The 72,089-nt window shown below is 30.5% G+C and overlaps 1 protein-coding gene across 1 annotated transcript; it reads left to right on the forward strand.

Moving 5' to 3' along the window:
* The first annotated feature begins 22,180 nt into the window (after positions 1-22,180).
* Positions 22,181-36,227, forward strand: Cnx99A (Calnexin 99A). The gene is made up of 12 exons (XM_065516369.1): positions 22,181-22,334; positions 22,438-22,632; positions 26,581-26,928; positions 30,509-30,580; positions 30,668-30,801; positions 30,887-31,094; positions 31,161-31,281; positions 32,067-32,326; positions 32,389-32,529; positions 32,892-33,020; positions 33,174-33,401; positions 35,090-36,227. Exons 2-12 carry the CDS (start codon positions 22,498-22,500, stop codon positions 35,138-35,140), a joined length of 1,827 nt encoding a protein of 608 aa, XP_065372441.1. The 5' UTR covers positions 22,181-22,334; positions 22,438-22,497; the 3' UTR covers positions 35,141-36,227.
* The last annotated feature ends 35,862 nt before the right edge of the window (positions 36,228-72,089 follow it).

The raw sequence follows: 72,089 nt of genomic DNA on the forward strand, positions 1-72,089 counted from the left end.
AGAAACATGATGAAAAGCTTATGTGAATCCGATTGTGTGAGAATCCACAAATGGGGGCCTTACGGTACTTTTTCTTTATTCTTATGGTACTATTTGAATTTTCTATAATAATGAACCTAGAAACATGAAATTAAGCATATATAGTCATAAATAAGTGAGAATTCAAGGCGGGGACTTTATGGTACTTTTTCTTTATTCTCATGGTACTTTTTATTTTTTTTTATAAAAATGGTCCTTGAAACATGAAATTTAGCATATATGGTCCTAAGTGAGTGAGAATTCTAGGGGGGGGGGCTTTTTGGTACTTTTTCTTTACTCGAATGACCATAAATAAGATGCATAGAGACATAAATCGACTTAACTTCGTGGAAAACGGTCCATCATTGTTCTCATATAAGGTCCACTTTCAAAAATCACTCACGAAAATAAATTATTGAAATTTTCAAAGAAAAAAGTTGTTGCTCATTTACTCAGTGTAGGGGTCGGGCTTGACAGACCACATTTTCTTACTTGTTAATATTAATAAAGCATTTTTGATAATTTTTTCTCAGCTTTTAGTAATAAAATAAAATCAGAGATGGTAAATACGCAACCTGGGTTAAAATAAAATGGAATTAACCAACTACCTCCTACTAGTCAAGTTTTTTACAAAACCATTCATACATTCAAAAACTTTCTATCACGCTTTATATGTATTTGAATTTAAAATTATGTTCTTTTACTTTATTTACCCTTAAAAATAAAATATTCCCCCTCGTTTGCTGTGATTTTTTCAAATGTCATATTTGAAAAATCATAGTTTTATAATATAAAACATACAATATAGAAGTATTTTGTCATGCATTATCATCAGTATTCATTTTATTTTTTCTTCTAAATTTCCATTGGCATTTTGGGATATAACAAAGTGTAAAACAGATTTACTAAATCACATAACAATCACTATTCAGTTCCGGACTACTTTATATATTTTTTAGTTTTTCTTTTTTCTTTTACTGCAACTCCTCTAGTTAGTCTAACGAAGTAGTGAGAAAGTGGGTTTTTCAATAAATGATGTTATTACACATAATTATTTTCGAAGCAATTTTAAATGTATAATACATTACCTTTCTTAAGACCTATTAAAATGAAGCCTTTTTTAAATCAAAACTAATAACCCAGTGATGTTTGTCTTAGATTTCTTTCAAAATAGCGTCCATATTTGTGTATATTTCCAGTACAGTCATGTATATGATTGCTACAATCATTTGAATGATAATTTTTATATATTATGATTACCACAATCATATAAATAATTACAATGACCATAATATTGCTAAAAAAAACTTTTTATGTGGATGATGGAATGTTGAAATGGTTGCAGTAAACATGTTTTCTCTGCGTATACCTTTTAATACTAAATATTAATCCAAAATTGTCTAGTTTCTGCTGGTATTAAACTGAAAAATGAGAGTGCTGCATCATCCCTAAATATTAAAAGTAGGGCTTAACTTTCATAGATTTTAATTCCATAAATAGTTTTTAAAATATTTATGGAATTAAAATCTACGTTCTTGAGATTCAACTGCTAAAAAAATAAAATAATAAATTTTGTCAAATGACAGCTCATTTTACATTACCCTTTAAAAATAGAAACTGTGGTAGCTGTAGTTAGTCTGTGGCGTTAAAGTCACTTATAGTTTGGAATATTTTATATAATAAAGTTAGTCAGTCATACAGTCACTCATTCATTCAAATGTTAAACTTGTCATCGGGTTATTTATATATCACAACAACAACAACAATAGCAACAATGACAACTATAATACTAAACTACGGCTGCAACAAAAACTTCAAAACAACATAAAGTGGTACAAATATTGTATGAGAGCTGACTACGTATCACACATACTTGTACCTTTTCATCTCTATCGCTCTCTCTCTCTTAAACACATTCATATTCATATAACGGAAACGGAAATAAAATAACTGCCGGGCTAAATAGTTACGTGACTTGAAAATAACACAGATTTATTATTATTTTTTGATATTATGTATAAAAATATGTATTTTCTAGTCTCTTTCTCTGTCTCTATTTGTGTGCAACCTATATTTTTGGTGTATTTATTTTATATATTGTATTTTTTTCGCTTGTGTATTTGTATTAGTAATTGTGTTTGTATGTATTACTCTTATACCACTTTAAAGATAACAAGTGGTGGCAACTATACACATTCAATCAATATACGAATGAAATCTGAAATGTCCATTAAAAATTTAAGAAATTTTCAGGGACCGTGAAATCAAAAAAGTTATTTTATAACAGTTATTTTGTGTGTTTAAAAATAAAAGTTCGCATGAAACTCTTAAAAAAAAGAGTTTTAAATGGCCGTTATAAAATAAAACTCATTTGAGGAGTTTTATTTTTCATGTCAGAAAAAAACTCATTTGAGGAGTTTTATTTTTCTCGTCTGAAAATAAAACTCTTTTTATGTAAATGGACACCTAAATCTTGCCGCTCATCATTACAATTACAATTTGTAAAGCACCTTGCATTGTAATTGAATAAATTGTCATTAAAATAAATTAGTTTTTAATTTGCTATTGTTTGATTCCTATTATTAAATTGTTGTTGTTTTTTTTTCTTAAACAATTATATTATCAGATCGACTCAATAATGAAAGATACTGAAAAAAAGTAGAGTTTTATTTTCTTACTGGAAAAATTAAACCCTTCAAATGATTTTTATTTTATGACGTAAAAAATAGAAATGCTAAAATGAGTTTTTTCTCCTGATGGGAAAAATAAAACTCCTCAAATGATTTATATTTTCTGACGGAAAAAATAAAATTCCTCAAATGAGTTTTTTTCCTGATGGATGGATGAGGTGGTCCACTTATGCATTAAACACATTCAAGACAACAGGCTACACGACTACACGAACACAAATTCTGCTGGTTACAGTTGTAGTCGTGTGTCAGCTACTGAATTATTTTAAAGACGACAGCTACAATTAAACAGCTGATTTATAATTCAGTGGTGCCACTTTAATAAAAAATAACCGTACAAAATTCCAAAGTAATTAAGATTGAAACAATTATTTTGAGTAAAAATATATATATGGTTATAATCAATTATGTACTTGTTATTAATTTATTTCAATATGGTTATCAGAAACTTCTCTTAATTAAGTAAAAAAATATATTTTTTTAAGCACTAATTTGATTTACATTTTTTTATTATATTAGCAACACTATTTCTGTTTTGTAGTTGACAAAATTAGAAATTAGCCTAATTCGGCTACATCGGCATGAGTAGTCGTGTGGCCGTGTAGCTGTGCTGTCGTTAAAATAATCGTCTCCATATAAACGTGTGCATTTTATTTTTGACAGATTGAAGTTGGTAGCGTGCTGTCTAGAATGTGTTTAATGCATTACGCTTAAAATCGGACATGTCCCGGGATACCTTTGCAGGTTTCTTTAAATTATTGGCTTCTTCAAGAAACTTCTTGGGGAATTTTGTTTGTTTTTTTGTCCGGTATTTATTATACCCTTCACCATGAGTGGCAAGGATATATATAAGTTTGTCATTCCGTTTGTAATTTCTACATTTTTCATTTGCGATCCCACAAAGTATATATATTCTGAATCGTTATAGATAGCGGAGTCGATATAGCCATGTCCGTCTGTCCGTCTGTGTGTTGAAATCAACTTTCTGAAGCACCCAAATAACTTACATACACGAATGATACATCAATATCTCCGAAATTCGTTCGGCTCGGTTGCTATTTAAAATCGAGAAAATCGGTCCACAAATGGCTGAGATATAAGGAAAAAACCAGGACAACCTCGATTTTTGACCTATTTTTGACCCATATGTGGATTACTAAATCATTAATATAGACAATATGGATATCTAATGATAGATATTTCAAAGACCTGTGCAACGACGTATATAAGACCATAGTAAGTTGGACCTACAATGGGTCAAAATCGGAAAAAATATTTTTTAACCCGAATTTTTTTTTTGAGACCAAAATTTTTTTTCACTAAATATTAAAAAAAAAATAAATTTAAAAATTAAAAAAAAAATTAAAAAACAATTTCGAAAAAACAACTGGAAAAAAATTTAAATTTTGTTTACCTAAAAATATTTAAAATTTTTATTTTAAAGTATAATTTGGTGAAGGGTATATAATATTCGGCACAGCCGAATATAGCTCTCGTACATGTCTTGAATATTACCTCGTCTATCAGCCACATAAAAATCTTCACCCGGAAGTTGTGAAAAGTCTGCCGTACATAAGTTTCATCATCCTTCACACAACAAGTATATTTTTTTAAAAAAAATTAGAGCTACGCTTTTTCGCTCGTTCTTTTGCTTTTAAGTTTTTTACTGAATTGCGATCTGCAACTTTAGCTCTGCGCACAAAAAAAAGAGCATTTAACTTTATGAGCTGCTTTTCTGATAGAAGTATTAGCTTGGTCTCTAGAACTACTAAAGGTAGCACCAAAAATCCAACATAATCAGAATTTTTCCAAAAAGATAAGTGGTATTTTTTGATTTTTGTACCAGAATAAAATTTTAATTGAAATTTTTTTTTTTGAATTAGTAAAAATACTACTTTTTTAGTAGAAATACTACTATTTTAGAAAAGGAGTAGAAGTACTACTTTTTTAGAAAAAGTAGAAAAAATACTACGTTTTTTTTAAGTAGTAGAAATATTACTTTATTTGAAAAAAGTAGCAGAAATATTACTATTATAAGGAAGTAGTAGAAATGCTACTATTCTATTCAAAGAATATTTTAGAAAAGGAGTACAAGAAAAGGAGAAAAAGTAGTAGAAATACTACTTTATTTTAAAAAAGTAGCAGAAATATTACTATTTTTTTAGTTGTAAAAATACAACTATTTTAGAAATGGAGTAGAAATAATATATTTTTTAAAAGTAGTAGATATACTACTTTTTTAAAAAGTTGTTGAAATACTACTATTTTTAAAAAGTAGTAGAAACACCATTTTTTTAAAAAAAAGTAGTAGTAAACTTACTTTTTTTTAAAAAGTAGTAGAAATACTACTATTTTATATACTACTTTTTAAAAAAAGTAGTAGAAATAGTACTTTTTTAAAATAGTAGTTTTAAATAGCCGTCAGAAAATAAAACTCATTTGAGGAGTTTTATTTTTCATGTCAGAAAAAAACCTCATTTGAGGAGTTTTATTTTTCTCGTCAGAAAATAATACTTATTTTATGAAAATGGACACCTAAATCTTGCCGCTCATCATTACAATAACAATTTGTAAAGCATTGCAATTGAATAAATTGTCATTAAAATAATTTTTTTTTTAATTTGCTATTGTTTGATTCCTATTATTAAATTGTTGTTTTTTTTTCATAAACAATAGAAATACTACTTCATTTTAAAAAAGTAGCAGAAATATTACTATTTTTTTAAAAAAGTTGTAAAAATACAACTATTTTAGAAATGGAGTAGAAATAATATATTTTTTAAAAGTAGTAGAAATACTACTTTTTTAAAAAGTTGTTGAAATACTACTATTTTTAAAAAGTAGTATAAACACCATTTTTTTAAAAAAAGTAGTAGTAAACTTACTTTTTTTTAAAAAAGTAGTAGAAATACTACTATTTTATATACTATTATATACGACTTTCTTAAAAAAGTAGTAGAAATAGTACTTTTTTAAAATAGTAGTAGAAATAGTACTTTTTTAAAAACTTATAGAAAAAGCGTTTTTTTAAAAAGTAGTAGCAATACTACATTTTTAAAAGAGTAATACTACTATTTTAAGAAAAGGAATAAAAATACTACTTTTAAAAAAAAAAGTAGTACAAATACTACTTTTTTAAAAAGTAGTAAAAATTCTACTACTTTAGAAAAGATGTAGAAATACTCCTACATAAAAATATTTTTTAGGTATATACATTAATATGGTACATAATTAGTATCGAAATAGCATACGCCGGGTATACGCTAGTTATTAATATTGTTGGATCAAGGATACGTTTTGGCTGGAATAGTGAGTATAAGTTTTTTCTGACTCACTCTTTATGTGACCACTCTATTGTAATACAAGCGGTGTGTCAGCTGTGAAACTATTATTTTTCTTAATAACACTTTGCTACAGAAATGGCGACAAATTCAAATCTTCTATGCATTTTCGAACAGCCTTTAATTCTAATCAAATCGTACAATTTTTGAACAAGAGCAATATTTTTGCAAATTTTCGGGAAACTCCTCCGCCTGCCCATGTACACGTAAATATGTAAATACAAACAAACTCTCTAACACATTGACATAACACTTTCACATTTGCTTTATACTCGTATCTAGACTCTTTATATTTTTATTTTATTTTTGTTCTTTTCGGCCAGTTACGGTACCAGAATAGACACAGACAAAATGATAGAGATAAAGAAAAGTTCGACAAAAAAGTTTAGCAGACAAATAAATGAGGCAACAACAATAGCAACAATAACACACAATGTTGTTTCAAACAAAATCCTACATATATTGTCTTCCATCACTGGCTAAATAATGATCATCAGCATGACAATGATGATTAGGGGTTGCTGTTAGATGACTTTTGGTTTAGAGTATTAGTCCGTTCGTTTGGATATTTGTGTGTGTTACTTGTTACAGTATGTATTTTAGCCTTATACACACACATACTTACCCATACATCTACTTATTATTTATGGCCAACCAGCCGCTTTAGCAAAAGCTTAGTTTAGATAAGAGGTGTACAAGCGTATATTTACTTTGTAATGTGTGCTTAAATAATTCGTAATCACATAGACAAACAGGATTAAAAGGACAACATCCTGAGCTACTTTTTACTATAAATATACAAACGAGTGTAATATGTTTGAACGTTAGACTATGGCACTGCTAAGAGCAGTCAGAGTTAGTTGCTTTTTAACATATTGGTAGTATGAAAAAGTTTGCTAAAATGAATTAGTGGTGTAATGTGGATGTTAAAGTGGAGTTTATGGAGAAAAGTGTAATTTTAAAGAATTTGCTTTCTTTTAAATAACGTATTTATTCTCGCATTAACATTTTTTCAATATTTTTAAAAATAATAATACGATAATTACAAGATCAAACGAAAACTAGATCAATAGATTTTTTACAATTTTGATTATCTTCAATTTTATCGCTCTCTGATCCGCCTACTATCAGAGTTATACATTCTGTTAAATAAAATTCTGGGAGCCTTATTAATTTGCTACTAGTAGTAGAAATCATATAAAAATATGTTTGTTATTACATAAGTTATGGTTAATTAAAAATGTTCGTCTAACAAAACCCACAATACGTATGCTTGATATTAATTACTAAGTAAATTTCTTTAAATTCGTATAACATTTTAAGTACTTAAAAATGTTATGAAGTGTAAAAGGAATATAAGTGACAATATTTTAGAGTATTTAAAAATATTACAAAAAATTTCCAAAAAATTTTACTTTTTCGAAAACATTTAATTTTGTTATTGTTATTATAATAAAAGCCCCTCTATTTATCATAATAAAGTAGTAGTATTTTTACTACTTTTTTAAAAAAGTAGTTTTTCTACTACTATTTTAAAATAGTAGTATTTCTACTACTTTTTAAAATTAATAGTAATAGAATACTATCCTAAAAAAGTACTACTTTTTAAAAAAATAAATATCTACACCTTTTCTAAAATAGTAGTACTTCTACTACTTTTTAAAAAAACTAGTATTTCTAGCACTATTTTCAAATGAAAGTAGTATAACTACTACTTTTTAAAAACGTAGTATTTCTACTACGTTTTAAAAACGTAGTATTTTTACTACTTTTTTATAAAAGTAGTATTTCTACTACTTTCTTATAAAAGTAGTATTTCTACTACTTTTTTATAAAAGCAGTATTTCTACTACTTTCTTATAAAAGTAGTATTTCTACTACTTTTTTATAAAAGCAGTACTACTTTCTTATAAAAGTAGTATTTCTACTACTTTCTTATAAAAGTAGTATTTCTACTACTTTTTTATAAAAGCAGAACTACTTTCTTATAAAAGTAGTATTTCTACTACTTTTTTATAAAAGTAGTATTTCTACTACTTTTTTATAAAAGCAGTACTACTTTCTTATAAAAGTAGTATTTCTACTACTTTTTTATAAAAGTAGTATTTCTACTACTTTTTATAAAAGTAGTATTTCTACTACTTTTTTATAAAAGTAGTATTTAAAAAAATGTAGTATTTCTACTATTTTTCTAAAATAGTATTTCTACTTTCTGCTATTTTTAGTAAAATAAAGTAGTATTTCTACAAATTTCTTAAAAAAATGTAGTATTTCTACTAATTTTTAAAAAAAAAAAAATAGTAGTATATCTACTCCTTTTCTAAAATAGTAGTATTTCAACTACATTTTTAAAAAATTAATAATACCTTTTAAAAATAGTAGTATTTCGCTACACTACTTCTTTCTACTTATTTTGTAAATAGTAGTATTTCTACTACATTTTTAAAATATTAGTACAATTTTCTACTACTTTATTAAATACGTAGTATTTATACTACTTTCTATAAATACTAGTATCTCTACTACTTTTTTAAAAAAGTGGTATTTCTACTACTTTTTAAAAAACAATTTTTTTAGCAGAACAACGATTTAATTTAAATTTATTTTCTGGTTTATTTTTTGGAAAAATTCAGATTATGTTCGGTTTTTGGTGCTAGTTTTATTATTTGTAGAGATACCGATTTTACCCCCTTAAAATTCGAATTGCAAAAAATCCCTTCTTAGTGGATCTAAACGTTGGGACATCAAAACATAAAAATTTTAAAAATTTCAAAATTGTGAACAAATTTTGTATGGAAAAATTTGCAAATAGACAGAATGCACCTGTCATCTGCACAAAATTGCCTTTCCAATGAAACCGATTTGGAGCATATCGGTTGGATGGTTTCAGAGTCTATAACGGACATACATAGGTAGGTAGAAAATTTGTTTGTATTTTTTTAATATTTTATTTTTATAAATAAGTCCACAACCAGCCGTGCATTGGAGAAGGAATTATACAAATTTATAATGGAAAGTTTCGATAGTAGAATGGGTATGTGCTAGCAAAGCCGCGGAGTCAGTCCATTTGCCCTATATGTTATTCCATTCATAAGCAATTCCTGTGTACTTTATGATTTAATAACAAATTTTGCTAATGAAGCGTAAACAGTTTCATTTACAACTTTGATATCTTAGAAATTTTTCGGCAAAAATTTTCGTAGAATTTTTTAATCCTTCAATATCCTTTTTGAAAAGACTTTTTGACAAGCTGGACTATAAGTTTATTCTACAAAAATGATCTACTCAATATTCGCTTTCAAAATTATAGGGACGCTATTCTATTCCAAAAATGCTGTTGAACAGCGTTATTAGTGATATTTAAAAATAATTTGTATAATTCCAAGCTAAAGTAAAGCCATCATTTCCCAAATGCTAAAAGATTTATTATAAACAGATTAGTTAGGCGTGATCAGGCAAAAAACAACATCTCCCTCCCAAAAAATGGTTATTTGTATTGATATTTGCAATCAGTCCCACTCTGCGTATACGTATCATAATTATTTAAATATTTAATAATATTAATCATACGTTTAAATAATGAGTTACTCATTTTCATTTTTATAAAATCACACCAAATATAGTTCATTTAAATATAAATAATCTTAGGAGATTACTACAATAATCTTTAAAACTCTAACCATTTCAAAAACAAACAAAAAATACTAATTTTACCATGAAATCATGCTATCAAACTTCTCATTATTAAAATGAAAATTTTAAATAAAATAAAACTTCGCTGTAAATGTCAATTTTAAATGGTGCAAAGAGAATGAGTATAATCTCTGTAGGATCTCTCACCATCAAAATGCTGGTCGTGTAATATTAATAGTAAATTTACAAAATATATCATACTTACAACAAATACAACGTCTCTACATTACATTGCATTACACTCTACATACTATGTACTTAGGTACGTATGTATGTACTCATACATCAGCTTATTAATATTCTCCACCACACTCTCATAAGTGTGTACGAGTGTATGAGTAATCTGGCATTTGGTTTTCAACTTCCGTTTTAGTGATTGTGTGGCCTTTTTTTCCTTTTATGAAAGTTGAGTAATTTTCAAAATAGAAAAAAAAAGTGAAAGAAATAATAATATAAAGTACTTAGCTAAAGCAAATTACTGGTACATGTGTGTGTGTTTATGTGTTGTTCACTTCGAAATCTGATATTTATTTTAAGATTACTTTAATATTAAACCATAAAAAAGAACACAAACTTAAATGTAAAAGGACATGGTACTTTTAGGAAATATAAACAATTTAAGCATTAAATATAACAATGTTATGTGGAAGAACATAAATATTTTATTTTCTTTAAATTTGAGTAAATTGTTTATTGTAGTAACGATATATTAGTTAAATTTTAGTTTGATTATATTAAAGTTTTATTAAATCAATAAAGGCTAAAAACTCCAATACAAAAATAGTTCAATAATAAAATTATTGCGCTAATTATCGTTACAAAAAACAAATTTTACTGGAGAGTGTTATTATTATTAAATTTCTTTAATAATATAACCGATTTAGGGCCAACTTGCCTTTATTGTTAAAGTTAACTTTAAGGATACCTTTTTCTATTGCTTAAAGTTACCTTTAACTATAAAGGCAAGTTGTAATAATGGCCCTTAGTAAATAAAATTTCACATACGATAAAATTAACTTAATAATATTTCCATAAATATAGCGAATATCGGTATAATATTTTACAATGTAAAAATTTAACATACGATAATTTCGCGCAAAGGGGAAAGCTTTTACCAGGCGTATGCTATTACGATAAAAAGTACTACTTTTTAAAAAAGTAGTATTTATACTACTATGTATTTGCATAAAGTAGTAATTCTACTAATTTTTTTAAAAAGATGTAGTATTTCAACTCCTTTTTTTAAAATAGTAGTATTTCTATTTTAAAAATGTTGTATTACTACTACTTTTTAAAAAAGTACAATTTCTATTTTTTTTTTCTTAAAAAGTAGTATTTCTACTACTTTTTTAAAGAAAATGGTAGTATTTACATTTCTAAAATAGTAGTTCTGCTACTTTTTTAAAATAAAGTAGTATGTCTACTACCTTTTTAAAAAAGTATTTCTACTACTTTTTAAAAAATAGTATTCTTAAAAAAAATAGTAGCAAAATAAAATAGTATTTCTACTACTTTTCTAAAATAGTATCATTTCTACAAATTTTTGAAAAAAGTAATATTTCTACTAAAATTGTAGTATTTCTACTACATTTTTAAAAAGGTAGTATTTCTACTATTTTTTTAAAAAAGGTAGTATTTTTACTATTTTTTTTAAAAAGGTAGTATTCCTACTACTTTCTTATGTTGTATTGCTACTACTTGTTAAAAAAGTACTATTTCTACTACTTTTTTAAGGAAAATGGTAGTGTTTCCTTTTCTAAAATAGTTGTATTTCTACTATTTAAAAAAATAGTAATATTTCTTCTACTTTTTTAAAATAAAGTAGTATGTCTACTACTTAAAAAAAAAAATGTAGTATTTCTACTACTTTTAAAAAAATAGTATACTTTAAAAAAATAGTGGCAAAATAAAGTAGTAGTAAAATACATAGTATTATTTCTACAAATTTTTTCAAAAAGTAATATTTCTACTAAAATTGTAGTATTTGTACTACTTTTATAAATAGGTAGTATTTCTACTATTATTTTAAAAAGGTAGTATGTCTTTCTACTACTTTTTTAAAAAGGTAGTTCATGTTTCTACTACTTTTTTAAAAAGGTAGTATTTATACTTTTTCAAAAAGCTAGTATTTCTACTACTTTTTCAAAAAGATAGTATTTCTACTACTTTTTTAAAAACGTAATATTTCTACTACTTTTTTAAAAAGGTAGTATTTCTATTACTTTTTAACAAGGTAGTATTTCTACTACTTTTTTAAAAAGGTAGTATTTTTACTACTTTTTTAAAAAGGTAGTATTTCTACTATATTTTTAAAATAGTCGTATTTCTTCTACTTTTTTAAAAGCGTACTATTTTAAAAATTTAGTATTTCTACTACTTTTTTTAAAAAGGAAGTATTTCTACTACTTTTTTAAAAAGGTAGTATATTTTTAAAAGAAAATGGTATTTCTACTCTTTTAAAAAATTTTTATTTCTACTAATCTTTTTCTGAAATAGTAGTATTTTTTTACTACTTTTTAAAAAAAGTACTTTTACCACTACTTTTTAAAAAAGTAGTGGTAAAATAGTAATATTTCTGCTACTTTTTTAAAATAAAATAGTATGTCTACTACTTTAAAAAAAAAAACGTAGTATTTCTACTACTTTTTAAAAAATAGTATACTTTAAAAAAATAGTGGCAAAATAAAGTAGTAGTAAAATACATAGTATTATTTCTACAAATTTTTTCAAAAAGTAATATTTCTACTAAAATTGTAGTATTTCTACTATTATTTTAAAAAGGTAGTATGTCTTTCTACTACTTTTTCAAAAAGGTAGTATTTCTACTACTTTTTAACAAGGTAGTATTTCTACTACTTTTTTAAAAAGGTAGTATTTTTACTACTTTTTCAAAAAGGTAGTATTTCTACTATATTTTTAAAATAGTAGTATTTCTTCTACTTTTTTAAAAGCGTACTATTTTAAAAATTTAGTATTTCTACTACTTTTTTTAAAAAGGAAGTATTTCTACTACTTTTTTAAAAAGGTAGTATATTTTTAAAAGAAAATGGTATTTCTACTACTCTTTTAAAAAATTTTTATTTCTACTAATCTTTTTCTGAAATAGTAGTATTTTTTACTATTTTTTAAAAAAAGTACTTTTACCACTACTTTTTAAAAAAGTAGTATTTCTACTACTTTAAAAAAAGTATAATATAATCTAAAATAGTAGTATGTAGTATATCTACTACTTTTTAATAGAAAATAGTAGTATTTCCTCTTCTAAAATAGTGGATTTCAACTACATTTTAACGTAGTATTTTTACTACTTTTTTTAAAAAAAAAAAAGTAATATTTCTACTCCTTTACTACTTCTTTTTTAATAAGTAATATTTCTACTAAAGTAGTAGTATTTCTACTGCTGTTAAGATAATTTTTTTAACCAGAACAACAATTTCATTTAAATTTATTTTGTGGTACAAAAATCATAAAGTACCACTTATTTTTTGGAAAAATTCATATTATGTTGGATTTTTCGTGATAGCTTCATTAGTTCTAGAGATACCGATTTAAACAGTTTTTATCCCCTTAAAATTCAAATTGCCAAAAATCCCTTCTTAGTGGATCAACACTAGGGTGGTCCTTAATAAACGAAAGTTGGATTTTGGCCATTCTCGCCCTCCAGTTTGGTGAACATTAGTAAAAAAATCATCCTGAAAAAATTTTAAGTAAATCGGTTGGGGATAAGACGTGCCGCAAGCCCTCTGAAGTTTTGAGATGCATTTGCAAGGGGAAAAAATGCATTTTATTCAGTTTTTGTAAAAATTTTGCCATTAAAAAATTACTTTTGCAATTTAATTTAAAAGAATCGAAATGTGTACGTAATTGTCCTTCTAATGAGACATAAAAAACAGAAATTGGTCAAAAAATGTTAAAGTTATTAAAAATTCGCCAGGCCATTAACGTGTCTCAGGCAACTAGAACAGTAATGTTCACGCCATACAACAATTGTTTGAAAAATTTACACACATTTGTTACGCTCTTTTAAAAACTTTTGTTCATTCATCGTTTAGCTCTCGATGAAAACACATGCGACGGACTATCGTAATTTTTTTCAGACATTTACTAAGCATTGTTGTTGGTTGTTTTTGGACGAAGCATAGCAAACACAAGCGTTTCAATTGCAATTGAACACAAAATAACAAAGTCAAAAATAAATACAAAATTAAATAGAATTTAAGCCGTATAATGCATATTTTTTCTTTTCCTTAAAATTTAAATTACATTCATTAAATAAATTGGTTATATGTGACAAAAATTCTAAATCTAAACATTCATTATTTTGTTCTTATTTTAAATGTTTGACATTATGTTTGCTGGGTAGCTCTCTCACCAATACATCTTCATTTTTATTTTTGAACATCACTGAACTAGAATAAGAAAGGTAGGAACAAAATTAACATATTTTGATAAATATTAAAATTAAAGCTCATTTTTACTTAAAATATGTCCATATTTACTTGTATATGTGTTTTTGTCTTCGTAGGATACCGCTAACCTATTCTTAGGTATGAACAAAAAAATAAATTTTTTTAACGCCAGTTTCAAAACTCCATTTTCAAATTTTTAAAAATTTTGTTAAACAAATTTCAGAATTTTTTAATCATCTCATTGGGATTTATTAAGAATATAATAGGGAATAAAAATGTGAAAAAAAATTATGAAAATATCTCTTATAGTTTTTCCGTACCTGCGATTTAAATTTTGAAATTTTCGAGAAAAACCAATTATTTGGCAATTTTTAGGCGAATGAGCTCTATTTCCTTACTCTTATGATAATTCTAAATATACTCTGGAACTTTTAATAAAATCGGAAAACATTAACCCTTAAATCGTGAAGGTCAAAGGTCAAATTTTTCAATATTTGGAAACTTTTGAACTTTTGAATACAAAATTTCAAAAGTTAAAAATTGTGAAAAAAAAATGTGTATAGGAAAATTCGCGAATGGACCGCATGCACCTTATACAGTGTTATCTCGATCTTATTATCATAGAGAATAGACATAGAGCGGAAACTCTCCTGTCAAAGAACTAACTCAGTTGTCAAAAACCTAAGTGGTGAGAATGGATTAGTAGAAAAATCTATGTGAAAACAAAAACAACACTCGTATGTGTGATTATTTTGAGTAATTTTTTTGTTTGAGTTTTTTTCTAGTTTCCGCTCTATGTTTCTCTATGCTTATTATTATATAAAGATTGTTAATTTTCTATTAAATCATAAAGTACACAAAGTTACACAGGTTATTTTTGGAATAGCTCCTCACGCAAATGGCCTCTATGACTTTGCTAGCCCATACACACTGTTTCATGATTTTCATGATAGACCCCTTTCACACTTGGCAATTTACATAGTTGCGTAAGTTTCTTGTGTTTGTAGATGTCAGAGGGTTAAGGAGAAGACATGTTTGCATGCTGTTTTGTTGTTTCGCAACTAAATTGCCTAGTGTGAAAGGGGTCTTACATTAATGTGGCTGCATTACTTTGAATTATGTTGAATTTCCTTCTTGAATACACGGGTGATTATGGGCTTGTTATCATTAACTTCAAGTAACCCCATAAAATGAAAACCAATGAAATGCTGTAGGCGGTTTGCTCAGCAATACCAAATTGCAATAGTTTTTTAATATTTTTTTTAAGTCACTGGGCTATCCTAATAATCATTTGTCACATTTTATAATAAAAAGTCAGGAAGCATTTAACACTAATTTAACAGTTACCATGACTGACTGTTTGGACAGCCTTTACAATAACTTGGCAATAGTGTGACACATACAAAAAAAACTAATCTGAAGGACAAATAAAATGATATTGAATGCAAGTTTTCTACACAAATCACACAAAGACTTTGCGACAAACAACAGTAACTACTGCAGGTAAAAATTACTTTTTTTCACATGCACAAATAAAATTTTTATATAATTGCAATACCCTTTTAGTAAAAATAACAAGTTTAAAGGACTATTTACATACACTCACACTCTCCTCCTTAACAGCCTTGCTCTTGATCACATAAAGGTAGTGAGTGAGTGGCTTCATGTTATGATGTTGATGAGGATGTTGATGTGCTGCTGAACAGATGCTAAGGCAACGAATGATGATTGCTCAATTGAAGTGTTTACTTAAGCAAATACTAAGAGCAAATAAAACTAATAATAACTACTTTGCGAATAGGAAATGAATAGACATCAACTTGTTGAAAGTCATAAACACACACATAGACTTACTTATACACATATATGTATAAGTAAATGGACAAACACATATTCGCCGGCAGTTACTTTTATACAGAAACTTTCAAAAACCAAAAATAAAATGAACTGACACCAACTGACAAACTTAACAATAAGTGAATAATAGAAAATGTTTGTCTTACAAATACTTGTACAAATACAAACACTAAAATATACAGACACACACACACACCTACCTACAACAAATACAAACATTTACTCATAGAATCACATATAAACTTATACCCACTAAACATTTGTCTGGGAAAATTTGTAAATTTTACAAAATTTACAAATTTTCCCATTTCCTGTAAGAGTTCTAAAGGAATTTTAGATATTCCTGATTGATATCGAACAAAAGTCTGACAACCCTTCCTATAGAGTCCTAGTGTAGACTTGAATTGTGAATTTAGCTGGATCCCCGTCTCGTGACAGAAAGAAATTTAGACAAATCGCTTAATTTTCTGATAAATTTTCAGAATTAGTTCAGAATATTCTGTCTCAGATACATATATATCCCAATATGCATTTTAAGTGCAATTCAAGTTCAAATCAAGTGTAATTCAAGCCTTGAATTATAGTCAAGCAATTGAATTACAGTTTTATTACACTTCATTTCAATAACATTGGTTTTTGTTTGAAACATATTTAATTTTTCAAATATTTTTCAAGTTTAAAATATAATTACATTTGCATTTAAGTCAAATTCCAACAAAATGTTCAAGTGCTTGAATTTTTGGCGCTTTGGTGCTTATAATGTTTACTGGGATATTATATGTATGTCTATATGTTTAAATATCCTTGTATGTATTTACAATAGACTTGTACACATGTAGTAGTAGTTAAATTGCTGGCGGACATAAACTGTCAGAGTTTGGTCGAATAAATCGAGCACAACTTTCTCACAGACACACAAAATATCGTTCAATTATGAACGAACATACAATTCTAACGATAATGGACATCTAAAGAAGACAAATACTGCAAGCTGGAATAAAAAAAAATGTTCAAAGAGACAGAGACGAGCAGACAAATGTATGTACAAACATTTAGCAACAAATCAAGACCCTTTCAATTATTGAAGTTTGAATTCGTAATAGAACAAACTAAAACAACTACGTAAAAGATGCCATGAAATTGACAGTCCCACTAATCAAATAGAGTCAATCGTATTCGAGTTCTGTCAATTTAAAATAAAGACCATCTTTTATAGTTTTAAGACAATAAATTAAAATATGGTTTTGTTGCTGTGTGAAATTTTGGATAACAATTTTCGAACACTTTACAGTTAAGGCAATGGATTAGGTAGATTGTTTAAATCACATCACTATTGCATTCAATAATAGCAGTTTATGAACCAAGGATTTAGACAATTGCGGGAAAATTTTAAATTTCTTACTAATTTGTGGAGATTTTATTTTATAATTAGTTTTCTTATTATTTATATTAGGTATCACATTTCCGTTAAATTACGAAATGATATGAATATAAACGTGGCATACTTTTAGGCATAATGAAAATTGTAATTTTGTATGAAAAATAATGAGATGGAAAAATGTAATAAATATTTGTTTCCAAGATTAGCTTCCGATTCAAAACGGTTAAAAGGTAAATGGTAACGATAAAATGTTTGTTACAATAACAAAATACACGTAAATTTACAGTCAAAGTACACGCTTGTAAGCACATACAATTTTCTGAAAATAAGTGAATTCATATACATAATTGTGAATAAATTCGAAAATAATCCATCGATTTTTATGGTCGATATCTCATGTTGTTCCTTTGTGATAAAGCAATAAATCTGCTACAATTTCTTCCGTTTTCGTTTTCGATTTTTCATGAGTTTTTTTAAAACAAAAAAATTTACTATTTTCACGTAAAAAATATAGTTTTTGCTTAAATTTGTTATTATAACTCCGGAACTGCTGAGGCGATTTAAACGCAATATATAAACGAATTAAAGGTTATATAAATTTATTATACCCTTCACCTTCGTGAGAAGGGTATATATGAGTTTGTCATTCCGTTTGTAATTTCCACAATATAATTTTCCGACCCTATAAAGTATAATTCTGGAGCCTTATAGATAGCGCAGTCGATTAAGCCATGTCTGTCTGTTGAAATAGACTTTACGAAGCCCCCAAATAACGATTAATACATCAATATCTCCGGAATTCTTGCGGCTCGGTTGCTGTTTAAAATCGAGAAAATCGGTCCACAAATGGCTGAGATATAAGGAAAAAACCAGGACAACCTCGATTTTTTACCTATATCTGGTTTACTAAGACATTAATATAGACAATATGGATTTGATATGATAGATATTTCAAAGACCTGTGCTTGGACCTACAAAGGGTCAAAATCGGAAAAAATATTTTTTAACCCAAATTTTTTTTTCGCAACATATTAAAAAAAAAATTAAAAAACAAAAAAAAAACATTTAAAATTTAAAAAAAAAAATTAATTTAAAAAATTTAAAAAAAATATAATTCGAACATTTTTTTTTCAAAAATTGAAAAAAAAAAACAACTTTGAAAAAAAAATTTTGTTTACCTAAAAATATTTAAAATTTTTATTTTGAAGTATAATTTGGTGAAGGGTATATAAGATTCGTCACAGCCGAATATAGCTCTCTTACTTGTTTTTTTTTGTTAAGTTTACTTTAATAATATCGGACTAACAATTTATGAATAATCATTAATTGTGTGGAGAAACGTTTAAAAAAAATAACAATTTCACTTAAAATTTGTTTAAAAAAACTTCTCCATAGATTTTAAAATTTAGACCATATTTGTACTACTGTCACCACAATACATCAAAATTGTGTAGTGGTTTAAAAAGCCTCTAAAATTTTTTCGATTTTGTTGCCCTGTGTTATCGGTAACGGTAGCCAAACTTAAATTTTTATCTAGATAATAGATAATTGACTCGGAATTTATTAGTCCATTTTGAGAATTCAATTAGAATACAAAGGAAAGTCCTTTTTGGAAACACAACCTTTTACCAAATAAAACTATCCCAATAAGAACAAAAGCGCTAAAAATTCAAGCACTTGAACATTTTGTTGAAATATGACTTGACATGTTTTAATCTTGAAAAATATTTCAAAAACATAAATAACACTCTGCTACAAAATAACTTTTTTTGTCAGACGTTGAGAAGGGACCTAATGGGTGTTTTTAGACCGATTTCAAAATTTTAAACATTATGGAGAGGCAAAGAATTAAGCTTTTATAAAATGTATGCACAAAATATATATTCCAAGAAATATTGTAAGTTTTTATATAAAGTTTCTCGTTTTTTTTCGAAAATTTTCAAATTCAATTTTTCAATTATAATTTTTTCCTACGAAACCCTAATTTTTTTGGGGTGTTATAAAGACAATTTTATATAGAAAAAATTGAGACATTACTTGTTAAATTCGATTAATATTTGCAAAAGTTATTAAACTTTTTTGAAAAAAGTTCAAAATACATATTTACCTTGTAAATAAAAAACTGTACAAATATTTTATTTGTATAGTTTTTTGTTTTTTATTATTCATATGCGCTGGAGGAGGAAAAAGGTGTTAATGAAAAGTTTAATAACTTTTAAAATTTTCATACGATTTGAAAAATTAAAACCAGGTGGATTAGCCGTCCTTAACGGAACGGCACATCTGATCGTTTCTGTTGTGTGTAAAGTAGTTAAAGCAATTATAGTGATAAAATGTAGCGTAACTGTAACGTCTGAACCTGTTAAAAACAGATTTTCATTACGATTCAACTTGACATCTGCTAGCAGAGTTAATTTTCAAAAGCAATTAAATTGAAATTTACTTCTTTTTTGAAAAATAGCACACAATATTGGTTTTATATATTATTATTTTATATAAAATCAACTATCAACCGCTAAAAAATTATTTTTTTTTAGGATTTTTATGTCAAATTCGTGTTAGATATTTTTAATGTTTTATAATCGCACTAAAGTGTTACGTTAAGTCAATATTACGGTTACATTCCATCAACAGTTGGCTAACCCAGCCTTTATACAGTCATAGTTGCCTGTTGTTGCTTTTGCTTTTGAGTTTTTTTGTATTTTTCGCCACAACAAACAGAAGTGAATTGACAGTTCAATTGTCTAAACAAGTGAATAAAACAAATAATCAGCTGTTCTTCTGAGGTCACCTTATAAACATTAGCCTTGTGTCAAACGTCAGAAGAAGGATTTACTGTGGCTACAACAGACATGAAATTCTGTTAAAACATCATCATAAATTTTTAATATGTTAATGGTGGAGTATCGTACTCATGACAATGTTAAGATATTCCATTATTTTTTGATTGTCGGTGAAGCAAATTCTAAAAAATCGTGTGTGTGTGTGTTTTATTTCTTTGTGATTTTAGTGTAGTGTATTTGTAGTGTTGTAAATGAAAAAAAAGCAACAAAATTACAGCTTTCAAGCGTCATTTCATGTTATAAAAAAGTTGTTAAAGCACATGGTTTAACAACCGTGTTAAAACATGAGAAAAACGCTACCATCATGTTAATGTTAAGCATTTCATGTCAGTTGTAGACCCAGTCTGATTCTCTTTGTATTATGTTAAGTTGAACTTTCAGAAGTTCACTTTTAAACACAGACGTGGTCCAATAGTAAATATGCACCTCAAATGTGAAAAACGTTTTTTTGTAACTCTTACAAATAAAAACCTATTTTAAAAATCGTTTCGTTTCTAAATTTTATGAACAGTAACTAAATGTTTAGTTTTTAATATTGACTTTTTTTACATTGTTTTGTAAATTTGACAAATCATCGCGGTCGGATAATTGTTCAATATTTTAGATTTCAGTGAGTTCCGTTATTTTAATCATTCTATTTTAAAATGGACGTATAAACGAATTTTAAACTTTTTTTCGATTTTAAAACTCTTACGCTGCGTTTACACATGCAAGTAGATTGATGAAAGTTGATAATACGTATTATTATCGAAAATGTCGAAAATACATCGAAATGTCTACAAGTTGCTTGAGCGTTTACACATGCAAGTAAAAGTTCATTTTGTAAATGTTAGCGAAGGAGAATGATGTCTTCAAAATGCCACAAATATAAGAATATTACAGCTAATTCGATAAATAAACCTTTTATATATCAGCATTTGTTATTTTTAAGTCCATTTGCGGCTTGAAACCAAATTTTATTATTTTTATTCATAACAATAAAGTGTTACCATGATATTCAAATATAAAAATTTCTGGGGAAAATGTTAGGTTAAAAATTTTTATAGATATTAGTAACAATTTTATTTATTAAAACTAATGAAATTGCTATTTTTACGAAAACGATAAGCATTAGTGGTCATTTGTACTATTTTCTTTTACAAAAATACATAAAATAAGTTAAAAATATAATTATTATTTTACCACCTTCTGATAAATTTTTTAAAAGCTATTTATTGGCAACTCTATTTGTCATCACTTGTATGAAAGTGTCGAAAATCACTGTCCACCTAAATTCAGTAGGCAGTGAGCTGCAAGTGGCTGCATGTGTGATTGTGTTAGTGCAAAAGTATGTATGTATTGTGTTTTTCGAACTGTTACTTGCATGTGTAAACGCTAGGTTAGCACCATTTTCTCAATCTCTTGTTATCGTTTTTCGTAAGGATATACTTCCAAATGTTAAAAAAAATAATATGAGAGTGAGAATAAGGTGCCAAATGTATTATAAAACATGCTAATTAATCCAAATATAAGTGTGCTACTTTTGCATTTCATTTTGCTGTTATTCAAACAAATATTATTAAATTTCATGATATTTTTATTAAATTTCATCATACACGATATTATTGTATGCAAGGACCTTTAACTGGGTTATGTTACAGTTTAAATACATGGATTTAGAAAATATAATTCTAAATATGTATATTTAGAATTTAATTTAATTTTTAACTATTATAATTCCAAAGCTATACACAATAAATTACACACTAGTTAAAAGGTTTTCTTTTATTTTATTATTAATTAATATTTTTACAGTACTAGTTTCTTAAATATATAATTTTAATGAAAATCAATATTCAATTTATTAAGAACTTCCCATGAATTTCATATTTACGTGCAGTGTACTTTTAGCAAATACAACCCTGCGCACAACCAGCTGTCATCATAGAAATAATCCACAATTTTCTTTCTTTGTTTTCCTTCTGTGTGGATTGTATTCTACATTTTTTTGTAACTTTTTTCAACCACTTTTATTTTGTCTTCTTTTGTGTGCCACCATTTTTTCACTTCTACTAGTTTTTTAGGAAATTTCATTGAGTAAACTGTAACAATTGATAAAAGCGGTAAGTAGTAATTTGATTAAGCACCTCAAAGTAATAAAACTTAAATATTTTCAACATTTACAAATAATTAAATGTTTATTTTACATTGATTTATGCGTTACAGTTCGATAATACATCCCATCCATCACACGGAGCCGCTACCAAATAAACAACAAACTACACAATGCGAAAAACGCATTATTCATCGATAGCGCTTTTATTAGCGGTGAATCTATTAATTGGTCCACTATTCATAAATACGGTCAGTGGAGCAGAAGAGGAACAAGATTTTGATGATGGTGTTGTGGAAGATTTACAAGTAAGTGGATATGTTACATAGCACAAAGCGAAAGAAAAAAGAGCTGCTGCTGCTTTTTCTCAATAGTGAAAGAAAAGTGATTTTCTATAAATTAAAGAAATGTGTACTTGAAAAGAATGAAAAAGAAAAAAAAAATGTTCCAATCGACCGGTTGGTTGGTTGATTATATTTATGTTACGGTGGTTGGTGTGAAGTACACGTCAGTGTTATATATTTTTTTTAATTTGTGGTTTATTAAGTGTTAAATATATATGGAATAGTTATTTTTGTAAATAATTTGGTTTTAAATACATATGTGCTATTTTTAAGCTACATGTCAGTTTTAAAATTATGTTAATTAACACTTTCCCCATTTAATTGTCCCTTTAAGAATTTATGACGTTCATTGAACCTTTTTTTTATCATTTTTATTTTGTTTGTTGGGGGGTTAAGGGTGACATAACCTCAACTATTTTCATTTTATTTATTTTTTGTTCTTTTACTTTCTATTCTGGTACGAAGTGCATTTGTCAGAATTGATGAGAGATGCCAGATCTTTGTGAGGTATGATAGTTAAATTTTTTGTGTTAAATGCAGGAAATAGATTAATTAATTAAATTTAGTATGTAATATTTATAGGGGTATTAATTTATGAGATTGATTTAAATTTAAAGAGGTATTACTCATTTTAGCTGTGTTGTTTATTTTAATAATACATATGTAGATTGGGAACTTATAAAAGGGGTGGGTGGGTTTTTCCTTAGTACGTATAGGGGTAAGAGATGAGGGTAATTGTGTTGAAAATTAATTTAAATTTTTATAGTTAAGTTATGGTTTATTAAAGTCTTTAAACCAACACAGATTTTTCTAACATTTTCATTTTAAATTTTCTTTTCACACGGTTCATATAGAGAAGTGTTTTTGAAAGTTATAGGGGATTGAAAATATCACATTTATCAAAAATGATTACTTAGTTTTTTAAAATTTGCAAAAGCTAAATGTTTTTAATATATAGTAGACAACTCGTCAATACATATCGCTATTCCAAAAGCCTATTAAATCACATTATTATAGAATATATAGGTACATACAGTGAGTGGTTGACAATACAATGGAAACTATTCCAAATATTGCATAGGTATGTACATCTATTTACTTGTATTAACTAATGCAAACAAGAACATAATTAAGTTCTCAAAATAGAAAACAAACTAAACTATTCATTATTATCGTAACAATCGAAACTCAGGTTCAGCGACTAATGTCCCAATTCTGTTACACGAATTAGGACGAATTTTGTTTTCTACATACTTGAGTTATTATTTTTGAATTCTATAAATAAGTATTTTGTAGGATATTCCTTGTTTTTTATTGGATGTATCACCTAAAAATTCTGAATTTTTTCAAATTTTTAGCTTTCATTTTGAAACATTTGTAAAATATAAATTTATTCACAGTATTGGCCATTGTTATCTATGACCTTTTTCCATAACTGCACATTTTTTGAGACCAAGAACGAATCAAGCCAATATCGGATACTCTGATACAAAGTGACGCTTTCTGCATCGATCGAAACAAATTGTAGTCGAACGGGACATGGTCTGGCCTATAAAGCGGGTGAAGCAAAACTTCCCAACTAAATACTTTTTAACAGGTATCGCAACTTGTGACCGAGCGTTGTCATGATGGAATATTACGCTTTAATGTCTGGCCGCATTCTGGGCGTTTGTAGGTCAATCAGTTGCGATGGTTTTGTCAGATTTCAATAGCTCATAATAAATACAGAGAATTAGCTTATCGCAATTGATATTTAGATTTGCGTGTCGATTAGTCTGGTTGACCGGAACTCACATACGATATCTTACGGTTGGGGTTATCGTAATGGATCCATTTGTCATCACACGTAATGATTCGGTGCAAATATGATTTTCTTTTATAGCATTCTACCATCATTTCGGACATGCAAAAGGTTACTTGGCTTTAATTCGTATGGTACCCCATTTCTTTGCTTTTGGATGAATTCTGCTGCTTGCAAACATTTTGAAATTGCTGCTTATGTTTCTCCCAATGATTTTGCAAGCTCTTGTTCAGTTTGACAACGATCTTCATGGAGTAATCCTCCAATTGTTAGTCTTAAAACTTTTTTGGCTGACCTGGGTGATCTTTGGCTGACTCTATGACAAATTGGACAATTTCGAAGCAAAAAAAAAACTTTGTTGTTTACACTATAATGTTCAATAACTAAGTGAGAAATAGAGATTTGTACCCTTCGAAATTTTTAAGTCATACATCCAATATCAATCTTCCTCCTTTGAAATATTTTGCCATTCATTTACAACTGCATCTGGTAAAGCTTCCTTTGAGCTATAAATTTGAATCCATATTTTGCTACTTTAAATTTTCAATAGGTTCTCTATGGTAGTCTTTGTCATGCTGAAATCTCCAAACTAAGGGCATATTTTCCTCAGCGTATGGATACATAATATCGTTTAAAATGAATCTGTATCCTATTCCAGTCACAGTAAATTTTATCAAATAAATTGGACCCATAACTTCACCACCAATCATGACTGGTTATCACAATTGAAATAGTTTTAAATGGACCCAAATGAGCTGCTTGAAGAGTGTGGTTCTATTGAACTCATTTATGAACATTAAAAGCGAAGATCGATGGGTTACCTGGATTTACCTAGTTTTTCCAAAAAAAAATTTAAATTTATTTGGAATTAAGGCAACTTCAGAAATCATTTGTGAAAAATTCATTAACTATTTGACTCAGCATATGAAATTACCCGTTTTTTTACGAATAAATGGAGTTACCTAGTTTTTTAAAAAAATATTTTTTCTTTGTATTCTTATATACATACATACATATCAAAAATAAGCCGAGTTTTTTTTATTTTTTTAGGTTCAAAATTTGGACCAGAGCTTGTAAATTTGTTTCTATTTCGCTCTTTCTATGGAGTTACCTTGTTTTTCAAAAAATGCATGGAGTTAGCAAGTTTTTAGGTGAAAATAACATTTAAATGAGAAACTAAATCAAAATTTCGATCTGACAGAGTGATAGTAAATGAAACGCTCTTTCTATTATTTTCTCAAAAATTGGAGTTAACTAGTTTTTCAATACGACCACAGAATTAATAATTCTGCTGCTGAGCATCATGGAATGGTTAGAATGGATAGTAACATTCTACAAGAACTCTTCTAGAAAACTCCCCTGACTGCCCCAATTTCAATATAATTAAAGGCCCCCATTCACATACATGAATACCGTCTGCGTCCATTAAAATTGATTAAAATAATAAATATTTGTCATAGATTTCTTTATTAGCAGCAGAGTAAACATTCAATAATTGTAAATATAAATATATGAATTGTTTTCTGAACCTTGTTACTCAAATCCAATGACTATTTCAATATCTACAGCTGCAGCTACGTCACGACAATATCTTGAAAAAAATAATGCTAATCAATTAATTTTACTTTTATTTCAAATGAAATCACTTTAAATACAAACCAAACAATAAGTAAAACAAAACAAATAACAAAAAAATAGTAGTAGATAACAAAATATTAAAGTAATGATGGGACTGAAAAGGAAAAAAGTTAAATAGGCCAAATTATTAAAACAATATAAAAAAAACATGCCTTAAGGGAAGCCATTAACACCTGTTGTTCTTAAATACTTTAAATCACACATGTATTTTAAGGTCTGAACGTGTATAAGAAGTATGTTTGTTGTAACAATGACATGTTATGTACGTGCTAAACCTTAAAACAACAAAATCTCATACTCCTCCTGGTGTGTTCTTGTCTTGTCTTATCTTTAAATTATTGTTATACTTTTAGAAGTGTTGTGTCGTTTTTTTAGACAATATGATGCTGCTTAGCAACACTGTCTACTAATATTTATTTAATATCTTTATTTTTTATCATTATGATTTTGTTTTTTTTTATAATTCTTTAAAGGATGACAGTGCTGCCTTAGCCACCGATGATAATGGCGAAGAAATAGTTTATGAAAGTCCTAAATATGATGCCAGCAAATTCTCTTTTGTGGATCATTTTGATGATATTGAAAAATCTCAAAAACTTTGGGTGAAATCTCAGGCTAAAAAAGATGATATTGCTGAAGAAATAGCCAAATATGATGGCGTTTGGAGTTGGGAAGCACCACAACGTATTGTTTGGAAAAATGATATTGGCTTAGTGTTGAAATCAAAAGCCAAACATGCAGCCATAGCCTCAAAACTAACTAAACCATTTACCTTTAAAGAGGACAAACCCTTAGTGGTACAATACGAAGTAACTTTACAGGTAAGCTACAGACATTAATCTATATATATAAAAGAGTAACGTTACTGACTGACTGACTGACTGACTGAATGACTGACTGACTGATTCATCATCGCACAGCCCAAACGGCTGAAGCTAGAATCACGAAATTTTAACTGTGGGTTCCTCCCTCCCCAAAACGATCCGATAAGAAGGGATTTTTGGAAATTCGAACGTTTAGGGGGTAAAAAAGGGTAAAAACGGGTAAATTCGGTAACCTTATATCTTCAAAACTAATAAAGATACAAAAAAACTTAAAATAGCATGTTACTCCATTTAAAAAATAAGCTGACAGGTGTTTCGTACTTTTTGGAAATTCGAAACTTTTAGGGGAGAAAACGGGTAAAAACTGTATTTTGGTACTTTTTTTGCACCCTATGTATCTTTTAAACCAATAAACATAGAAACAAATTTTAAATCGTATTCTTTAATTAACAAAAAATAAAAAATATAAGTTTGGTACTTTTTGGAAATTCGAACCTTTAAGGGATAAAAATTGTGATAATTTTTGGTACTTTTTCATAAAATATGTTTTTCTATAATTTGACATAGACATACAAATATTTTATTATGAGCTCCCACCACGTTACAGAAATTTATTTGAATGAAATTGTACCACCTCAATGGCGATAAAAAAGGTACCAAAAAGGGGATAAAATCGGGAAAATACATTATATTTGAAATTATTAAGCCAATTTTGATAATTTTTTTAACGTTGGTTCCTGGATTCATACAAAAATTAACTAACAGGGTGTTATTTGGAACTCGAGTACCAAGGTGTATATTGGGCCAAATCCGGGTAAACAGTTTGGTACTTTTTTTAAAACATATTTATTCTTGGGCACATTAACACAGATTTTAATATTTTGATACATGCCTGTAGCATAAACAATTTTGGCAAAATGGAATATTTTTAAATTTCAAACTTGAGGGGTGTTCAAGTAAGAAAAGGGAAATTGGTACTTTTCTCCTAATGGTACTTTTTTAAAATTTTAAATTATTTCAGTTATCGACATTAAAGTTAGCTGATATTTATTTGAGTGAAGTTAGTGTTAGGAATAGGGGATAATATTTAGGTACCAAAATGTGTGAACTGAACTATAGGTACTTTTTTGTTCATCTAATGGTACTTTTTTGAAATTTCTATAATAATGGACTTAGAAACATGAAATTAAACATATATGGTCATAAGTGAGTGAGAATTCTAGGGGGAGACTTTTTGGTACTTTTTCTTTATTCTAATGGTACTTTTTGAATTTTCTATAACTATGGACTTAGAAACATGAAATTAAGCATATATGGTCCTAGGTAAGTGATAATTCTAGGGGGAGACTTTTTGGTACTTTTTCTTTATTCGATTGGTACTTTTTGTAATTTCTTCACCAATGAACCTAGAAACATGAAATAAAGCTTATATGGAACCGAGTGAGTGGGAAACCACAAGTGTGGGCTTTTTGGTCCTTTTTCTATATTCTAATGGTACTTTTTTGAATTTTCTTTAACAATGGACTTAGAGACATGAAATTAAGCATATATGGTCCTAAGTGAGTAAGAATTCTAGGGGGAGACTTTTTTTACTTTTTCTTTATTCGAATGGTACTTTTTGTAATTTCTTCACCAATGAACCTAAAAACATGAAATTAAGACCGGAGTGAGTGGGAATCTACAAGTGACTGCTTTTTGGTACTTTTTCTATATTCGAATGGTACTTTTTGAATTTTCTGTAATAATGAACATAGAAATATGAAGTTAAGCATATATGGTCCTAAGTGAGTGAGAATTCTAGGGGGAGACTTTTTGGTACTTTTTGTTTATTCTAATAGTACTTTTTTGAATTTTCTATAACTATGGACTTAGAAACATGAAATTAAGCATATATGGTCCTAAGTAAGTGAGAATTCTATGGGGAGACTTTGTGGTCCTTTTTCTTTATTCGATTGGTACTTTTTGTAATTTCTTCACCAATTAATCTAGAAACATGAAATAAAGCTTATATGGAACCGAGTGAGTGGGAAACTACAAGTGGGTGCTTTTTGGTACTTTTTCTATATTCTAATGGTACTTTTTGAATTTTCTATAATATAATGGACCTAGAAATATGAAATTAAGCGTATATGGTCCTAAGTGATTGAAAATTCAAGCGGATACCTCATGGTACCTTTTGTTTATTCTAATGGTACTTTTTTTTAATTTTCTATAGCAATGGACTTATAAACATGAAATTAAACATATATGGTCCTAAGTGAGTGAGAATTCTAAGGGGAGACTTTTTGGTACTTTTTCTTTATTCGAATGGTACTTTTTGTAATTTCTTCACCAATGAACCTAGAATCATGAAATAAAGCTTATATGAACCCGAGTGACTGGAAAACCACAAGTGTATACTTTTTAGTACTTTGAATTTTTTGAATTTTCTATAACAATGAACTTAGAAATACGAAATTAAACATATATGGTCCTAAGTGAGTAAGAAGTCTAGGGGGAGACTTTTTGGTACTTATTCTTTATTCAAATGGTACTTTTTGTAATTTCTTCACCAATGAACCTAGAAACATTAAATAAAGGTTATACGGACCCGAGTGGGTGAGCAACTACAAGTGGGTGCTTTTTGGTACTTTTTCTATATTCTAATGGTACTTTTTGAATTTTCTATAACATAATGGACCTAGAAATATGAAATTAAGCGTATATGGTCCTAAGTGACTGAAAATTCAAGCGGATACCTCATGGTACCTCTTATTTGTTCTAATGGTACTTTTTTTTTAATTTTCTATAGCAATGGACTTAAAAACATGAAATTAAACATACATGGTCCTAAGTGAGTTAGAATTCTAGGGGAGACTTTTTGGTACTTTTTCTTTATTCGAATGGTACTTTTTGTAATTTCTACACCAATGAACCTAAAGCCATGAAATTAAGCTTATATGGACCCGAGTGAGTGGGGGATTTTTGGTACTTTTTATATATTCTAAGGGTACTTTTTTGGATTTCCTATAATAATGGACCTAGAGTTTCCAAAGCCGCGGTTTCGGTTTTAAAAAATTAAAAACCGATCGGTTTCGGTTTTGTGATAATTTATTAAATCTTAAGTATTATAGAAACAAAATTAGTTGATAATATAGGAAATGATATACAAATCTAAAATTCAAACTTGATAATCAATGGTACTATTTCCTTATTGCAATGGTACTTTTGAATATTTTATAATAATAAACCTAAAAATTTAAAATTAGGAACACATTTTGCATTTTCTATAATAATGGACCCAGAAATATGAAATTAGACATTTACAATTAGATTCACAAAGTGAGACTTGATAGTACTATTTCTTTCTTCTAATTGGGGTGGCGAAGCGCACCGGGTCAGCTAGTACATACATAAGTGACTGACAGACAGTCAAACAGACTACATAGTTTGTGGCAAAGAATTTGTCATTTGTTGCTAAAAAAAAAGTAAAATGAAAGTATAATCCAATCCAATTATTTCTCTTATATTCTTTCTATTTTTGTGGCTGTCTTTCTTTTGTATGTTTTCCTTGGCAAATGTGTGTTTGATAATGTAGGAGGGTCAAGAATGCGGTGGTTCATACATTAAATTATTGTCTGCTGGCAAAGCCACTGATGACCTTACAAAGGTTGGTATTTTTCTTTTTTTTTTTGTTCAAAGAGGAAAAGTTATTATCCCTCTACTATTTAATATTCATATTTCTTTTTTCACACAGTTCAATGACAAAACTCCCTATACCATTATGTTTGGTCCCGATAAATGTGGCAATGATATTAAAATGCATTTCATTTTCCGCCATGTTAATCCAATTAATGGCAGCATTACTGAAAAACATTGCCGTAAAGCAAAGTAAGTATTTTTCTTTTGTTCGCATGTTTTAAAACATACAAAATTTTATTTCTATCTTGTTTATTTTTCATTTATTTTCAAATAGAGACCGTTTGGAGGAACCTTTCAAAGATAAATTACCCCATTTGTACACCTTGATTGTGCGTCCCGATAATACCTATGAAATTCGTGTCGATCACAAAGTCATTAATGAGGGTTCTTTATTGAGCGATTTTACACCCGCTGTCAATCCACCACGTGAAATTGATGATCCAGAAGATAAGAAACCAGAAGATTGGGATGAACGTGAAAAGGTAAAGAATTTAATTGAAGATTTAATTGAAATCAAATTTTTACTATATTTTCTTTATTGTTTGCAGATACCTGATCCCTCTGCCCAAAAGCCCGATGACTGGGATGATGATGCTCCTCCACAAATACCAGATCCCACAGCTACCATGCCAGAGGGTTGGTTGGAAGAAGAACCTGAAATGATTTCTGGTAAGTAATTAATATTGGATTCTATAAGTCTATTGTTTTATCCCAGAGAGAGTGTTCTGCATCGATCGAAACTAATAGTAGTCTGACGGGGCAGGGTCTGGACTATAAAGCGCTTCTCATTGAGTTCGGTACATTCGTCTGGTTGGTCGGGCTACACATACGATATCTTATGCTTCGGGTTATCGTAATGGATCCTTTTTTCTTTTAATATCGTTCCGCATAATTTTGACATTCAAAATCGTTTTTCAAGTTCTCTCGGCTTCAATTCGTATGGTACCCAATTTCCCTGCTTTTGGATGAATCCTGTTGCTTGCAAACGTTTTGAAATTGCAGCTTGAGTAGCTCGCAATGATTTTGCAAGCTCTTATTGAGTTTGACAACAGTCTTCATGGTGTAATGCCTCCAATACTTGGTCTTCAAACTTTTTTGTCTGGCCCGGGCGATCTTTGTCTTCCGAGTCAAAAGTCACCACAAAAACCATCTCTCGCACGTTGAAACTGATGGAACTCATCTACCATAAGCATTTTTTTCAAATTAAAGAAGTAAAGCATAACTTCCCGCATATGACGGTTCGTTGGTACAAAATTCGACATATTTGAAGCAAAAAAAAAACTTCTTTCCCCCTTCTTTCCCTTCAAAATGACATATAAGTTATTAAAAACAAAAACCGAGTTCAAAGATTGTGAATCCCACATTTTTAAGTCTCATATTTTTTTTCTACAAAAGAAAATATTTCAGAATAAATTTATTAAAAAAAAAAATAATTTTTCTAATATTACTTTTAGACCCCTCTGCCACCAAGCCCGAAGATTGGGACTCTGATATGGATGGTGAATGGGAAGCTCCTCTGGTCGATAATCCCGTGTGTGAAAAAGCCGTCGGCTGTGGCAAATGGAAGGCACCTTTGATTGCCAACAAAGAATACAAGGGTAAATGGCGTGCACCTATGATTGATAATCCCAACTACAGAGGTAAATGGACACCCAGACAAATACTAAATCCAGATTTCTTTGAAGATCTAACACCCTTCAAAATGACTCCCATTGTAAGAAAACAAATTATTTTTGTTTGTGCTGCATATTAATTTTATTTCCATACACATTTCAGTCTGCTATTGGCATTGAATTGTGGTCCATGTCCAGTGACATTTTATTCGATAATCTTATTATCACCGATGATGTTGAAGTTGCCACAGATTATGCCATCAAAACGTTTGACATCAAACGTAAATTTATCGACAAAGAATCTGTAAGTATTCCTTAAAAATTGTTTAAATTATTTAATAAACTACAGATTTTGTTTAACTTTAATCAAAAAAATAAGAAAACTTTGTGGTATCGTATGATGCGTCACATGAATTACAAACCCGGTTGGTGGGCTTTGTATTTCTTGTATTTATCCATACCAGCCGGTTGTTATATCTTTTATTTATATCGACGAGCCAAAGAGGTTTAATTAAATTTCTCTACTTCTCTAAATTAAGTAGTTTCAAGTTATTGCAAATTATGTTTATTCTAAAATTATTGCTAAATTCACCTGTATATTAATTTTGCACATTTGTTGTGGCATTTGTTTGCTTTTTTTTGTTTCTTTTTTTTATTTGATTGTAGGATACATTTTTAAATAAAATGATTGCTTACGGCAAAGAGAATCCATGGTCCTGGCGTATTGCCATTGTTCTCATTGTAGCACCATTGGCATTCTCATTATATCGTTTCTTAAGTAAAGGAGGCAAAAAGGTAAATATTGCTAGAATTGTTGTAGTTCAATTTAATTGTGTAATTCATTTTTGTGTGTTTATTGTAATGTGCTGATGCTGAAATTTCTATTCATTCACTAATATTGTTTTCTCCTATTGTTTGCAATGGTTTGTTTATGTATTGTGTGTTTAGGATTCTGCTGCTGAAGCTAAGAAAACCGATGCTCCTCAGCCAGATGATGATGTTGCTGCTGCAGTAGCTGATAACACAAAATCTAGTCCCATAAAGAAAAAGTCTGATTTAGATGTTAAAAATGATGATGGTGCAGGCGCCGCCGAAGATAATGAGGATGATGAATCCAGTGAGGGCAAAGACTCCACTGAAGATGTTGATAGTGGAGATGTTGAAAAAGAGACTGAGGTGAGTGAGGGTTTATTAATTTTCTGCAGACTATGACTAGACTATGACTAGACTATGACTAGACTATGACTAGACTATGACTAGACTATGACTAGACTATGACTAGACTATGACTAGACTATGACTAGACTATGACTAGACTATGACTAGACTATGACTAGACTATGACTAGACTATGACTAGACTATGACTAGACTATGACTAGACTATGACTAGACTATGACTAGACTATGACTAGACTATGACTAGACTATGACTAGACTATGACTAGACTATGACTAGACTATGACTAGACTATGACTAGACTATGACTAGACTATGACTAGACTATGACTAGACTATGACTAGACTATGACTAGACTATGACTAGACTATGACTAGACTATGACTAGACTATGACTAGACTATGACTAGACTATGACTAGACTATGACTAGACTATGACTAGACTATGACTAGACTATGACTAGACTATGACTAGACTATGACTAGACTATGACTAGACTATGACTAGACTATGACTAGACTATGACTAGACTATGACTAGACTATGACTAGACTATGACTAGACTATGACTAGACTATGACTAGACTATGACTAGACTATGACTAGACTATGACTAGACTATGACTAGACTATGACTAGACTATGACTAGACTATGACTAGACTATGACTAGACTATGACTAGACTATGACTAGACTATGACTAGACTATGACTAGACTATGACTAGACTATGACTAGACTATGACTAGACTATGACTAGACTATGACTAGACTATGACTAGACTATGACTAGACTATGACTAGACTATGACTAGACTATGACTAGACTATGACTAGACTATGACTAGACTATGACTAGACTAGACTATGACTAGACTAGACTATGACTAGACTAGACTATGACTAGACTATGACTAGACTATGACTAGACTATGACTAGACTATGACTAGACTATGACTAGACTATGACTATGACTATGACTAGACTATGACTAGACTATGACTAGACTATGACTAGACTATGACTATGACTATGACTAGACTATGACTAGACTATGACTAGACTATGACTAGACTATGACTAGACTATGACTAGACTATGACTAGACTATGACTAGACTATGACTAGACTATGACTAGACTATGACTAGACTATGACTAGACTATGACTAGACTATGACTAGACTATGACTAGACTATGACTAGACTATGACTAGACTATGACTAGACTATGACTAGACTATGACTAGACTATGACTAGACTATGACTAGACTATGACTAGACTATGACTAGACTATGACTAGACTATGACTAGACTATGACTAGACTATGACTAGACTATGACTAGACTATGACTAGACTATGACTAGACTATGACTAGACTATGACTAGACTATGACTAGACTATGACTAGACTATGACTAGACTATGACTAGACTATGACTAGACTATGACTAGACTATGACTAGACTATGACTAGACTATGACTAGACTATGACTAGACTATGACTAGACTATGACTAGACTATGACTAGACTATGACTAGACTATGACTAGACTATGACTAGACTATGACTAGACTATGACTAGACTATGACTAGACTATGACTAGACTATGACTAGACTGTTTCATTTAAAGTATTTTTTATATTTCATATTTATTTTTCTTGTATATTTTCAGGAAACTTCATCGAAACCCCGTAAACGCCGTGTGCGCAAAGATGAGTCCTAATTTTTTCTAAAAACACCAAATCAACACAATAAAAACAAAAAATCCATTTAGTACTTTTCTCATTTATTTACAAATTTATAAGAAATATTCCAAAAACATGAAATGGCAGCAATTCCATAGCAAATCAAATATAAACTAGAAAAAAATTGTTGTATTCAAAAACGAATTAGAAAATCAAACAAAAACAATTTCTTATAAATGCAGTTTCCAGCATTTTGAATATTATTGCTTAATTTTATAAATTAAACATTTGAAAGAATAATTTTTTTGTTTATTTAAAATAAAAAACTATAAGGGAGTATAAATTGTTAAAACTTTGAAGAAGAGTTAACGAATAATTAAAGTAATTTAGCAATTGAATAAATTAAATATTTAAATAGAATATATTGGTTTTTCATGAGGGAAATAGTTTGAATATTGGAAGGGAATTATAATTGAAGCGATTTACTGCTGCTGCCTCTACTACCACAAACTTAAGGTTTTCAAAGAAAAAATTTGTGGCTCAAAGCTTTAATTGTAATTCAATTCTGTTAAAGCGGCAATAAATAGCACTATATATATATATAAAAAAAACAGTTTAAAATGCATTATTTATATACATATTTATGTTGAATAGCAATTAACTCTTAACTATTAATACAAATAAAAACATTCTCATATAATTATTTTTATATACGTCTATGTATATTTATATATACATGCATATAATATTATAAAGTATGTATTTTATTTTTTCTGTCTATATACATTTCAAATATTTTCCTCTGTTTCCTTCCCTCCAGCAAAACAAAGAAGAAATAAAAAATAAAATTAAAATCATTTGAACAATAACGCAACATTCTGTTTTGTACATTGTTTAATTAATAATCAATTAATTTTCTCCATCTCTTATTATTTTTATTGTAATATTATTTCTTTTTTGTTTAACTTTTTTTTTCTCTTCTTTTTTCATAGTATCGTTAATTTATAAATGAATTTGTATGTGTGTAGTTTTATTTTATTTCTAGTATATTAAATGTATTAAAATAAAACCAATTCAAATCATTAAAAAACCAAAAAAAAAAATAAACAAAAAACTATAAAAAAATTTGTTTTCATTTAATTACTAGAATTGAACAAATATAGAAATAAATAAAGCTTATATAAATTTTAGAAATTATTAAACTAATTAGTGAAATAAAAACCATTTAACAAGTAATATTTTGCCATAGCAAACAAACAACTAAAGTGGTTGGAGCCAATGAATAAAATATCAACATTTTTTAAAATTGTTATTATTTCATATAAAGCCAATTTTGTTAACAAAGCCTACGTTTGTAGAACAAACAAATAGAAATTTTGAATAACTATTTTGTTAAAAAATCTAGTTTCTTTGTTTTAAAGTTTCTTTAAAACCAAATAATGAAATCATATTGGGTGTATGACTTAAAAATGCGGTATTTACAATACATGTCGTATATTTAGAATGTGATTTTATGCGGGAAGTTTTGATTTACTTCTTTAATTTGAAAACCAGTAAGAAAGTATGGTTGGTCGAGCTCGACCATCGGTATACTTTAAGTTGGGTGTTAGACAAATATTTTTGCGGGTTACAAACATCTGCACAACGCATTATACTCTCCCCACTATGGTGGTGTAGGATCCATAAAATGCCGCTGAAGCACACTGGTTGCATGCCGAAGCTTATGGTAAATGTGTTTCATCGGTTTCAACGGAAGACAAAGATCGCCCAGGCCAGTCAAAAAAGTTTGAAGACCAAGAATTAGAGGCATAGAGGCACTCCATTAAGAGTGTTGTCAAACTTAACAAGTGTTTGCTAAATCATTAGGAGCTACTCAATCAGCAATTTCAAAACTTTTGCAAGCAGCAGCATGCTAGGGTAACGCTCTATATTTGGTGCAACCAAAAGGGTCGTATCTATTATGAGCTGATTAAATCTGGCCAGAGCATCACAGGAAACATGTGTCGATTTGTTTAAAGCGAGCATTAAAGCGAGCATTGTCCGAAAAATGCTAAATATGCTGCCAGACTTGAATACTCTAGGCCACATGTTGCAATACCTGTTAAAAACTATTTAGAAATAAGTGGTTGGGATGTTTTGCTCACCCGTCTTATAGTCCAGACGTTGCCCCGTCCGACTACTATTTGTTTGGATCGATGCAGAACGCCCTCTTAGGAATACGCTTCACTTAAGAATAGAGTATCCGAAATTGGACTGATTCAAAATAAAGGCCCCTATTATGTGTTGTATTCGACAAACGATATTCATTGGCTATCGATATCGAATGTAAAATTCGTATTATAAGTTGGCATCGCTGTGAAAAATTTCGTTGTGCATCGAATTTTTCAACGAACACAATTTTGCTTTTGAAACTGCAAATAAAATTAAAAATGTGCGCCATAATACCAAATTCGACTACAGTCGAAAATCGAATTTAGTTTATAATAGGCACCAAAATGTTTTAAAATAAAAGCTAAAAATTTTAAAAAATCCGAATTTTTAAGTCATGCACCCAATAAAATATCAATATTTTTTTTAAATTGTTATTTCAAATAAAGCCAATTTAGTTAACAAAGTCTATGCTTGTAAAACAAACAAATCGAACTTTTCAATTGAAATTTGTTCATGGAATTTTTTTTTTCTAAAATCAATTTTTTTTTGAACTCCTTTAAAACCAGATAATGAAATCATCATACCAATAATAAAACTACAAAATAACGATAAATAAAATGCTATAAATAAAAATAATAATAAAATCTGATATTTAATAAATAAAATTTAAATAAATTAATTACATAAATAAATAATAAATCAATTTTAATTTATACAAAATATATATACATATGTACATTAATAATATGTATTACTATTGTTATTTCACCTCGAGTTTTTTTCTTTAATTGTATTATGTACACATTTTATGATTATTTAATTTATCGTATTTTTTTTATAAATTGAATTTCAAAAAAAAATAAATTATTTAATAGCGTAATTTAATATTTATGCAGCTAATTAAACAGGAAATGCAAAGTTTCTATTAAAACTTAATTCAAGTCCATTTGTTTTAACGGCGTTTTTCCATCAAGTGGCATCTGTGATCGTAAAAGGTAAACAACTCCGCTGTGGATTGTATTTATGTTTTTGACATATGGCATCTTTGTTTTGTTGTTATGGCGGGTAACGGTACTTTTTCTTTTAGTTTTCTTCCTCTTTATTGCTGTAGTGCGAAAAAATTATAGTGTTTATTTAAGCGGTATTTGATTATTGAATAAATTGTGTTTAATTAAACGAAATGTAAATTAATTTATTAAAAATCGATTAATGTAATTGTGGTTTATACGTGCGTTTATAATTTTTTAAATCATTTCTAGTTTTTAGTGTAATTTGAAGCTAGTGAATGTGTGGCCAACATTTTGGCTTAAAATTGTAGCAGTTTATGGTTTATAATTTAGTTATCATTCAGGTAAGTAAATCTAATTAATATAAAATTTAGCTTGTTTAGTGAATTTTATGGCATTAGAAATAGTGTACGTCCTTGTTGTATCTGTCTAGTCTGTGTTACCAGTTAGTGTTCTTTTTAGTACATTGAAACGATTGCAAGGGAACGATTAGATTAGTAAAGGATTAGAAAGTTTCATTGGATTGCATAGGCGTTATTCTAGCCAAATACTATTCTGCTGCAGCAACAGCCTGTAGAATGTTTTACATTCACAATGCAATAGATTGTGACAAATATGAATTGGAATGAAATTGACTAACATATGGAAATCATAGAGCGCAGATGGATAATTATTTCGAACTCATTAATCTAAAGTTAACTTTACTTTTTTATACCCTTCAGCTTCGTGAGAAGGGTATATATAAGTTTGTCATTCCGTTTGTAATTTCTACATTTTTCATTTCCGACCCTATAAAGTATATATATTCTGGATCCTTATAGATAGCGGAGTCGATTAAGCCATGTCCGTCTGTCTGTCTGTCTGTTGAAATCAATTTTCTGAAGGCCCCAGATATCTCCGGGATCCAAATCTTCAACAATTCTGTCAGACATACTTTCGAGAATTTTGCTATTTAAAATCAGCAAAATCCGTCCATAAATAACGGAGATATGAGCAAAAATCCGAGACAACCTCTGAAAATTTCATCAAAAAACACAATGTATTGCATGCTTTGACAAAAAAACAACAAAACGTATGGTTGGATGTGCAAGCTTTGCGTATTTTGTTTTTTTGTTGTGTTTTGTTTCTTTTGGCGTTGTTGTTGTTTTTTATACAATTAAACGTATGTTTGGATGTGTGTTGGTTTTTTTGACAAAAAAAACAACAAATCGTATGTTTGAATGTGCATGCTTTGCGTATTTTGTTTTTCTTTTGTGTTTTGTTTCTTTTGGCGTTGTTGTTGTTTTTTATACAATTAAACGTATGTTTGGATGTGTGTTGGTTTCATTGGCTTGCGTATTTTGTTTTTCTTTTGGTGTTTTGTTTCGTTTGGCGTTGTTGTTGTTTTTTGTGTTCTTGATAAATTTAGGATGCTGTACGCTGAAAGTGGGCAATGTACATACATATATACCAGTGATGTTCAAAAATAAAAATGAAGATATTTGGTGAGAGAGCTACCCAGCAAACATAATGTCAAACACTTAAAATAATAACAAAATGAAGAAAGTTTAAATTTAGAATTTTTGTCAAATAAAACCAATTTATTAAATGAATACCTATAATTTAAATTTTAAGGAAATGAAAGAATATACATTATACGGCCGAAATACTCTCAAATTTGTTATTTATTTTTAACTTTGTTTTTTTGTGTTCAATTGTAATTGAAATGCGTGTGTTTGCTATGCTTCATCCAAAAACCAACCAACAACAATGCTTATTGAATTTCTGAAAAAATGAGACATTTATTACGCTCTTTAAAAGAGCGTAACAAATGTGTTTAAATTTTTTAAACAATTGTTGTATGGGATGAACATCACTAATATACTAATTATAAAAAATAATAATGCATCCACAACAAAGGTGAAGGGTATATAAGATTCGGCATAGCCGAATATAGCACTCTTACTTGTTTTATTGACATCTTAAGCTGCCTGGCAATAGCATTGGGCAACTCCATAATAATTGCATGTTTGTATGACAAATCGGAATGTTATTCAATATGTTCCTACATATACAGTGAGCCTCAAAAGGGCCACATTCTGTTGTATGAATTTTCTTGCTTAATAATGCGGTAAACTGAAGACTTATGCAAATTGAATTTATGGAATCTCCACTTTTAAATTCTTTTTAAAAGCTCTAATTTTTGAGAAATCGTTGGCTTTAAAATATGTTGAACTTTTTTCATATTTAAAAATGTATTTACACAACAAATGACGCAAATAAACTGACAAAATTGAAGATCAAAATCATCCAAAAAGTTTAATATACCAAAAGGCGGGGATTTCCATTTTGTGGTTATAAAAAAACAGATAAATGTCGCGAAAATAGAAACTGCAATGTTAAAAATTAAGTCATCGCTATAACCGGACAGTCGCGATATTTAAAAATATGAGGCATTTCATATAAGTGAACTTTTGAAATCGATGTCTTCCGATCGGGATGAAAATTGCACCAAGGTTAGTTATATTGGATAGTAATTCAGACACAATTTTTTAACAAGATCGATCGAAAACTCTCTCAGTTAGAGGGGTTCAAAATTTGACATTTTGGCCAAGCAGGTTTTTTTTCCATATCCATGTAACTTATTACCTATTGCCTTTCTTTAATCTTTAAAATTTTAAAATAATTAAATTTGGCAAAATATAAACACAAATTCAATATTTTTTTTTCCGAAATCAAAAACTTTTTGAACTTTTTTTTAAATGGGTCTTTTTTTTAAAATAAAGCTTAGATATTTTCCTTGAAGACCTAAGGTCACTAAGTGAGTGGGATATCTATCAAAATAAATATTTTGTAACTCAAGAAATACAATTTTTGATTTTCTTTTTCAAAACGGGCCCTTTTTTAAAATTTTTTCTTTTTTGCTCAAAAAAAAAGGGCCCATTTTGAAAAAAAAGTCAAAAACGTTTTTGATTTCCGAAAAAAAATATTAAATTTTTTTTTTTTAATATTTTTTTTTTAAAAGAGTGAATTTAAAAAGACGGTTCACTTGACATGAAATGCCCCATATGTATAAAAGATTTAAAGAAATAAAAAAATCCTTAACTATATACTTACAGTACGAGACACAAATGTGTAAATAAATTTGGAAATATCTATAATTTGAATTTTTATGCTCAACATTTACCAATCTGACAATATTTTTTACACAATATGAAGATCATGATTAGTGAAGTATAGCAATACAAAAAAATTAATTTCAAGTAATGGCATTTAAATACCAGGATATCAAAAAGTTAAAAACTGAAATTGTGTAATTCAGTTCGCATTTTCTTTAAAGTTAAATAAACTTGTTATTATTATTTAGAAAAAGAAAAATTTTAATCAATTTCATTAATGACAGTTAGTTAAAACATGTTACTAGTTAACAATTTACAATTCTTTAAGGAATATTGAATATGAAGAAGATTATCACCGAAGTTGCAAATTCTGTTACCGAGCAGCTGAAAAATGGTATCTCCCATCGAAAAATATCCACCAAATTCAATATTTCTTTTAATCTGTTGAGAACATAGCGAATATATGTGGTTTGGCTTTTCCAGCACCAATTTGTGGACGGAATTCAATTATATTGTTAAAAGATGGTCTCACTGTATAACGTCTAGTTGCATCAGGAGAAGAAAATAGTCCCCGTGAGGTACAACCAAAACTATCTTCATGCTACCAAATTAAGATTTCAAAACGTGCATCTCTTAGAGAAATCAAAAGATGTGGTTTTTATGCAATAAAGATTGTTAAAAAACCTCGTTTAACTGAAAGACACAAGTCTCTTCGACTAACATTTGTAAATTTTTTTAAGAAATGGACCTTTGATGATTGGGAAAAAGTTATCTGTACAGATGAATCGAAAATTAACCATTTTAGAACTGATGGACCAAAATATGACTACCAAAAACGAAATGCGCCATTAAAAGACCGTGATTTTATGACGACTATGAAATATGGTAGTGGAATATTGCCATTTTGTGGTTGTTTTTCTGCGAAAGGTGTAGGAAAACTGCATAAAATTGGTAGTAATATGAATGCAGAAATGTATATAGACATTATCAAGACAACAGATGTGGATAGTCTGAATGATTGGCGTGGACAAATTGAAAACACTGTGATACTACAAGATAACGACAACAAACATAAGTCTAAAAAGACGCTTAATTTTTTAAAAACCGCCAAAATTACATTGCTAGATTGACTCCCACAATCTCAGAATTTAAATCCGATTGAGAATTTGGTGCGAATTCTAAAACGTCGCGTTTATAATTATCAAAATGCATTTAGAAACACAACTCAGCTCTAGGAGCGCTCCCATGATATCTAGGGATCTATAATGCAAGAAGAGTGTCGCAAACTGGTGGAGAGTATGCCCTCCAGAATTCCGGCTGCCATTGACCCGAAAGCAGGTTATTCGAAGTACTAAAAAAGTTACTTTAGTAATCTGCGCCAAAAGTGTGTAAATGGGTTGCAGTTATTTTTTTTAGATTACTGGAGTATAATTAAGGAAATATTTTATTTATTTAGTCCTAAAATATCCTTAATAAATATTGTTTAAAAAAACACAAAACGTTTCTTTATAAACATTGCACTTAAAAATGGTGTCACAAAGTGTAAATATATCACCATCATTTACACATTTTTGTCTAACACTGTATATAACCTCCCTACTATGGTGCTTCTTTCTGTAGATGGACATAAGTACAACCGGACTATACCTAAGGCTAACATTTCTGAATTAAAATGTATTATACAAATTTCAAGGGTCTTTCGAATTAACTTTGTTTTGCTTGAATCAGTCTAGGGTTGTTAAATTGTATGTCTTTTTAAAATGCGCAATTATTTTCAGAAAATTTAATAGCTATATTTGTTTTTTCTTTACAGGTAAGTTCAGCAATATCCTTATTAAATTAAAGCAACGAATTTGGTAAGACAATTTTTTAAAATTTCAAATGATGAATTTATTACATAAAGTTTCCAAAAGAAAATTTCTTGCTACTAAATTAAATTAAAGATTTTTTAATATTTATTTAAAGAACATACATAAATATGTATTTAATAGTCTTACATTAGCTAATAATTCATAAACAATTTACAGCTGAGACATTTTTATACAAACTAAACTGGACAAAGTTTTAAAGTTAAAAGCATTTACTTCCTAGTAAAGTTTTGCCAGTAGCTTCATCTCCTCCTTGCTGTGTCCAACACATATAAGTTTCCCTTTTTAATTAACATTTAACATTGCAGTTCACCACCAAAAATTTGTTGGTGGTTGTTTTATGGGATTCCAAGTTCAGACGATTATTTGCAATAACAAAGTTTGCAATAATACCGGCACCGGCACCAGTAGACAATAATGGTTGTATACATTTATTCGTAGGTTTGTCGGTTTGTTTGTTTGAATGCAAAGTGTGAGATATTCAACATTCCGTAATGCCATACAGTACTTACTCGTACAATGACACTGAATATTTATTTGTTTGGTTTTTCCTTTTCGCTTTTGTTTTACAAAAAAAAAAAAAAAAAAATACGAAAATTCAAGTTCAATTCTCATATAAATGAATATGCTGTCGTATTGAATGAGACATAAAACGGCTTGGTTGGTAAATGTAATTGGAGTTATGGAGTTATAAATCATGTAAATTAGTCCTTGCAAAAAGCATTAGTTAGTTAGTTGGTAGACATTGCGTTTTGTATATTACAATATTTAGATTAAGCATCATCGTGTTAGGGATGCCAAAAATTGGTAATTTCAAAAAGGGTGTCGAATTATTCTTTTGTGAAAAATTCTTTACGGGCGATAAATTTTAGCAGGAAATTAGATTTATGTTAAATATTCAAAGTATGTAAATATTTAAGGTAAATTAAGTTATTATTTTACAACTACATTTGATATTGCTGATTTAAATTTCATGAGAATGCAATGATATTTAAAAATAATTTAAAATAATATTGGTGATAATTAGCTCTATTCAGTGAAAGTGCACATGAGAACAAGAATAACTCTGACTATATTTGCCAAACCTATGTATATATTATATCTGCTCCATTCTGTACCTCACCCTTACCTTGCAATTCTTTTATACATTTCATATATTTTCTGTAAATTCCCATTTTTATAAACTCCATTTACAAGTTTATTAAAAATTCATTGTCGTAAAAAGTATTTAACTTTTCTTTTCCAAGATTAGATTCATAAACATTTCCTTCTTTTGATTTTCTTTTAAAAAATATAGAATGATGTTTCTCCTCTTTGAAAATCATTAAAAGTCATTGCAATGTTTTTTTTTTTTGTTTTTAAAAGATCCTCATACATATTTTATTTGTAATATTTTCTATTCTAAATCTAAAATGTTTCACAAGTTTGTTGGTATCACTGACTGGTTGGCAGTGATAAAATGCAATTGTTGTTGCTTTTAACCCCAACATTAAATATACAGTAAAATCACTAAAACAAAACCAGCAACAGCAACAACAACAACGAGTTTCAGACAAAAACCAAAGCGGAAAAAGTGTATTTAACCAACAAACCAAAATACCCCGAAAAGTACACTCACACATAGACTTACACTAACGGACATCCACCGAAATTGTCCAGCAGTTCTGGGTAACTGTCCAGAACTAGTGAATTTACTTATCATTAGTTATATAAATATTGTAGCTACGGAAATAGTTATTTTAAAACGTGCATGTCCTTAGCTGGGGTTTAATTGACCCCACATAGGTTACAAAGAGTCTGTCTGATAGCTGGTCCAAATTAGTCAACGCATTGGATTCACATAGCGTATACATATTAGGGTGGCCCTTAATAAACGAAAGTTGGATTTTGGCCATTCTCACCCCCCAGTTTGGTGAACATTAGTAAAAAAATCATCCTGAAAAAATTTTAGGTAAATCGGTTGGGGTTAAGACGTGCCGCAAGCCCTCTGAAGTTTTGAGATGCATTTACAAGGGGAAAAAATTAATTTTTTTCAGTTTTTGTAAAAATTTTGCCATTAAAAAATTACTTTTGTAATTCAATTTAAAAGAATCGAAATGTGTACGTAATTGTCGTTCTAATGAGACATAAAAAACAGAAATCGGTTAAAAAATTTTAAAGTTATTAAAAATTCGCCAGGCCATTAACGTGTCTCAGGCCACTAGAACAAGAAATGTTGGAACAAAATTAACATATTTTGAGAAATATTAAAATAAAAGCTCATTTTTACTTAAAATATGTCCATATTTACTTGTATATGAGTTTTTGTCTTCGTAGGATACCGTTAACCTATTCTTAGGTATGAACAAAAAAAATTAATTTTTTTAACGGCAGTTTCAAAACTCCATTTTCAAATTTTTAAAAATTTTGTTAAACAAATTTCAGAATTTTTTGATCATCTCATTGGGATTTATTAAGAGTATAATAGGGAATTAAATCGTGAAAAAATTATGAAAATATCTCTTATAGTTTTTCCGTACCTGCGATTTAAATTTTGAAATTTTCGAGAAAAACCAATTATTTGGCAATTTTTAGGCCAATGAGCTCTATTTTCTTACTCTTATGAATTTTAAGCAAAAATTAATTAGAATATTATAGTCCAGATAATTCTAAATATACTCTGAAACTTTTACTAAAATCAAAAAACGTTAACCCTTAAATCGTGAAGGTCAAAGGTCAAATTTTTCAATATTTGGAATTTCTCTTGGAAAGATTTTGAAATGTTCGAAATGTTGTATATTTTTGGGCCGATTTTGATGAAATTTAACAAAAATATAACACAAAGCCTAGTATTTACAAAAGCAGCAGAAAAATTAAAATTAACCCTATATAGCACTTGGTGTTAAAATGACCCCAAACTTCTAAAACCATAAAAAATTATGATTTTAAAAGTTTGGTGTCATTTTAACCCCAAGTGCCATTAAGCGTTAATTTCCATTCTTGTTCTGTTATTATAAACCCTAGAGTTTATGTTATATTTTTGTTAAATTTCATCAAAATCGGCCCAAAAATATACAAAATTTCGATCATTTCGAAATCTTTCCAAGAGAAATTCCAAATATTGAAAAATTTTACCTTTGACCTTCACGATTTAAGGGTTAACGTCTTCCGATTTTAGTAGAAGTTTCAGAGTATATTTTGAATTATCTGGACTATAATATTCTGAATAGGTTTTACTTAAAATTCATAAGAGTAAGGAAATAGAGCTCGTATTTTAGGCTCATTGGCCTAAAAATTGCCAAATAATTGGTTTTTCTCGAAAATTTCAAAATTTAAATCGCAGGTACGGAAAAACTATAAGAGATATTTTCATAATTTTTTCACATTTTTATTCCCTATTATACTCTTAATAAATCCCAATGAGATGATCAAAAAATTCTGAAATTTGTTTAACAAAATTTTTAAAAATTTGAAAATGGAGTTTTGAAACTGCCGTTAAAAAAATTAAATTTTTTTGTTCATACCTAAGAATAGGTTAACGGTATCCTACGAAGACAAAAACTCATATACAAGTAAATATGGACATATTTTAAGTAAAAATGAGCTTTTATTTTAATATTTCTCAAAATATGTTAATTTTGTTCCTACATTTCATGTTCTAGTGGCCTGAGACACGTTAATGGCCTGGCGAATTTTTAATAACTTTAACATTTTTTGACCGATTTCTGTTTTTTATGTCTCATTAGAACGACAATTACGTACACATTTCGATTCTTTTAAATTAAATTACAAAAGTAATTTTTTAATGGCAAAATTTTTACAAAAACTGAAAAAAATGCATTTTTTCCCCTTGTAAATGCATCTCAAAACTTCAGAGGGCCCAACCGATTTACCTAAAATTTTTTCAGGATGATTTTTTTGCTAATGTTCACCAAACTGGAGGGTGAGAAAGGCCAAAATCCAACTTTCGTTTATTAAGGGCCACCCTAATACATATATACAGTTATTTTATCATATATTTAATTGGCTACTTGACATAACTAGTCATAACTAGTCATTTTAACATGTATGTTTCCCAGGCGAAAGCTAATTGACAGAGTCAGTCTAAAGACATCTCCCAAGTAGTCAAATCAACCAGATACCAGCTAAAAAGAGAGTCAAATAGTCAAATGCTTACTACAATGTGACCAATCTTCCGTATGCTAACTACAATAGGGCAACCAAATAACCGGCATCCAATGGTCTACGAAAAAAAGCTTATAACTTTTGTATTATTCGAGGGAATACGAATTATTATTCTAGTAATATACTGTATGAAATGCTAAAATAAAAATTGTGTCGTATGTTAGTTGGCCCATCTTTCTGGCAACATATGGATTCCGCGCCAAAAAAACTGCTCATCTTTTGAGTCCAAGAACGAATCAAGCTAATTTCGGATTTCTGTTCTGAAGTGAAGCGTATCCCAGAGAGAACATTCTCGATCGAAACAAATAGTTATCGGAGGGGCAAAGTCTGGACTATAAGGCGGGTGAGGTAAAACTTCTCAACCACTTCTTTCTAAATAGTTTTTAACAGGTATTGCAACATGTTTTTATATCCTACACCACCATAGTGGGGAGGGTATGTTTGTAACGCCCAAAAATATTAGTCTAACACCCACCTTAAAGTATACCGATCGACATAGAATCACTTTCTGAGTCGATTACATGTAAACCTTGTGCGGAGAGTACAGGTCGCAATTTTGAAGATATTTCGATCAAATTTGGTACATATTATTACATATTGAAACTGGCTGAAATCGGTCCATTATTTCACCTAGCCCCCATACAAATGTCCTTCCGAAATTGGATTTTATCGGTCATTAATGTTTAATTTATATATGTATCTCCACAAATTGCGCTCCAAATAAGTTTTATATATACAAAATTCATGCCACCAAATTTTGTTACGATCGGTCCATAATTAGTCATAGCTCCCATATAGACCCGCTTCCGAAAATCACTTTAACGTACATAAATCGCTTAAAAATGTTGGTATACACACAAAATTCAACATTCATAGCCCCCATACAAGGCCCACTTCCGAAAATCAATCAAAAATATAAATTATTGAAATTTTAAAAGAAAAATGTTTTTGATCTTTTACTTAGTGTAGGGTATTATATGGTCGGGCTTGACCGACCATACTTTCTTACTTGTTCATGTCTGGTGTTATCCGACCAGTTCTGGCTTCCTACGAATCAGTTGCGTTTGGTACATGTTCCCTGTGATGGTTTGGTCAGATTTCAGCACAATTCTCTGTATTTTCTCCCTCCAAATACAGAGAGTTATCTTAGCGACATGAATATTTGGCGTTGGTGTCGATTCGGCTGGTTGGCAGGGCTTTACATACGATCTCTTACGTTTCGTGTTATCGTCATGGATCCATTTTTCATCTCAAGTAATGAATCGGTGTAAAAATTATTTTCTTTTATATCGTTCAAGCATCATTTCGGACATGCAAAATCGTCTTTCATTGGCTCTCTTCTTAAATTCGTATGGTACCCAATTTCCCTGATTTTGGATGAATGCTTAGATATAAGGAAAAACCCGGGACAACCTCGATATTTGGTATATTTTTGATCGATATCTGGATTACTAAATCATTAATATAGACAATATGGATATCTAATGATAGATATTTCAAAGTCCATTGCAACGATATAAGACTATAGTAATTTGCACCTACAATGGATCAAAATCGGGAAAAATATTTTTAAACCAGATTTTTTTTTTACCGAAACATTTTTTTTCACTAATAAATAAAATTTTTTTTTTTTAAAAATTAAAAAAAAAAATTGAAAACAATTTTTAAAAAAATTTAAAAAAAACAATTTCGAAATTTTTTTTTTTAATTTTCAAAAATAATTTTGAAAAACTTTTTTTTTTAAATTTCGTTTACCTAAAAATATTTTAGATTTGTATATTAAAGTATAATTTGGTGAAGGGTATATAAGATTCGGCACAGCCGAATATAGCTCTCTTACTTGTTTTTTTTTTTAATTATAGAAGTAAAGCAGAAGTTCCCGAATATGACTCTTTGTTGGCACAAAATACGATATTTTCGAAGAAAAAAAAAATTGGGAATAAATGACAGATATGTTTCCTTCAAAATGAGATACATATAAGTTCTTAAAGACAAAGATACGCCATCTGAATTTTAAATAACAAGTACATAAACATTTGAAATCGACTTCACTTTCATCTAGTAAATATGTAAAATAACTCGAATAGTGAAGTTGTTGTTAGTAAAGCAGCTAGTCCTTAAAAAGAAACATAACTAAACTTTCACAATTGCTACAGCTTGATCCAAGGGACATTAAAATGATAATATACCCAGCATTATATAGTGAGTAAAATGGCATATTCCTAAAGTGAAATAATAATAAAAAAATTAAACATATGTACTACACTTCAGATTACAAACCGACAATAAGTGACAATTGACTCTCCAATAGATTACTTGTGGTAGGTAAAACAACTCATTCTAAAGTGCAGTTCAAAATAAAAGTTTAACATGACTTACATAGTGACATTAAAGTGACAACTGACTTCACGCTAGATTACCTGGGATGTATAAAGTAACCAATTGAACTCCGTCTGAAACACGAAGAACACATATGAGTCAATGGCCCAAAAATATATAAATTGGAGACAGCCAAATAATCAAAAATTAGTGAAAATGAATGTCAATGTATCCCTTATATGAAATAAAGCTGCTGGGCAGTTTAAGTCTGACTACTGACTCCCTTTATGTGTCTATAAAAGCGTTTAAATGAATGTGGACTGACGCACCATTATACCAAGAACTGAAAAATGGGGATTTAATGCAGACTCTTCCTTTTTTTTTTTTTTTTTCTCTTTTTTAAATTTTACCCAATTTCGTTATTTTTGTTTTTGGTTGTTTGTTAAGGGTTTCTCGCTGTTGTTGTTGTAGTTGATGACGCTGACGGAGACAATAAATGTAAAGGCTGTTGTCGTTGGCTGTGTATTACTATCTGGGTGTTTGTGTAAGCAATATTACCCACAATAACATCAACTACCAGCAAATGCAATTATTTAAGTGCTCGCTTACTTGCTACTTCATTGATGCAAAAGAAAAAAAATAAAACAACAAAAATATTCAGTGTATTTTTCGTATCTTTTACAATTTGAAGTGACTGCTGCTTCGTTTGGTTTTAGTTGGGTTGGAATGGAATGGATGGTGGCATCGGTTTCGTTTCATTATTTGTTTTGTTATAGTGTGCGTATGTAAGAGAGAGGAAATACTTTAAGTACTTGTCGGACGAAAGCGTTCAAGTGTGCGGATGGTGTCTGGGAAGTCTTGGAAAACTTTTAAACGACATGTCGCGACATATTGAACTTATTGGTTTATGTTGATATGATTCCTTATTGACTACTCAATGAGATCGTTGAACTTGATCAAGCTAATATGTTAGTGAAAAGAGTTTGGATATAGTAACAACCTGTTGCATTCAGGTACTGGACTGCGTGTACTGTAGGTTCGATTCTGGGCATAATACTCTTAGAGCGAAAAATTAGGTTTACTGACATTTTTGAGAGTTATTAATTGTTACCGAGACTTGTATCCTTTACAATAGCCTTAAGAATTTATATGAAGACTCCGTAATTTTGAGATGTCATGAAACAAGTTTAATTTATTCAGCAATCGGAAAGCAAAGGAAAATGAAGTTATGGAAAATTTGGAGAATGTGAGTATTTTCATTCTCATTCTTTTCCAGCTACATAGTGTAGACACCCATTAGCTAGGCTCTTGGAGAATCGGTCCATAGGGAGTCATTCTTTAAAATCAATGAAAATATAATCTCCCAGAATAGAATTTTGTGGGCGATTTAGAGTTTCTCTGCATATATGTAAATCAAAAGAAGTCATCAGAAAAGACTTCCGCTCTATAAACTATTCATATTTTCTGTTGACAACCTTGAAAAGACTCATCGACTTACATATAAGCAGAAGCTCTTCACGACTTACGAGATGTTAAAACGCCTATCTAAAGAGTCGCTTAACGGAGACAGCACTACATACAGCACAGATCACTAGAATTTAAATAATATACAATGGCAGCTTTCATAGATATACAAGGGGTCTTCAAAAATGTAGGAACTTCAACGTGCTCTGAAAGATCTAGCTGTTGAAACTTACAATAGGGTAAAGAGCGCTTCGTTTCCTTACTAAACCTTCCACCAGATGTTCTGTACAAAATGTGCATTGAACCCTATGCTTGTTAATTGGAGTACGCCCAATACCACTATTCACTAGTCAGACTATTATGCACCTAACTCCAATAGATCTTCACTTAATATCCATTTCCATCAGTAGTGCGGTAAGACTATCTGCCTGTGAATGCTGGAGATCCAGAACGTAAGGACATGCACAAATACTCAATTAACTTCCTTCTCAACTACATCCCCCATAAGTTATTAAAATTTTTTATTGCTTCCAGTTGGGAATGAAAATGATTAATGGATATTTTATAAAAGTATACACTGATGGTTCAAAGATGGAGTGCGGCGTTGGATCTGGCATCTTCTATGATGAACTCAGACTAAAATTCTGAATATGTCTTCTAGATAAAGTCAATGTATTTCAGGCTGAGATATTGGCGATTAGGGAGGCATGTACAATCATTCGCGAAAAGAATATTTGCGGTAGCACTGCGATATTTGTCGACAGCTAGGGGGCACTCATTTCACTTAAGTCATATACTATGAAATCTACTTTAGTCCGTCACTGCAAGGAAGAATTGTCTAGGCTAGTTCGTCTAACTGACATTACTTTATTTAGGGTATCTGGACATAAAGACTAGACTACGGTAATTAGCAGGCAGACGAGCTGGTCAGAGAAGATTCCGCTGTGGATGTCTCAAATACAGCATTTGTAGGAATACCGCTTGAGACCAATAAAAGTGAAATCGCTAGACATCACAACCTAAAGAAGGTGGCACAAATTGGAAACATGCAAGCTAGACAGAAAATTGTGGTCAGAATACAACGAAGTATAAAAGTTCTGAATAGGAACCGGAATTACATTACGAGGATGACAGTAGTGCTGGACTTTCCTTCAACAGTTACTGCCGCAGATCTGCGAAAAATTCTGGAGTTGGGCATAATCATTCTTTTAACTGATTGTTCATTGTTATTCCGAACAAATAAATGAATAAGATTGTACTTTTTGTTCAGTTGTTCATTTTTATTCTGTGGTCTTTGACTGAACTAAGTGATTGAATGATTTCTCTGTGAATGTGTTTGTAAATAGTGTACAAAACGAAGAGGTGACAACGCTTTTGGAAACAAATTTGACTGGATTTTAAAATTTTTTAGCTTTTATTTTGAAACATTTGTACATTATAAATTTATTCGAAGTATTGGCAACATATGGATTCCTAGCCAAAATAACTGTTTATCTTTTGTGGCCTAGAACGAATCAAGCCAATATCGGATACTCTGTTCCAAAGTGAAGCGTATCCCAGAGAGAGCGTTCTGCTTCGATTGAGCTTTCTAGGCAAAACATCCCAAACACATTCTAAATACTTTTTAACAGGTATTGCAATATGTGGCCGAGCGTTGTCATGAATATTAAGGTTTCATGACTGGCCGTATATTCTAGACGTTTTCGACCAATTCTCGCTTCAAACGAATTAATTGCATTCGGTACTCCCACGGATTGCATTCGGTTGCTCCCACAAAATACAGAGCATTACCTTAGCGCCATGGATATTTGGCTTAGATGACGATTCCGCTAGTTGGCCGTTGGTAAGCTCTCTTACGCTGCGGGTTAATGGATCCATTTGTCATCGCAAGTAATGATTCGATGCAAAAATGATTTTCTTTTATAGCGTTAGAGCAGCATTTTAGACATACAAAATCGTTTTTCAAGGTATCGTCTTTTGAAATTACAGTGCACTCGCGATAATATCAACTAATTAAAACCTTTTGCAAGATTGTTCATATTTGCGAATTTCATCTAATTCCAATCAACAGCTAGGGAAGTTCAACAATTATTAAGCAGTTGAATTAGAATTTAGCCACTTCCCTGTTGTTTTAGATTTCAACTCTGAGTAGATAGATAAAATACGCTAAAAGAACAAAAATAAGCTGTTCATATTTTAAAAAGCTTTAAAATATGATCTGCTCAGTTCACTAAGTTCATATTTTAGAGTACCCTATGGAAGCAAAAAGTGTTCATATTTTGGGGTGTTCATATTATCGCGAGTGTACTGTACTGCTAGAGTAGCTACCAATGATTTTGCAAACTATATTCGATGCGTAGTGGAGGGTAAGAAACTCAAAAGTAATATTTTCTTTAAAAAAATAATATCCAAAAAAAATAAATTTTAAATAAGCAAACATTTACTTTAAAAACAAATAGCTTGAAAAACTTGCGCTGGTATTTTGTGGAGTCCAGCGAAAACCGAACCTAATATTCTATCAATATTCTGGCCAAATCCGAAATTGAAACCAAAAAAACTGCACTTATTACACCACCCACGGTAGGGGTAGTACTTACAGCAGCAACAGTAGCATGCAGCATCAATAGTAGTCATCCTGTTGATGCAATCACCAACATTTTTCTTGTTTATAATTTTATTTATTTTACTGTATGTAGTACTTTTTTTCGCACAAGGGGTGAATGAAACTTTTTCCCTTTTTTTACTTGTGCTTTGGCTGAAAGTTCTCATACTTTTTATAACGGAAATTTTAGCTTGATTGTGATTTTAATTTTAATGAAAAATTACATATTTATTTTGGTTTCTTTTTTTTTGTTTTTCATTCTCTGCATCAAGGGTTACATTATTGTAATAACGGGTAAAATATTCGCGGAAGCGGAAGTTTTCAAATCATGTCCCCTTGATTTTGTTGGCTGGTGTACGCTACAGTGGGTCAGTTTTAATCTCCTATTCATAAGCAAATTTTAATTTTATAAAATTTGTATATTTATTTTATTTTTAGTATTGAATTTAAAAGGTGTCATGTTGTTTTTAAAATTTTAATAAATTTATAAAATAAGTATTTTTAATAGTACACCTCTAATTCGTCTTAACCCCATGACATTTTAAATTCTTCCGTTTAACATTTTGATATAATGTCCTCTAAACTTATTTTAACTAAATACATTGTTGTTTAAGGACTTTTTTTCAATATACAAATACAGCCAGCCAGACTTTCATTAGGTCTTTTCTAAATAAATAATACTAGATTCTTTTATCTTTTGCATAAGCAAATAATAAATTTAGAATAACAAAAGTCCTTTTTTTTACATACTACAATTTTAAAATGCCAATTAACCATTTTCACCATCTACAACAAACTCAGATTTATCTGTTCATCGACAATTTACAAAAATGTTATTCTCTCGATTTCTTTTACTTATTTTTTTTTTGTTTCGTTAATTTTGATAATAATTGTTTTTTTTATTTGAACAACAATTGCCACTACCACTTCCGAAGACAGAAAAATAGCAAAGGAAATATTAAAATGGGGGTGTTGTTCCTTATTTTTTATTTTTTTTTTCATTATTTTTTCGGTTACTCGTGTCTCAGTTTTATTTTTATTTTCTACCCGTGTAGTTTTTGTTGAAAATTGATTGAATTTCTTTTAACTGAATCTATTATTTTGCCAATAAAGATTGTATTGCGTGATACGAATTTAATGTTTTTGTTGTTCGTGTTGCCGTTGTTGTTGTTGGAAAGGAAAAAGGATACATTAAATTGTTGTTAATGTTTGCGAAAAATGTTTTATTAAAATTACATTAATTTTTCGTAATGTAGTCAAATTATCAGTGATTTCCAAAAGGGGAGAATTGCTGAATTGAAAAAAAACGTTTTAAAGATTTTGGTTTAGTGTTTTTCAAGGATTTGGACGAGTGTCATTATATAAAGTCAATTTGATTAAAAAGCTTCTGTAGAGTTTTAAAACCAAACAGAGTGTTAATTCTTAATAGTGGGCAAATTGGAACAATTATTATTATGATATCTAAAGGCGAAGACCAATGCTTTTTTATACCCTTCACCTTCGTGAGAAGGGTATACATATATAAGTTTGTCATTCCGTTTGTAATTTCTACATTTTTCATTTCCGACCCTATAAAGTATATATATTCTGGATCCTTATAGATAACGGAGTCGATTAAGCCTTGTCCGTCTGTCTGTCCGTCTGTCTGTCCGTCTGTCTGTTGAAATCAATTTTCTGAAGACCCCGGGATTTTTTTTTCCAAAAAATTAAAAAAAATTTTGTTCACCTAAAAATATTTAAATTTTTTATTTTGAAGTATAATTTGATGAAGGGTATATAAGATTCGGCAGAGCCGAATATAGCTCTCTTACTTGTTAACTTGTATAATTGTATTGAGTCAATATGTAATCAATATATAATTTATCAACTCGAATGAGAATTTGAATGTTGCAGGTTGAAATCGCTAACTTTCTATACAAAATAATATTATACACAACATTTTCTATACCATTGCATGAATTAAAAATGCGGGATTAATTTTAATAACTTTTATGTAATTTTGAAGGGTACATATCTGTCATTTATTCTCAATTAGTTACTCAATATTATAATGTAAACAACAATGTGTTTTTACTTCGAAAATGTCGAATTTTATACCAACAAAGCGTCATATGCGGGAAGTTTTGCTTTAATTCTTTAATTTGAAAAAAGGTGCCGCTGAACCACACCGATTGCTCACCAAAGCTTATGTTGAATGTGTTCTATCGGTTTCAATATGCGAGAGATGGTTTATGCGCTTCAGAAGTGGTGATTTTGACACGGAAGACAAATGTCACTCAGGTCAGCCAAAAAAGTTTGAATTGGGAGCTACGCAATCATCAATTTTAAAACGTTTGCAAGCAGCAGGATTCATCCAAAAGCAGGGAAATTGAATATTATACGAATTGAAGCCGAGAGACCTTGAAAGACGATTATGCATGTCCGAAATGCTGTTTGAATGCTATAAAAGAAATCATTTTTCCACAGAATCATTACTTGCGATGAAAAACTGATCCATTTCGATAACCCGAAGCGTATGAGATCGTACGTGATGTCCGACCAACCAGCTGAATCGTCACCAAATATCCATGGCGCTAAGGTAATGACCTGTATTTGGTGGGAGCAAAATATTCCTATCTATTATTAGCTGCTGAAATCTGGCAAGACCATCACAGGGAACCTTTACCAAATGTAACTGATTCGTTTGAAGCGAACATTGGCCGAAAAGCGCCCAGAATATGCGGCCAGACATGAAACCGTGATATTCCATCATCCGCCTTATAGTCCCGACCGTGCCCCGAATACTATTTGTTTCGATCAATTCAAAACGCTTTCTCTGTGATACGCATAACTTTGGAAAAGAATATCCGATATTGGCTTGATTCGTTCATGGCCTCAAAAGATGAGCAGTTTTTTTGAATCGAAATCCATATATTATCAGAAATTTATATTCTATTGTAAGCCATGACGCTAAGGTAATGCTCTGTATTTTATGAGCTGTTGAAATCTTACCAGATCATCACAGGTAACCTATACCGAACGCAACCGATTTGTATGAAGCGAACATTGGCCGAAATGCGCCCAGAAATGAAGACGCTAGGCTACGTATTGCAATACCAGTTAAAAAATATTTAGAAGGAAGTGGTTGGGAAGTTTTATAGTCCAGACCTTGCACCGTTTGACTACTATTTGTTTCGATCAATGCAGAACGCTCTCTCTGGGTTACGTTTCATCTTAGAACAGAGTATCCGAAATTGGTTTCATTCGTGTTTGGCCTCCAAAGATGATCAGTTCTTTTGGCTCGGAATCCATATGTTGCCAGAAAGATGCGAAAATGTCGTAGCTTACAATAGCTAATATTTTGAATAAATTTGAGCTGTACAAATGTTTCAAAATAAAAGCTAAAAATTAAAAAGAAATCCTGTATTTTTAAATCAAACACAATAAAATTTTAATTTTCTTAGCACGTAGCTCTGTGGTGCAAGTCTTCTATAGAAAATACTGTCATACATACAATTTTTTATAGATAATATTGATATACACAAAGTATTCTTTAGGATGCATGATTGAGAGGATCATCTAACTCCGTTATTCTCATATTATGGTGGTTCCTTCGCTAACATCCCTAAAGGAACCGATGGGTGATCATGGTTTACTTTTTCCCTGATTGGAAAGACCTTAGCTTAATAATGAATATTGTGTTCTGAGGATACCTGAAGGCAGCCTGTAATGGTCCTGAAGATACAAGAATACGTAGATGGCTCTGTTTACCAAACTCCATATACTATCAATGTAATACGCTCTATAGAGGTGACTTGATCATGTCCTCAGGGACCTATTTACAACTGTACGGTGTTTTAATTGAGTGGCTCAAAAGTCGAAGAACGACTGACAGCCACTCAAGTAGTTCTCAATACATCTCTTCAGGTGGTTTTTAAGGCAGTATTGAAATATGTCATCGTTGATGGTTAGATTTAATGGACACTTTGAAGGACACTTTGATCTAGAATGACGATAATATGATATTCCCAATCTTTCCGTCCATTTCCTCTTATGGTTCAGACCAGAGCGGTTCCTTAGGTGGCACCATCCATTTTCGACTGATATCCCATTTTGTGTGTTTCTTCACAACTGTACGTTGTTTCAATTGGGTGTCTCTAAACTCGAAGAACGACAGATGGCCATTCAAGTATTTCATGATACATCTCTTCAGGTTGTTCTTTAGGAAGTACTGAAATATGTCCTCGAAGACGTTAAGATTTATTGGACAGTTTGACTGATCATGTGGCTGTTGTAAATACTCTGAAGCTAATATAAGGTTATCTAGTATGATGATAATATTCACGATATCGATGATGAAGACGCACAACAAAGCTTATCGTCCATTCCCTCTCATGGTTCAGACCAAAGCGGTTCCTTAGATGGCGAAAGTGAATTCGAATGATATCCAATTTTGTCTGTTCCCAGCTGCAAATTGTGTCTTATCGATAATATAAGTAATTCTTTCTGAAGCCAGACACAACATGAAGTATTTATACAAGACGAATTTAAGAAATTTCTAAACAAATTTTATAAACCTTCTTCTAAATTTGCAACAAGTTTTAAAATTCCTAAACCTCAATAGCAACTTTGTTATTTAAATCCCTTTAAAGAGAAAAGCCAAACAACTCATTTCCTTTACAGTTCTATAATGAAAACATTGACATTGTTCACAAAATGAACAGCCATCCATATATCATTCACATTTATGAATTTCATGTTAACGTTGCAAAACCCTTAAGATATTCTTCAATGGAAAATATGATACCAAAATAAAACAACTACCTAAAACAAAAATCGCAAAAAAATATAAAAAAAACTATGGGCTGCTTTAACTGATATGAGTATTCAAAAAATTCCTACATTTTTAGCAATTTATTGCTTTTTACTACTAGTAGACTGGTGAACGAACGAACGAACACTCAGTCTACAAAACAGTCTGAGAGTCATTCTGGCCTTTGCTGGCCCATAGCAGAATTTTGTACAAAAACTCAGACACTCTCATAACATGTAATCCATCCCAAAACAAAAGTCATCTAAATATTCCATAACAAAAAATAGAAAAAGTACGAAATGAAAAAAGAATTAAGCCATATGTGTTCTGCGGAAAAAATGAGTTAATGTAACTAAGACTTAGACGGTTGGAATGATGGAATAGACCAGACCATTCACGGGGTTTAGTTTTTTTTTTGGCAGCTTTTGTTTTAAGTTTCTTATCAATGACTTTTGGTTGTAGGCCATATTTTTTGTTTTGTGTGCATGTGTTTTTCATTTTTGTTGTCTATTTTCAGTCTAGTTTTTCTTGCCTTAATCATTGTGTTTTGTTTTTTTTTCACCGTTTGTGAAATTCTTTTGTGAAGAAGTTTTGTTTCATTTCTCCGGGACATTTTTTATTTTTGTGAAATGTCAAAGTTATGTAATTTACTGCATGTATGCACCCGTTCGTTATGCGTGCGTTCTGACCATTCGATAGGGGCTGGAGAGGCTGAACCCGTAACATAATGCCAAAGTAGAATCCATGAAAATGTCGCAAAACTCTTATGTAAGAGATACCGGCTAAAACTGTCTGTTCGTTTTGTTACAAACACAAGTCTAGTTATTTAAAGTGTTTTTTAAAGATGGAGAAATTTTGTTCGAATTCAACAGATAGTAATCGTGTTCGTAAATCAAAAGTGATGGAAAATCAATTTGTATTGGGAGTGGACTATTTTAAGATTTTATGTACTTTAAGGATATGTATTGCACAACTGTAAGTCAATAGAAAGGTAGACTATGATTAGAATATATGATAAGCATGATAATAATTTTGATATAATAACAATTCATAATTGTTTTAAAACTTTAGCAAATTCATCGAAACATCATTCGACATTAGACATAGAAGTAACACGAAATTTATAGTTCTTTTTGGAAGCTCTTGGACGATAGAACCTTATAGATCTGGACAGGTCCCGCATTGCGGTAACAAAGAATTTTAAATTGCACAGCTGTAATGGACCCACGCCAAAAAAAAGGTGGAGGCAACACAACAACAATCTCAATGAATTGATACTTTATACCGTTATCTTTAGTCAAAATGAATTCCATTCAGATCGGGAGAAACGAAGTTAGAACTCTATAATTTATATGTTCCCCAAATATGTTTTAAATGATTTGGAAGGTCCAGAGAGATGCGTCGTTCATGGAACTTATTAACAAATCCTCCTCCTGCACACTGAAATACAATGCACTATGCTGGTGTAATATATTATTCCAAAATTACTCTGAATCAGCGGAACTTCATCGTTGTCTATGATCTGGCAATATGCACACAAAATTATAATTTCAGATGAGCACGATGATATCAGCACTACCAGCCATATTGTAACATGGTATTAACAGGTTGGTAAGTGGGGACAGTGCGGATAAAATTGTTAGGTAATTTTATGAATGGTAACTTGAGAAAACCCAGCTCTATCCAATTCGGCGAATAAGGATGATAAGTCGAATAAAATTCAATATATACAAAATACAAATTCGATCAATTTTCATTTCGAATTGAACTAAAAAAAGTTCTCCCCCGTTTTGACATATACTAAAAATAGCGTATAATTAAATAAGGAGTTCCGAAAGTAGGGCATATGCAGGCATATTCCACGATTCCCAACAATATGAAGATTCAGCAAAATGTAATTATCTTTAGGACGCATTAAAATTAAATGAAAGCAATCCAAAGTAAAAGCATATAGAAGTATTAGGCAGATAGATATGGTAAATGGTTATGGTAACAGTTATCACCAACGAAGTCATCAGCAACACTCTTCACCACCTGAACGAAGGAGGTAAAACTGAATTTAGGCATCATGGTCGACGGCGTACAAATTCCGACAGTGAACCACCCGAAAATCTTGGGTGTCACTTTTGATAGCCTTTTTATCTCCTCAGCACACGCCACTGCAATCACGCATAAACTGCGAAATAGGAACAAGGTCCTCAAAGCACTAGCCGGCAGTACTTGGGGTATGGACAAAGAAACCTTGCTTGCTACCTACAAGACGATTGGCCGGTCAGTGGTCAACTATGCTGCTCCAGTGTGGTCGCCTTCGTTGAGTGATACTCAGTGGAGAAATATTCAAAGCTATCAAAACGCAGCCTTAAGGACCGTCACAGGCTGCCTTCAAATAACCTCCGAACACCACCTTCACGAGGAAACCAAGGTAGATCAAGGAACACAATGTCATGTTGACGCAACAGTTCCTTCTGGGATGTCATCGGAGGAGTCATCCAAACTTCAACATCACACAGTTGGAATCTCCCCCGAGGCATGTCAGACAGGACCTTCGGAAATACGAGGAGAACATACAGAGGTATGTGCAGGATCCATTTGATCGCCGCTCGTATATGACAGCTTTGAACGACATTCACAGAGACGCCATCAATTCCGCGGTAGCAGGATACCGTATGAATGTCGTACTTGGAGGTCGCCCACCACCGATAGCAGACGCCGAGAAGATTCTGCCGCGTGGAACAAGAGTCGTTCTGGCACAACTTAGATCAGGATGGAGCAACAGGCTTAATGCCTTTTGGTCCCGCATAGACCGTGTCGTCCTTAACTTATGCCCAGCATGTGGTCAGGGTCCTCATGACACCCTCCACATATTTAACTGTTCAGCCAACCATACTTCACTCTGTCCAATTGATTTATGGACTCATCCTGTTGAAGTAGCTCAATTTCATGGACTTGAACAACATGTAGAACCACCAGAACATCCAGATTGATTATTGTAAATTGTTCATGCTGCTACAACAACAACAACATTAGGCAGATAGATAGATTTCAAAGGGTGTGTGCTACAGAAGTACACATCCACTCGGAGACTCATGGGATTCATTGTGATACCCTTTAGAAATATAAACCATTTTTTTTCTGAGACCCTGTAGTGTAGGACAGTTACATAGATATGTTCCACTGTTTCTAGTTCCTCAATATCCTCGCAAAACCTACAGAAGTCCTCTGTGCCCATATCCCATTTACCAGCGAAGGCTCCAATTGAGAAGTGCCCGGCTATCACTCCTATTAAAAACTGAGACTTTTTCTACCCAACCCAATTAGTATTCTGACTGCCTTTGTATCCAACTTTGGCCAAATATCTCTGGATACCCTGCAATCCATCCTACTGCATCAGGATTGGTTCGTAGAATCCCGGAATCTTTCGAAGATCAACCTCTAACAGTGGCATATAGGAGGCTTAACATCCCAGTCCCTACTAATATATTCCAGATGCGAACCCTGTCTGGTCAGTTCATCTGCTAGCTCATTTCCCTGTATGTTACACTGCCCTGGTATCCAACACAATCTGTCACAGGCCCCTCTGTGACGTGTGCCATTATAAAATCTGTGGGTTTCCAGATCCTCTGGGAATCTACATGACACATTGATGTCCTCATCTACTACACGAACTCCGGCTTCCGTGCTAGATTCCATTTTCAACCAATCAGTGCAAAAAAACTTCAAACAGCTGTTCAGATCCAACCCACTCGTCCCCACTTGGAGGTGAAATACTGAAGTTTAAAGTCGTATATGATCCCCAATCGCAGTAAGGATGCTAGCCTGACCAAATAGACCTACCTCGTACAAATTAACTTTTTTCTTTTATTTTGGAAGCAAAAATAACTTCTTTTGAGTGGCTTAAATTGAACATATGTATATCATACATTAGTACGTAATAATTTGTCAACTACTCGAAACCCCTTAGTGTTAAATAAGATGTTTCTCATGTTGATATCCTATCTATTTCTTTTTGGAACATTATCATCATCATAGGTTATATTATGGTTATCTCAGTGAAATACGAATTTCTTTAATGCGCACAACAAATAGTTATCAGCAACGAAGTTAACTGGACAAAAGAGGTAAAACTATTCTTTAACGTCGTTATCGATTATACCAACTAATTCTGACTGTGTACCACCCGAACACTTTAGAGGTCTTCTTTGATGCCATTTATAACTCCTCAGCAACTGCAATCACGCACTAACTATGATGTAATTTGGAGCTTGTACAAATTATTGCTTGAAATATTGTTCCGGCGTAAGCTTCGTCAAATTACCTTAGTGTATCAGCAAAATGATAATAAGGTTCTCCCGATTTGGAATAATAAATATCATGTTGACGCCTTCGGAGGTGTCATCCAAACTACATCTTCACAAAGAACAAATCAGGAAAGATTCCGTTAATACGGCGAGAACATACGAGGAGAGCAATATATGGCCAGTGGTCTAGGTCCTCAAGGTATCCACATATTCAACTATCCATATCCAACTATCCAATTCCACCTGGAAACTAAAATCTTGGTGGCCTCCTTTGATGTAATTTGGAGCTTGGACAAACAAATCATGTTTCCTACATTGTTTCTCAATTTGACGGCAATTACCTCAGACCACCAACTACAACACAATAAAGGTCTCCCGATCTGGAAACATAATGTCATATTGTATGACTCCTGGACTCAGGACAAGTCAGAGAAGACCAACATATTTTCAGCATGTGATCAGGATCCGCATGATGCCACCTACATATTCAACTATGTAGACAACTCTCTTTTGCAATTTCCACTGATTTACAAAATTTGTCAATATCATTTATCAACTTCATTCTCTTGTTATTCCATACTCATATTTTCCTTTGTCTGATTCAGGAATCGCAATCTAATATGAAATGCAAATGTAATGTACAATCTTCTACTCACATTAAATCCACTAATGTAATCCATAAATTTATTAATTATGAAAGTCTTTTGTATGCAAAAACATTAATAAATATAAAATACTCTACTATCGAAACATAAATATATAAGTACTTACAAGTAAGAATGTATGTTTTTATATGCGACAAAACGAAAAATTTCGATGAAAAAAAAATGTTTCAAAACCAAAGCGAATTTCGAAATATGTATACGAAATATTCAGCCTTATCGTATTTGGCGTTTGTGTTTTATGCCTATCACTCTTTCGTAGTAGATTAAAGGAACAGGTTACATTTTATCTTTAATCTGGTACGAAACTGTCGTAGGTGTAAAATACATACGCCAACCACGATAAGGCTGAATATTTCGTATACATATTTCGAAATTCTCTTTGGTTTTTATATTATTTCTAAGTTTATATTTATACCCTACACCACAATAGTGAGAAGGGTATAATGCGTTTGTGCAGATGTTTGTAACGCCCAAAAATATTAGTCTAACATCCACCTTAAATTATACCGATCGACTTAGAATCACTTTCCGTGTCGATTAAACGATGTCCGTCCGTCTGGCTGGCTGGTTGGTCGCAATTTTGAAGATATTTCGATCAAATTTGGACGAAGCCTATTGAAACTGGCTGAAATCGGTCCATTATTTCACCTAGCCCCCATACAAATATCCTCCCAAAATTGGACTTTTATCGGTTATAAATTTCAATTTAAAACAGCAGCAGCAGGATTCATCCAAAGTCAGGAAATTCGATACCATACGAACTGAAGCTGAGAGAAAGACGATTCTGTCTGTCCGATCAACTTAGAATCACTTTCCGGGTCGATTAAACGATGTCCGTCCGTCTGGCTGGGTGGTTGGTAGCAATTTTGAAGATATTTCGATCAAATTTGGACGAAGCCTATTGAAACTGGCTGAAATCGGTCCATTATTTCACCTAGCCCCCATACAAATATCCTCCCGAAATTGGAATTTATCGTTTATAAATTTCAATTTAAAACAGGAGCAGCAGGATTCATCCAAAGTTAGGAAATTCGATACCATACGAACTGAAGCTGAGAGAAAGACGATTTTGTATGTCTGAAATGCTGCTTGAACGCTATAAAAGAAAATCATGTTTGCATCGAATCAATATTTGCGATGAAAAATGGATCACTTACATTTACTTACCCGAAGCATAAGAGATCATATGAGAAGTCCGGCCAACCAGCCGAATCAACACCAAAGCCACATATTCTAAGGTAATGGCGCTAAGGTAATTATCTGTATTTGCTGGGAGCAAAAGAGTCCTATCTATTATGAGCTGCTGAAATCTGACCAGAACATCACAGGGAACCAGTACCTAACGCAACTGATTCGTTTGAAGCGAGCATTGGCCGAAAAACTGCCAGAATATGCCGCCAGACATGAAATCGTAATATTCCATTTTGAAACACTCGGACACATGTTGCAATTAGAGATGCCAAACGGGGAATCCCGTTCCCGAAAATCCCGGGGTTTTCGGGATTTCTTAAACCCCGAAGCCCGGGATTTTTTAATTTTAAATCCCGGGATTTTCGGGATTTTCCAAATCCCGTTTTTCATAAATAAATAGGGGAAATTGTCCTTTTTGTGTGCCTTTTTATGCATTTTGACATTCTACATGCCCTAATATCGCAAAGTGATGTTCAGCAAAGTTGTTAAGCTCAACTCCTGCTACAACATAGTTAATAAAGGAAAGCGGTATTTTTGGTTTTCCTAGAGTGGGGCTCTGGAACATCAATTCTTCACATTTTTTTTGTAAGTTATCTAACAAAACTCAATTTAAATCCTCTTCAAACGAAATTGATTTTATCTCAGATGAGGAGCTCGAACAAAATGAAAATATTTCGATTGCTCAAAGGCTAAAAGATATTATTAATAAATGTAAAAAACCCAAATAACAATAACGAAAGTTATAACGTAGATTTGCAACTTGCAAAAGAAATAGATCACTTTATTTCTGAAGGAACAAGAGGAAAATACTTGCAGATTTGTTATAAGTATTTGCAAACGGTTTTGCCAATATGAAAGATGTTTTTCGGCAGCAGCATATGTCGGAAACAAAATTCGTTCCAGAAAGGCGGACGAAACCATAGTTGCAATAGTATGCTTTTTAGTGTCTAATAAAAATTAATTGCTAAATAAAAAATTTACTTTCAATTGTAAAGACATAATTATTTACGTTACTCTCTTATAATTTTCTGGATTTTATATTTCCCGAAAACCCGGGTCGGGATTCATTACCAAATCCCGATCCCCGGTATTTTCAAAAAATCAGTTCCGATTAGCATCTCTAGTTGCAATATCTGTTAAAGAGTATTTAGAATGAAGTGGTTGGAAAGTTTTACCTCACTCGCTTTATAGTCCACACCGTACCTCGTCCGACTACTATTTGTATCTATCGATGCAGAAAACTCTCTCTGGGAAAAGTTCTTTTGGCTTGGAATTCATATGTTTTCAGATATGTTGCACAATTTTACGCAATTCTTATATAAAATTTGAAATTTGAACGATAGAATCCAAACCATAGCTAATTTTAAAATTTTAAGGAACTTAAAATTTTGTATAGCCGCAGAGAACTTGTGATCGAAATTTCAACATATTTGGACAAGGTAAGTTACGATATATTGTGGAAAAATTGTATTTCCTCCCATATATAAGAGTACCACATACATACATATATGTATGGATGGATGTATGTATGAATATTTCCATATTAAAAACATCAAATGATTGTAATTTGTTTCATTCATTTAAATTCAAATACCGTTTTCACGGCTTGTTAACTGCTCAAATGTGCTCACATGAATGGAGCAATATACTATAGGTACATAAATATGTATGATAGCTTGTATTTCTATGTACATATGTATTTGTAGTATGTGTACACTTAATCCATACTCCTTTATTTAAATAAGTATTATTTGTACTCGTATGTGTAGAAAATATTTTTCTAACAAGCCATTTTATATGTTTTATTTTTTAACACTTGCGTTGAAGTAATTAGTTTAGTTAATACGTACAAGTTTTTAGATTTGCAATCAGAACTAGATTTTTGATTTAGATTTGTGTGTATATCGTACAGAAAATGACAACTAGCTTTAGATTTTAACAATATTAAAATTCCACAGTTTGGTATATTTCTTGTCACCTTCCCATAAGACTGTCCAGGATATTCTTCTTCCTCAGCTGACTCATTAATTACCAACAGTTCTTTGCCAATATTTTCTCCACAATATGCTCAGGACAATCAATCACATACCGCAATAGCTCTCAGTGCTAAACCTAAATAAATAAGTTTCTGTCGATTCTTCAGTATAACTTTAACCTCTCCAAACTTTCAGGGCTAAACATGCATATCGAGCCCTTAGCGCCAAATTATCGTAAGCGACATTTTCTATTTTTTTTTTTATTGCAAAAATTTAAATTTTATGGACCGACTGATGTTTTAGCGTTCTCAGAATATCAAAATTGTTAATAACTTAAAAATTATAGGGGGTAAGATTTTATCGTAAGTCAATTTTTACATTTTACCGTAAACGAATTTTATCGTAAGCGACACATAGTGGTATATAAAAACAAGTAAGAGAGCTATATTCGGCTGTGCCGAATCTTATATACCCTTCACCAAATTATACAAAATTTAAATTTTTTTCCAGTTGTTTTTCAAAATTTTTTTTTAAATTTTTTTTTTAAATTTTATAATTTTTTTTTTAATTTTAAAAAAATTTTTTTTTTAGTTTTTAATTTATTTTTTTAATATGAAAAAAAAAATTCGGGTTAAAAAATATTTTTTCCGATTTTGACCCATTGTAGGTCCAACTTACTATGGTCTTATATACGTCGTTGCACAGGTCTTTGCAGTATCTATCATTAGATATCCATAATGTCTATAATAATGATTTAGTAATCCAGATATGGGTCAAAAATCGAGGTTGTCCTGGTTTTTTCCTTATATTTCAGTCATTTGTGGATCGATTTTCTCGATTTTAAATAGCAACCGAGCCGGAAGAATTTCGGAGATATTGATGTATCATTCGTGTATGTAAGTTATTTGGTGGCTTCAGAAAGTTGATTTCAACACACAGACGGACAGACGGACATGGCTTTATCGACTCCGCTATCTATAACGATTCAGAATATTACAGAATATTACAAACAGAATGACAAACTTATATATACCCTTGCCACTCATGGTGAAGGGTATAAAAAGAAGGAAAAAAATCTGTAACTTCTAAATGGTTAGATTGATTTGAATGAAATTTCACATGCGCAAAGAAGAAGTGCTGTCGAGTTTAAGTTCTGAATGTGGACCTCGTAGGACACCTCGGGTATGTTACATTTTCAAAACGATCCTATTTCTTCGTTTGTGTTCCGATTTCAAAAAACTTACACATGTAAAATCTTTTCATTGAGCGCTACAAAAGACCTAGTCGTAGCTATCAATTACCTCTTATAGTTTAGGAGATATTCGCATTTGAAAATTAATTTTTCAACATTTTTACCCAACCTACTCTAGTTTTTTGATAACAGCGTAACCAAATATTTTTCGATTTTCTCCAGTTTTCCTTCATTGGACTAACAACATATGTATGTGTCAAACATATGTTTAAAAATAATGACTAAGTCCAAAGTTATATGCATTTGAATTTAAAAAATTTTAAAAAGCCGATTGTTCGCTAATTTTTTGGGAAAAAAACTGTTTTTCTTTTTAAGTTATCACAAAAAAAAATTCTAAGAGGATATGTAAGGAATTTATACTTTCTGAAAGCTAAGCTTTCATAAAATAATTTAAATGAAAAAAAATCAACATGTTTGTTACCGAAGGGACCAGGTCCATTCAAACAACACCTATTTTTTATGTAAAATTAAACTTTAGGGCAAAAATTCTCAAATCGTATATTCGATATCAAAATACAGTAACCGATTTTAGATGGCCCAATATGCTTTTAATTCTTTTGTAAAGGGTTCCGATAACTCAGACCCTGGTATGGATATTATAGCCAAAAAACTAAAAATTTCCATTTTTGGATTTTTCAACACTTTTTTTGGGAATTGTGGGATTGCTGATAATAAATTTCAAAATTCGTTTTTATTTTTCCATTCGGAATACCATAACTGTCAAATTTCATTAAAAACTATTCATAAATAACAATTTTATTTCAATTCGAAAAATTTGCAAAAATTCAATAAAAAAATTTTTTTGTCATATTATTCAATAAAGTATTCCATGAATTTTTAATTGTCAAAAGTTATAAATATTTTTGAAAAATAGACAAATAGCTTGAACGTGATTATATTATATCGCATCATAACATTTTTAATTTCAAAATAATCGAAAAAACCTTCTCCTGTTAAATTTGTGTTTTTTGTCGCTTACGATAATTTGGCGCTAAGGGCTCGATATGATTGTAATAACCATAATATGGTAAAGTTAAAATTCACATGATCATATATATGATTGCAGTAAACAAGATCGTAATTTGTTCAATTGTTTCGGCATCTTCCCACTGTGGTTCCAAATCAAAATCTAGGTGGACAAAATTATGAAAATCGGTATCTTCAGAATTTGGAAAAACTAAGTTTTTTCGGAAGCTGACAATCTGCTCTCCTCCAATACAAATGGGTTTTTCAATTGGACATTTCGTTTTCTCGACAGAAGCGCCAGAAGTTCAACAAATTTTGAATCATATTTTCTTTAATTTTTATACCCTACACCACCATAGTGGGGAGGGTATTATGCGTTTGTGCAGATGTTTGTAACGCCCAAAAATATTAGTCTAACACCCACCTTAGTATACCGATCGACTTAGAATCACTTTCTGAGTCGATTAAACGATGTCCGTCCGTCCGTCCGTCTGTTGGCTGGCTGGCCGGCTGGCTGGCTGTCCATGTAAACCTTGTGCGCAGAGTACAGGTCGCAATTTTGAAGATATTTCGATCAAATTTGGTACATATTACTTTTTCGGCCCAAGGACCAAGCCTATTGAAACTGGCTGAAATCGGTCCATTATTTCACCTAGCCCCCATACAAATGTCCCCTCGAAATTGGACTTTATCGGTCATAAATGTTTAATTTATATATGTATCTACACAAATTTCGCTCCAAATAAGTTTTATATATACAAAATTCATGTCACCAAATTTTGTTACGATCGGTCCATAATTAGTCATAGCTCCCATATAGACCCGCTTCCATAAATCACTTTAACGTGCATACATCGCTTAAAAATGTTGGTATACACACAAAATTCAACATAGTTAACTTTAATATAGACATAAATCACACGACCTAATTTTATGGTGATCGGTCCATAATTGGTCATAGCTCCCATATAAGGCCCACTTCCGAAAATCACTCACGAATATAAATTATTGATATTTTAAAAGAAAAATATTTTTACTCATTTACTTGTGTAGGGTATTATATGGTCGGGTTTGACCGATCATACTTTCTTACTTGTTTTTTAATATTTTACTGCTTTACTATATGATATATAGCTCAATGGTTTTAACATGTAGAAATTCATGCTTCAAAACATAGATAAACATTGATATAGGCTTTTATTAAATGTATATCTTATATTTATGGGCCTCTCCATTTTCCTGTTATAGTCCTTTAAACTTGGTTCTCAAATATACTGATTTTTTTATACCCTTCACCTTCGTGAGAAGGGTATACATATATAAGTTTGTCATTCCGTTTGTAATTTCTACATTTTTCATTTCCGACCCTATAAAGTATATATATTCTGGATCCTTATAGATAGCGGAGTCGATTAAGCCATGTCCCTCTGTCTGTCCGTTTGTCTGTCTGTCTGTTGAAATCAATTTTCTGAAGACCCCAGATATCTTCGGGATCCAAATCTTCAATAATTCTGTCAGAAATGCTTTCGAGAATTTTTCTATTTAAAATCAGCAAAATCGGTCCACAAATGGCTGAGATATGAGGAAAAAACCAAGACAATCTCGATTTTTGACCTATTTTTGACCTACATATATCTGGATTACTAAGACATTAATATAGACAATATGGATATCTAATGATAGATATTTCGAAGACATTTGCAACGACGTATATAAGACCATAGTAAGATGGACCTACAATGGGTCAAAATCGGAATTTTTAACCCGAATTTTTTTTTCACAAAAAAAAATTGAAAAAACAAAAAAAAAATTTTAAATTCAAAAAAAAAATTTTAAATTAAAAAATAAAAATTTAATATAACAATCGAAAAAATTAAAAAAACAACCGGAAAAAAAATTAAATTTTGTTTACCTAAAAATATTTAAAATTTTGAAGTATAATTTGGTGAAGGGTATATAAGATTCGGCACAGCCGAATATAGCACTCTTACTTGTTTTTTCTAAGAATGTTATATAGCTTGCCAAAAAAAAAGACCGTCGAAGCCCGTCCAATGACTATATACATCATTTAAATAAACTTCTGGGGAATGTCTTAGTAAAAAAATTGTAGCCGCCTGCACCCGCCGAAATTTTTTTTTTAATTTATACGGAATGGAATTTTTAGAAATATTTCTTTATTTATTATTGATTTTTATATATCTAGACCCTACTGTAACTTGAAATATATTAAATACAGATCTTTTTAAAAATTTAGTTTCAGAAAGACATGATAACGTATTTTTTTTAATTTTTTATTAATGATTTTTATATGTATATCTAGACCCTACTGTAACTAGAAAAAAAGTTTATATTGATCTTTTAAAGATTTTTTTTGGAATCGGAGATACTAATTCTATATAAAAAGAGCGCCAAATAATTTTGTCCACCCAGATTTTGATTTGGAACCACAGTGCTTCCGTGCGTGTACGGCCATGGCTTTTCCATCACTTGTTTCCAATTTCTCCTCAAGTCATCAGATGACGCAGCTTGACAGGAGCAGTGTTGCGCTATCAGTTAAGAGCCAGGAAATTTATAAAGTCGCTGCCTTATTCACTTATTCTCGTATTGTTAACCATTGTATATTGAATTTTTATATGACTAATGGTTAAATGCTATAATTTTATCCAGCATTGTATCACGCTGTTACCCCGACTATAGTTTCTAACAATAATGCAGCATTCATTGCCTTCCTTGTTCTTGTTATTTTATAATTTTACCTTGTATTTATTTATTTTTTCTTCTCATTTAAATAGTTTTTGTTTTTATTGTTTATGTGACTTCAATAACTGCATCTAAACTCTCCCTTTTTGTGTTCGTACATTTTTCATTTATGTCTTTTATTTATTTCTTCAAAAAATATTTGTATTCTTTCAATAACTTGAAAGTAGTTTTTTTTCAAGTTTTAGTTTTTTCATTTCTTAATTTCTTTAAAAACATTTTTATTTGTAGGAGGAAATATTTTACTAAATGCGCCAATTTTTACAAGTGCGAAAATGAAATTGCGCTTGCAATTCAGTTCAGTTGTGTTTCTTCCTTCTTTTATTTATCGTGGCTGCTTTACATCACACATGCACACGTTTTTAATACATTCATTCATTCAGTCACTCAGTCCTGCAGTCATCCATTCATTCATTC

Source organism: Calliphora vicina, chromosome 1, assembly GCF_958450345.1.
Source record: "Calliphora vicina chromosome 1, idCalVici1.1, whole genome shotgun sequence".
Classification (NCBI taxonomy): Eukaryota; Metazoa; Arthropoda; class Insecta; order Diptera; family Calliphoridae; genus Calliphora; species Calliphora vicina.

Excerpts from the sequence above, each read along its gene's own strand:
- Cnx99A (XM_065516369.1), top strand. The coding sequence starts at position 22,498 with ATGCGAAAAACGCATTATTCATCGATAGCGCTTTTATTAGCGGTGAAT. Across the intron at positions 26,929-30,508 it reads AATACGAAGTAACTTTACAG|GAGGGTCAAGAATGCGGTGG; the intron begins GTAAGCTACAGA and ends TTGATAATGTAG. Across the intron at positions 32,327-32,388 it reads CCTTCAAAATGACTCCCATT|TCTGCTATTGGCATTGAATT; the intron begins GTAAGAAAACAA and ends TACACATTTCAG.